We start from the raw sequence: 60,948 nt of genomic DNA on the forward strand, positions 1-60,948 counted from the left end.
TTTGAGCAGCAACTGTGTATCTGACCTCTACACCATCCAGGGGTAGAGATAGGAGGAGAAGAGCCAGTCTTAACTCTTGGTGGAGACACAGTTCACAGGACTGAGAAGTCCTTAGGGATGTCCAGATGGGGTGACAAAGACCCAGAGAGGAGCAAGGGCTTCCCAAATCCATTGTAGAGCCAGATATGGACCCTGGCCCTTTTCTGTCCCTCTTCCACACCTGTCCCATGACTTCATACACCCTCCTCTTAGCAATCTAAGACAGAGTGGAATCGCACTCAGTTGGCTAATCTGATGGTATCTATCATTTATTGAGCTCCTTCTATGTGTCAACTTCCTTATGTATGCTAGTCCTGCTTCTCACAATAACTTGCCAAAAGGTAGAAGTATCAGTAGCATTTGCACAGATGAGAAAACTGAGACCCACAAGGTTAAGTGACTTGTCCAGAGTCATGCGGCCATTTAGAGGTAGAGCTGGGGTTCAAACAGGTCAGTTTGACTCCAAAGCTAGATGTCTTGTCACCCAACTTTACCACCTCTTCCAAGGGCCGCTGGAGTCAGGAAAGAGTTTACAGCAGGGTTACTGTCAGGTCTGGGTCCTCAGAGCCCCAGATGGAGCCCCAAACTGTCCTGCAGTGTCATCTTTGTAAGAACCAGTCCAGCTATCCCAAAGCCAAGACAGCTAGAGTAGATTTGCACTTTCCCCGTTCCTTCCAAGGAACAAAAAGTGATGCAAAATTTTTTTTAAATCATAAAACGGTGTGAATAATGTTTTAATTAGTTGGCAAATTATATGGCCGGGGGCCTTACTCTGTTCTCTGAAGTAGATATGAACTTTATTAACGTTTTTTTTCCTTTTGCAGATTAAGTTGGCTCTTTGTGAAGGTTGGGTGTATGGGGGTGTGGAAAGTTCTCATTACATTTGGCAGGAATCTTGGCTGGGTTATACAAGGAAAGTTACTTTGAGATTTTACTTCGGACGGTGAACTTGGCCTCCATCACTCCCTCCTGAAACCCAACTCTTTGTAAGCGGAAACAGGGGATAAAAAAAGATAAGGAAAGAAATAAATTAGAGTGGGAAACAACTGAAGGATAAATAATCCTCTTAAAACAGTCACTGGGAGAGGCAATGGAGAGAGTCCTGGATGGGGTGTGGCGTGAATTCTGGTTGGGTTCACTTACTTGGTGGCCTTCTGACCTTGGGCAGACGGCCACCCTCTCCAGGTCTCTGTCTGCCCATCTGTGACATAGGGGGATAATCCCTGCTCTGAGGCTCCACCTCAGGTCTGTTGAGAGGATGCAGTGGGATATTATCTGATAAAGTGATTGAACTTTTACAAAGCACTGTCCACATAGAAAGCTACGGAATATCCCTGACACCTGGACCAAAGTCCTTGGGTGTCACCAGAGCCAAACCCGATGCCAGCAAGGGTGCCTTCAGGGTGACGTGTGAGAAAAGGATGTCCCTTAGATGAGCTCCTGAAAGGGACCCTAGAGGGGAGCTACAGTGTGGGAATGTGGGTGGGAATGAGTGTGCTGGGTGTGTCTAACGCAGGTCAGCACACGCTCAGGCCCCTGAGTGTGTACATGTGATTGCTTGTACGTGTGGGTGTGGTATGTGTGAATCCCTGCATCAATATGGGGGTTGGGGGGTAGGTTCATGATTTCATTCACTCCACAAGCAGGTTCTGAGGATTTACTGCATACTCTGCACTAAGTGCTGGGGGTTCAGTGATGAACAAGACAGACTAGTCCCGCGTGTGTGTGAGTGTGCAAAGGTGAGCTTATAAGGAAGGATTTTCGTGTGTGTGTGAGGATATGTGTGTGAAAACACACATCTGTGTACATGAGGGAGTATGTGCTTTTGTGAGTTGGCATGTGAGTCTTTGGAAATCTGTGTGTTTATGCAAAAGAGAGAAAAAGAGAGAAAGAATTCCTGGCCAACCTAGAGGGCTACAAATGCTGTTATAATGCCTTGAGACTTGAAAAGCCGAGATGTCATCTTGCCCAGTCCTGATGTCCAGGAGAGAGACAGAGGCCCAGAGAGGGGAAGCTGCGTGTAGAAGGTCAGCCGGCAGCCAAGCGGAAGGTGCAGAATTCACGCCTGCTGATTCTGAGCCCAAGGGGCTTTTCTTACTGAAGATGCGTGAAAATGCAAATTAATTGTGGGCCCGTAGGGAAGCCTCTGGGGATAGAGTGAAAGGGTAGGCCAGGCCCCAGTGTGCAAGGTCTTGAATTCCATGCCAAGGAGGCGAGACTCAGTCTGAGGGGCCACAGGAGGATTTGGGCAGGAGAGTAGAGTGCAGAAAACCAATGGGGGCCAGAGGCACGGGGGAGCGGAGACCCGGAACGAGGCAGGTGGAACGTCCAGGTGAGCGGGGCTGCGCCTGAAACAGGGAGGGTTAGGAGAGAAGGGAAGGACTGAAGAAGGCTTCTAACCTAGAATCAGAGGCCTTTGCATCCATTAGAATGTGGAGGGTGAGCTCCCATTTTTCTAACTGTTTACATGATGAGGCGGTTTCCCCCAAACCTGGGAACTAGAAGGAGCCTGGGAGTTTACACATGCATCTCATTAAAGCCACAGGACGGGGAATCCCCTGGCGGTCCAGCGGTTAGGACTCCACGCTGTCACTGCCGAGGGCCCGGGTTCAATCCCTGATCAGGGAACTAAGATCCCACACGCCGTGCGGTGCAGCAAAACAAACAAACAAACACAACCACCAACACGACAGCCCTGTGAGGTGGGCATTCCTTCTCCATGTTACTGATGAGACTACTGTGGCTCTGAGTGCAGAGGTAACCACCCAAAGACACCCAGGCCACTCATCAGGCACCTCCTTTGTGCCAGGACCTGGGGTTGGCACGTAATGCACGTCGCTTCGTTTCAGCCCTCCAGGGACCATTTCTCCACCTTTCAGACGAGGAAAGTTAGGTTTGGAGGCGGAAGGCGAATGGCCAGAGTACAGCGCTTCTTCAGCCTCCGCACCTAAACACAAGCCGTCTGATGCCAGCGCCCAGGGTCTTTCAACAATCCCACATTCCCTTTGAAAATCAGGACAGATGTGTTTGCAACACAGCTTAGGATGAAGTGAGTTTAAGAACTCTCATCCCTAGAGAGTGTACGAGCTCAGAATCCAGGCTGGTTCAAAAGAGTTTTGTCAGATGCCTGGGTGACAGGCTCATACGGGGGATGAAAGGGCCCCACCCCTAATCATCAGGGGCTGCGTGAAGGAAGCCAGATGGGGCCTCCAGAGCCCCGTTCCCTCCCTCCTCTGGAGACAGAGCAACTGTGATCTCCACTGAGTTCCCAAGGACAGCCACGTGGGGCTGGGGCTGGCAATCAGGACACATGGGACACGTGGCCCCAGTAACCTCATTGTGACGCTCAGGTGAGACCTTGTCTGTACGGGTCCTTCCAGCCATTGGGGAGTCTACGCATCAGAGATGCAGCATGCTTTTCCTTCGGTGACAGAGACGCTGGGCCTTTGCATCAGTGCCAGTCTGACTTCCCTTGCCCTGAACTAGCACAGGCACCGAGGGCCTCCACGCTGTACACTCAGACCTGCCCCGTCACTAAGCCCATCCTGTCCAGTGCAGAGAGGACGGTGACCCCTCCCACCAGAGGCTGAAATCTAGAATTTGTCTTGTTTTCCTAAACCTGCTTTCAGGTTTATCTGCCCCGAGACTCTCTTTCCTGCCCTCGCCTCCATTCCTATTTCCTCAAATTGCTGACTGAATTCCTACTATAACCACGGCAGAACATCCAGGATCTGACTTTCAGGACAACCAAATACTTCCTGGAGATTCCCACTGCTGGCCCTAGTCAGAGGCCCTAGAGGAGGCATCAGTACGCATGGGGCCTGGACACCCCACCCCCTCCTGAACTTTGAACTCCAAGACCGGACACTCTGATGACCTGAGACTATGCCAGCTCCAACATTTTCTTTGCCTTATCTGCCAAGACCTCAACATGCCTTTGGTCAAGCTTACCCGATTTACCACACTTGAGCTGATTTCTTCTGACTTTTTGGCCCCAGAGGCTCTAACCTCATTCCACCCTAATCCCTGAAACCAATTCCTGGCCCCACTTGAAAGCCTTTCAGACTGAGTGAAAGTTATCTTCTGCCCCAAGTGTGTTGTCATCAAGACACCATGGGTACTTCCTTCCTGACCAGAAATGCCATCAGAGAGTCCAGTAAGTGCCTGGCTCACTGCCCTCAGCAAGGTCTCCTCAACATCCGCTCCCAAAACCATAGTTGTCAGAAAACACACCCACGAAAATTGTCAGGAAGCCACCAGTTCTCTGAATTATTTACTGTCCCCTGGAACACAGCCAGCTAGATACTGGCCATGCAGACGCTAGGAAAATATTTATGTGGGTCCTGATGGATGCTTGGTGAGGAAAGACTGCCTGCTGTCAGCTTTTCTTCCTGCTGATAAGGCAAAGCTACACATGTCAGACAGCTCTTAGAAGGACCCGGCAGCTGGGACCTGGCATCTGATCAGAATGAGGTTAATGGCTGCAGCCCTCTGTTCCAGTCCTGTCTCTGCCACCAACTAGCTCTACTCTTCCCAGAGCCAGAGCTCTTCCATCTGTAACATCATGGAGTACACGGGATGACCCCCATGTCTCTGATCCTATGAGACAGTGACTCAGACAGAATCTGATCTCATTTCCAGATCTACCATTATGATGCCATCGGCTCATAACGGAACTATTTTTCTTGGCATCCTGGAGACGTTCTTGAAATTCCAACATCCTAGAATTTCTCTTTCCACTGATCCAGTTTCTGTAACCAGATGGGAGAACTCCATCTGGAGGAGGAAGATCTGAGCCTAAAATAAGAGAGTGAAGTGGAAGAGGGGAAATTGAGTTCAAGCAGTGTTTGTCATGCACCCATGTGGGCCAGGCTCAATGCTGAGCCCACTGGGACAGCAAAGGCTCCCCAGCAAAAGGCGTCCTGTCCTTTAAGCCACACTGAGCTCCAGTTCTTTCCTTCAAGAGCTCACAACAGAGCAGTGTGGAGCGGGCCCACAAGGCTCATCTTATTCCCAAATTGACCCTCGTGTGTCTTTCTTGCCATAAACCCGGGCCATCCACCCGCTGCCCTCCACGGCTCTGCAGCTCCGTCCTTGCCCGAGATCATCCTGGGCTCCTTGCTGTGAGGAGCTTCAGCTCCTGTCCCCTGTGGATGACCTACCCCACAGGTCCTTCCCCATTTCATAGTTTATAGCTGCTCCCTCTGAAGACTCACTCCAAGTAACAAAGTCACAGATACAGACACAGGACAGATGTTTAGGAGCCCCCAGAGTTCCTTCGTTGTCTCTACTCAGGGTCTCCTGACATCTTCCCTGAGCTGCTCCACGCCATCTCAGGACCCCAGTTTCCCTGAGTGGGAGCTCCCTCAGCCTTCCTCTCTGCTCAGACCCACTCTTCTCTAGGAAGTTTCCATGTGCCAGTCTGAAGGTACGATCTAGTGGCTGTGCTGGCCACAGAGAAATTGGAACGTGGGAGACTTCCAGGCTGCATGAGTGTGTTCAGTGGCTATTTCCCTGCGAGCGTACTCAGGGCAGGCAGCAGTGGTCGGGCTGGCATCACTTCCATTTACCTGATCTGAAGAAGCACTCCTCTGGACCCTCCTTTTCTCCATTCAACAGATTCATTTAATACCTATTCTGTGCTGGACACTGTGCAAGGCGTGAGTAAGGGGAGGTGCACAGGCAGACACAGCCCTGCTTCCTTCACCTGCCCCAGGCGCCAGGGACCCTAGAACATGACTGGACCGGCCTCTCAGCCTCTACCACCTCATGCCCTCATCACAACTCCTCCCCCTTCACCTGCCTCACTCCTGGAATCACGGCATCTTAGGAGGTCAGAGCAAGAAGGGCCCTTTGAGACCAATCTAGGAAACCTTAGACAATCTAAGAAATGCATAAGAATGGAGCTGTGTGGATAAAGATACGGATAAAGGATGCAGATAAAGAATGGCCTCCACGCAGTGGTTAAGAATCTGCCTGCCGGGTTTCCCGGGTGGCGCAGTGGTTGAGAGTCCGCCTGCCGATGCAGGGGACACGGGTTCGTGTCCCGGTCCGGGAAGATCCCACATGCCGTGGAGCGGCTGGGCCCGTGAGCCATAGCCGCTGAGCCTGCTCATCTGGAGGCTATGCTCCACAACGGGAGAGGCCACAACAGTGAGAGGCCCACGTACCACAAAAAAAAAAAAAAAAAAAAAAAAAAAAATCCGCCTGCCAATGCAGGGGACAAGAGTTCAAGCCCTGGTCCGGGAAGATCCCACATGCCGCGGAGGAACTAAGCCCATGCGCCACAACTACTGAAGCCTGTGCACCTAGAGCTCATGCTCCACAACAAGAGAAGCCACCACAATGAGAAGCTCACGCAACACAACGAGGAGCAGCCCCTGCTCGCTGCAACTAGAGAAAGCCCATGCGCAGCAACGAAGACCCAACGCAGCCAAAAATCAATCAATCAATCGATAAAAAAAGAATGGCCGCCACCTGGAAGGCCATGCCCTGTATGGTGCAGCCATACGACCAAGTCTAAAAAACTCTGATAGTAGAATCACCTTATATTACAGATGAGGAAACGGAGAGGCAGAGAGAGGCAGGACTGTGACGCAGGTAGTAAGACTGCTAGTTCTGAGCCTCAGGGCAGGAAGGGCTACACTTCAGTGTAGACACCTCTTACAATCCTCACAAGAAGCCTGAGAGGTAGGCCTCGTTAACATCCCCATTGTTCAAACAAGGAAACAGACTGAGAAAGTCAAAATAACAGGCAAGTTTACGTATTTGAAGTGGCTGAGTATAGATTCATACCCACGTCTGTTTGATTCTAGAGCCATTTTGTCCAGAACCCAGGCACGCAGCTGTTAAAAAAAATCACACTGAGGAACCAATGACCAGGCTGTCATTGCTATAACTAGCCATAATAAGAGAGCTGCTCCTCCCAGGGAAGATGTATTTTAATATGCCTCATTCATTCAAGAAGAAAAACAGCTAAAACCCAAACAATTCTAATACTATAGTATGGCAGTGAGAGCTACAACATGCTACAGAGACCCAGGGGAAGCAAAAACTAAGTTCACCAGAGGTTTGTAATAGGGAATCAGGAAGGCTTCTCGGGAAAGGGGACGGCTAAACAGGGCCTTGAAAGATGGGTGGAAATTCACCAAGAGAAAAGGGGTGAGGAGCTCGGATGTGCCAAGCTTAGTGGGTATCAAAGGTTAGTGTTCTGCGTTTGGGTGAAAGTTGATAGGTGGGGAGAAGTAGGAGGTGCAGCTGAGAAGGAAGCTCGCGGCTACAGGCTGAAGAGCCTTGGACACTAGGCAAGAGGGTCCTGATTTTATATTCAAGGCGCCGGGGATATAAACGTTTTCAAACAGAGAAGCAACCCCTTGTCAGTTGAAGAAGGCTCTAGGGATAAAGAATTAACACATCCCAGGGACAGGGGCTCATAACGTTAACAGTGATAATGACAGCTCAAAGGTGAGTATCACGCATAAATCTCAAAATAAAACTTTCACACAAACTCATTTATCCCTAACATTGGTCCTGTGAGGTAGGTATCCTTCTCCCATGTTTACAGAAGGGGAAAACAAGGCCCAAAGTCACGCAGATCCGTCCCCTCAGTCCAGGCTGTTCATCAAGGAGCTCCTCTCTGCATAGTCCGGGCGAATGTACAGACTGAGCCCAGATTTCTGCCCGTGGACTAGCTGTTCTCTGCATCGCATCTAACTTTGCGGTTGTAAAAATCTGAGACACGGTGGCAGGCTGGCTGCCTCGTGGGGCTGCTGGTCTGAGCCGTGGGTGGTCAGGAATGTTTCAGGACTTCCTGGGCCCCGTGTTCCAGGCCGGAGTGCCTGGATTAATGATCCATCTACAGGCAGAGCGAGCAGAGGCCCTGACGTCCGGCGCAGGGCATCGATTAGACTTCACACTCTGAGCTTGCTTTCATCTGAGGCTCTCCGGCGGGCCGGGGCCTAATAATTAACATTCTCTGAGCCGCACAACATGAGTGAGCTGGAGGAGGAGAGAGTCTTTTAGCAGCCCCCATCAGCGGTGGGAGAGGACCCCACCACCGCCCAAGAAAACCCGGGCATGGCTGCTTGGCGGACGACCACGTCTTCCCAGCTGACACCTCAGTCCCGCTTGCAGTTGCACGGTAAGTGGTTTTGGTCTCATCTTTGAGATTCACAACATTTTTATGGGGAAGTAACACTAGGATTATTATCCTCACTGTGCACGTGGGGAAACTAAAGGCCAGAGAAGGGCAAGGAATGGCCCAAGGGCAGAGGGACCAGGATGAGAGCTCGGGTCTCCTGCTTCCTTGCCTGGCAGCCTTCCAATGCAAGAGGCTGTCTGCTGCAGGGATGTTTGGACCCTCACGGCACCTCGAGGTAAGGGAAGATAGGAGTGTGCTTTGATTTTCTATTTTACAAGAGAAATCATTACAGAGGTGTCATGTTACTCATGCATGCGTTGGTTCAGCAAATACCTACTGGATACCTAGTAGGTTCCAACCTCTGTGCCCAGTGCTAAGGATAGCAGAAAATAGCCGTTGCCACTGAGGAGCTTACAGCTGGAGAAAAGGGGCAAGTGGGGTGTGTGGCAGCGGAGAGGCAGGTATGCAAATACTACGTTCATGAGGAGCCACGGTGCTTTACTAGTAAATCTAGTTAATATTACAGAGCACTTTGGGCCTGAGGTCACAGGGAGGGCATAAGTCGTCCACCCAGAGGAGTGAACGCTGGTAGTAATGGGGGACGGCATCAGAAAAGGCTTCTTTCTGATCACGAAGAAGATAACCCCAAATGGGAAGATAACCCAAAAATGGAACCTTAAAGGAGGGCTAGGTGTTCATCAGGCAAATGGGAGGTAGAGGGAGGGAGTACAAGTAGGGTCATTCCCAGGAGGAGGGACAAGTTGATCCAGGCCATGAGAGAGGCAGGAAGATGCTCAGTTCACTGAGAGCAATGGAGTTGGTTGAAGAGTAGGGTCTGAGTAAGATGTTGGGAGATGAACAAATAAGCAAGGGTCAGGTCGGAAAGCCCTGCCAAGCCAAAGTGAGGGGACTGAACTTTATCCTGAAGGATTCAAGCAAGGGGGCAATGTGGTCAGAACTGCATTTTAGGAGGATCACTGCTGTAGTGTTGAAGATGTACTGAAGGGTCGAGAGACTGAAGTAGACACATCTGGAAGGCGAAAGTGATGGTTCGTGGCCACAAAGGACACCAAAAACCCTTGTCTGGTCTGGAAAAGCCTCTGTCCTGAGAATTTTCTTACATAAAAAAGTGTTCCCCATGCTTGTCGACTTATGCCAAAGCCCATGGATCTGGCCCCATTCCACGCTCCTCTGGTCTGAGAAGAAACCACAGCATCCTTTTCTCTCTTCCTATAGGACTCCACGTACCACTTCCCCCTTCTGCGAGTACACATTTTCCCACAGGGGGCTCCCCACTGCCCATCACTGCCACCAACACATGGCAGCAAAGCACCACACCACAACACTCCGCTTCAAACCGTAGGTGACTCATTATCTGCTCGTCCCCATTCATTCCACATCAGGTATGGATTAACTGAGCATCTACAATGTGCCAGGCACTGCTAGGCTCTGTGGGCGTGGCCTCTGCTCTCCCCTCCATGGGCCCCTATGGTTAAAATCCAAACTCCTTAGCCCAGCATTTCAGGACCTTCTCAGACTGACCCCAGCCCACCTCCTTGGCCTCATGTTCTCCCTCTCTCCCTCCAGCACTCTGCACTTGTCACATTGAGCCACTTGATGTTCCTTAAATACCCTCTAGCATTTTTTTCCAAATAGAAATACCTTTTTTTATTAAGATGCTAATACATAGACACTCTAATTCAAATAATACCAATGGTGGAATGTAGAAAGTAAAATTTTGTTCTCTAACCTCTCCTACCCACTACCCTCCAGATTCCATTCTCCAGAGATAAACACTGTTAACATTTGGGTAAATATCCTTCCAAATTCTTTTAAAAACTTTTATGCCCTAGCATACCACCTTTTGCAAACTCTTTCCTGTCCTCAGGACTCATTGCAATGCTTTATTCCCTCCTCTGAGAAGTTCTCTACGGCCCCAAGGGCAGAATTAGGCACCCAGTGCTCACAATAAACATAGATTTACCACCCTATATTGAAACCATCTGTTCACATAGTGTGTCTCCAACAGGCTAAGTGTTGTCTGAGATGACAACCTCTACAAGGACAGGGCTGTGACGGCCTTCATCTCCACCATATTCACAGTGCCTGCCCGTAGTAGGTACTCAATGAGTATCTATAGAGTACATGGTGGACAGATGATTGGATGGATGGATAGACGGATGGATGGCAGGTGGGAACTCCTATGGCATGCTCCACAGGATACACATAAGGGGATAGGACTGGCATTGAGTAGTGGAAAGGAACCCAGCTGGAGTTTAAGGACCTGGATTCCTGTTCTGGCCCTGCCTTCCACCTGCTATATAGCTTTATATAAGTTTCCTCACTCTCTCTAAGCTTCAATTTTCCTACCTGAAACTGAATAGCGGGGCTGGCTATTTCCCCAGAAGCCTCCCAATGGATGCTCCAGAATGCTTAGCTGGCCCTGGCCCAGCACCCCTATTTCACACCTCTGTAATTACCCACCTGCATGCCTTTTATTACAGCGACTGAGGTGGGGCGGGGGCTCATTAAATAAGGGGAAAAAGGAAATTGCTGGCTTTGCTGAAATGACATTGTTGGCATTAACTAGATTAACTTCTGAAATGAAAAGCCCACAAAAGCAAAAGCAAAACCAAAACAGAGAAGGAGCCATGGCTTCCGCTGGGGGCTTCGTGGTTCCCTGCTTCGGCCTGCCTGACCCCCAACCCAGGCCTCCCAATCCATCCTCCCTTGGGAGGTGGCAGGAGCCACTTTCCGGCTTGCCTTCACACAGGACTTCACCTCAGTGATCTCAAGAAAATGGCACTGGGCACTGAGCCCCAGGCCAGGACTCGGGAACTACTCAAGGAGGCTCCAGTCTGTAGAAGAGACAGGCAGACACATCGATGCCATGCAGAGTGGTGAGAGCTGGACCGAGGAAGCCAAGGACTGGAGGGCCCAGAGTCCAGGGATCAGAGAAGCAACACTCCAGCTGAATGACAAGCAGGTCTCCAGACAGAGCTTCTGGGAAAGGCGTTCCAGGGAGGAGCAAAGGGGAAGGCACGGAGACATGAGAAGGAAGTCATCTTTAGGCAGCCGAGGGCAGTCCTGCAGGGGCTGGAGCATAGAGGGAAAGGATAACATTGTTGCAATTAGTGGTGCTGTCAGGTCACGCTTCTCACGATGACTCCAGGAACAAGCGTACCGCAGCCTGGGCAGGGGACTGAAATACCAAATCTCTGAACCAAGCCGGGGATGCCGGATGCTGGCGTGCAAGAGCACCCGTTAGGTAGCAGTGGGAGGGAGCTGCTGCCGAACTCAAAGCTGGTGCCAGCTGGTGCTAAGAAACAAAACCGAGGCAAGAAGCGGTGACGGACTCAGACGGAGACACTTTCTCAGCTCGCCACACTTACAACCATCAGAAGAGGCAGGAGGAAACTGAGGGAAGTGGGCCCAGCTCTGCTCACTGGTTCCGGTACCTACAGAGGCAGGAAAGGATGGAGTCTTGATGTCAAGCCAACTGTCTGGTCTCACAGGGAGAGAACCAGTCCTTGTAAGCATCCCAGAGCACATGAGGAAAACCCTCCTCCATGGATAAACCTGGTTTCATTCTCCCACTGCAGGGGCTCGGCCAAGGTGAACCAGAGAAGGGAGAAAACGGGAGAAGAAACACCGTGTAGTCCGTGCTTCTTCTAGATAAGATACTTTACGTGGACTTTCTCTTTCATCCTGTAAAGAGTCTAGATAGAAGTATTCTTTCTCCACTTGGTAGACCATGAAACTGAGGCTGAGAGAGGCTTACCCACTTCTCACAGTGAATGCCAATCAGAGCTAGACTCAGCACTGAGGTATTTGCAGCTCCAGATCTTGGAATTCTCTCCCCACACAACTCTGCTCTCCAGACCCTGCCCTTGCCCATGCAAAGCTTCCAGTCTGCTTGTGCTGTGGAGCCGGTGATGTCACACTAGCCTGTTAACCTTTGACTAAAAAGCGTGAATTGTGTAGTTCCTCTAAGCCGCTGGACACCAGAAATGTCAAATCAACAGTCCAATGAGGACTTTAAACACAACTTCTATTCCTAGCTCCCCTAACCAGGGGCATTTGTGATGTCCTCCTTCCGAGCAGTGCCATCTAATGATAGAAGTCCTGGCACAGGACAGAAGAGATCCTTTTAGGTAGAAGGCCAGTGCAGCACCCCTCAACCTTGCCCAGCTGCACACAAGCCCACACGTGGGCCTGCAGACCACCAACACTCTCTTGGGTCAGTCTTGGTCAGGATCTCCAGATGCCAGACTAGGTCACTGGGTATTAATCATTGCCAAGGGGGAAGTTAAACTGAAAGCCAGTTCATTAAAGATTAAGCTTCTTCTCCGTAGCCCTCAGGGAAGGGGAGCTCTGGGTGGAGAGCAAGGTCCTGTTTCGGGAGGTCTCCTGTGAAAGTCTTCCCGGAGAGCCTGTGGTGAGCAGCAGGGAGCCTGGGTTCGAGCCCTGGCTCTGCTCTCCACCTGCTGGGGGACCTTGGGCAGGACATTTCTCCATTCTGAGCTCCCAAGTCCTCCTCTGACACATGGAGAAAATTCCACTGGGTTCCTTGTGACATGTTAGCATCTGTTGCTCTAAGATTAGTCCATACGTGTTTGCTCTTCTCTGTAGAATAGCTCTGTACCCCCAGGGTGCCCAGTGCAAGTTCACTTACCGTTCACGATCTTCGTGGCCGTGGAAAGTTGGCAGTAGATCACAACTCCACCATGAGACCTGGGGTGCGGGGACTCACGTATCTCCTCCTTGCTCCCCACACCAGCCAGATGGATCTCTGACCCCAGAACATGCTCTCTTTGCTCTCCAGGCACTGGCCCAAGTTGTATCTGGTGGGAGTTCTTCTGGCCCCTCTGATCCCACAAGAACAAAAATTTCCCATTTGGCCAATTCCTGGTGCTTCCTCTTGGATCATCCCATCCCAATGGGATCTGCTAAACCAAAGCTTTGCCCGGGATCTTCACAAATTTTGATCCAATACCAAAGCAGTGACACAGTATATAATGACCAATCGATGATCAGATACCTAAACTCTTTGTACGCTATACAAGGCACCGATGGTGCCAGGGCTCCGGTGGTGGTCCCAAATGGAAGTGGCACCGTATGTATCTTGGTTTGCAACCAGAAATTTCCATTAAGGTGAGACATCTGAAGACAATAGTGGTGAACAATGACAGATTTTAAAACATTAGGGTAGTGAGATGAGAGAGGCACTTGGGATTGGTGACTGATTCTTTCCTCTTTTTCTGTCGCTCTTAACCGGGCTCTTCGTGAAGTGAATCTATCATTTTTCTGTCTGTAGATGGCAGCACGGGTTCCTTTCACTCCCCAAGGGGGACCAGGATTTTCACTTGAGAACAAGTGCTCCAAAGAACAGGGTAAAGCAAGCATAAAATAGGAGGAAGTAGCTTCAGAACAGATATCCTCACGCGCTGAGATGTGAGCACATCTGGCAGAGCCACGAAACTCCCAAAGCCTCACTCCACTTATGAAATAGCCCCTTCAGGATTCTAGCGAGATACCACAGGTCACCAATAACTTTCTAAAGAACCACTGCAAAGGGTCCATGAAACTCAAGGCAATTCCCCAGAAGTGCATCCGGCTCCACAGAACCCAGGTGGAACACCTTTGAGTGGAGAACGGCGGACAGACAGCACGTTGCCCCTCAGTCTGTTCCGAGCCAGCCTGGAGTGTCCCACCCCAGGGGCCGCTTTCCTCAGGCATTGCCCCAAACTCCTATTTGCTGAGTGCCCTCTATGTGTCTGGCAGGTTGCTGGGCATGTTATATGTACTGGGCCATATCCCCCTCGCGACGGGCGCTCCTGCCACCCACTTTACAAAGAGGAAACAGTGGATCCAAGAGGTTAACCATCACTTGCACAAATGGAGAAACCAAGTGAGTGGAAGACTCCTGTTCAATGTCATGTGGTAGGTCACCGATGGAGCTGGACAGGACCCTGTGTACAGCCTGGAGTGAAGAACTTACCAAAGCAGCATGACGATACAGGACCAGAGCCATTGAAATAGGGGGAGAAGGACAGAAATGGGGCTCTGGGCTCAGGACATATCCCACACCTCCTCTGAAGAGTGTCCCCTCTGTTAAGAACGTCCTGGGGAGGCAGTTAGATCCAGTGGCACTCAGATCCAGCGCCAGCTCTGCCCCGAATGATCTGCGTGGCCTCAGGCAGGTCCCTTCACCTTTCTGAGCATCCACACCCTCCCCCAAGCAGGTGGTGAGTATCTAATGAGACAGTGGCAAGAAAAAAAGCTTTCAAAAGTATAAAAGCTCTCCTGGAGGTATTATTATTAATTATTATTATTATTACTCTCATCATCTTTCTCAGTTATTAATGACCTGTTACCTGCTAGGGATCTGTCATCCAGGAATTTCTTTAAGCCCTTCTTGAACCTGTTTATATTTCTAGTCAGCAGCACCTCTCTTGCTTTTGATCTTCAGCCCCCAACCGAGGGAGCCACAGACAAAGTCCTCTGCCTAGGGGCCCGGGTTGGAAGTCTCTTTGGTGGGTTCCATGATCACCAACTGAATTCAGGGCAATACAGCCTCACTTCCTCCCCCCAGATCCCGTTAGGGGTCTGTGTTAGGGATCTCAGGAAGAAAGAGACGAAGATATAGGCCCTGCCCCCTCAAATCATACCCTGTATGCCCAGAAGTCCCCGGTAGGGTAGGAATATGGGACCCCCTCTCAAGTGCCTGTATTTGAGCTGAGAACAAAGTCCAGACCCCACAGCCCCAGAGACCATCCAAGGACCAGGGCCCCACCCTCTCTCAAAGCCCATTTTCCTCTTCGAAACCAGAGGGAAAAAAAGTATTGGGAATCCTTTCTCAAAGACACTGCAGAAGCCAGAAACATAAACCAAGCTCAGCCAACTTCGATACCAACCCTGGGATGAGTTACACAGATTTCAAGCAAATCAGACATGGTGTGGTTAGCCTCAAGAAGTTCACAGCCTGATAGGTGAGACCAAGGTGCAGACAATGACCTCTTGCAAGGCAAGGTTAATTGAAGATTTGACTAGAGGATTCAAGAAAAGCAGTTTAGGGGAGGGCCTACCTAGCTCTGCCTGGGACAATCAGGAAAGGTTTAATAAAAAGGGACACAAATTCGGTGCTAAAGAATGAACAGGTGTTTGCCAGGTAGAGAAGGTGGTGAGCAGAAGGGAAGAATGTCTGGAGCAGGGAAAGCATGGGCACAGTGTTCAAGGAATAGAGATGGGCAGTCAGAGGACAGAGGGGTCCACCTGGGTGAGAGGGCTGGCTGTATAGTGCTGCCTGTCACCGAGACTGACGAATGCCCTCATCTCCCAATCTTCAGAAAAGAGCCCTATTGGCAGTTAAAGTTCTGGCCCCGTAAGAGCGCTCCCTGACTTGCCCTAGGCAAGGCCTTTGTGTTTCTTGGGTTGTGGAGGCTGCGGAAGCTTGGCATCAATGTACTCTCCACCTCAGGCCAGTACTGCATCTTTACCGATACGGTGGGTCTCAGAACGTCTCTGGTGAGAAGAGCTTCTCAGGCGTATCCCTGAGCTACCCCTTTCCCCTTCTACCCCTTCATTGCAGGTGAGGAAACCGGAGAAAGAAACCCCTTCCTCACAAGTCAGGGACAGGGGTGGGAGTGGAACCCAGACCTCCTGCCCCTCCACTCCCCTCTGCTCGAATGATGGGGTAAAGCTCACCCAATCCAGCTGGAGGGAAGCCCCAGACAAATTCCAGTTGATTGTAACAGTAGCATTTGTAGGCAAATTATATTCTGTGAGCTAATTAGGAAGGGATCGGAGCCCTCAGCCTTAATTAATATCTAGTCCCTAACAACTTAGTCCTGGGTGAGATCTTAGCAGGGATCTCCTCTGAATGCCGAGATTCTTTCCTCCAACAAATCACCTATATAAATACATATATTTTAATAGCAGCAATTATAAAGTTCTCTGCCAACTTATGGGGCTGTTTAACATTCCTGGACTGAGGCCACAGTTTTTTCCCTTTCTCCTCCCTTCCCACAACCAAAGCCTAATGAATAGTAACTCTTTTGTGGCCCTGCGTTCCATTTAACCAATATCTCCTATCCAACGGGTCTTCGCAGGGAGTTAATAAGCAGTCTGGGAGGACTGCCTGAGGAGGTCCACGAACCTGATCGTTAACTGCAAGGCCTAATCAGCATCTGCTTCCCATCCAGAGTCCCCCACAGCTACACAGCCCTGGTCCCCCAGTAATGGGTGGAAAATCGGTGATTTCCTGACAGCAACCAATTTTCCACCAATTAGAAGAGAGATGGTGGTCTCTGGAGGAAGCTGGATGGGTCCATCGCTTGTAGCTGGGACTGGAAGACAGGTGATCCTGGAGGCATTCAGGGAACCAAAGCCTGCAGCAGGGAGATCCCTTCCTCTCCCTCCCTTTCTGGGTCAGCCTTGGCTTGTATCGGTGGAAGGTGACTTCGAGGACAGAGGCTGCCAGGATACTTCCCTCAGAGTTCGTCTCACTCAGCGACCCTGTTACACTATAAACTACCCTCCCTCTCTCCTCCAGGGCCAGCTGACATGGGCTTCTGCTGGGTCCCTCTCCTCGATGCTCAGGACAATTGAGAAATTCCTCCAAGGCAGTTGGTGTGGAGGCTGAAGAAAGCATTAGCTCTGGAGTTAAACAGCTGTGCCTTGAAATCCTGAATTTGTTTCTTTTCAGTTGTGTGTGCCCTTGGGCCAGATATCAAAATTCTCTGGGCCTCAATTTCCTCATTTGTAAAATGGGGTTAGTCATAGCACCAACCTGATGGGATAGTTATGAGGATTAAAGGAAACGATGTGGGCAAATCCCTTTACATCATGCATCATAATGTTCAATAAATAGGTGTTATTATTCTTCTTCCTATGATTATGTTGATAATGAATGGTACTATTACTAATCAATATTACCAACAAGTGTGTGTCAGGCATCGTGTTGAACACTACCCTAGACATCCTTAGACATGTCTCCAGTTCACTGGCCCTGCCCTCATCATCTCCTATGTGGTCTCGCACCCCTCCAGTTCATCCCCCACAAAAGGGCCAGTGATCTTGCCAAAATACAGGTTTGACTGTGCCCACGTCTCTAGCCAGATTAACACCACACAGACTCCTTTGCTGGGGCTCATAAACCCTGAGCCCCCTCTTCTCTGCTAACTCCTCGGTTTCAGCTCTCCCCACTCCCGGCCCTGTTTCTTATCATCCTAAAACAGAGATACTCTTATGGCCACAGTCCTGGAGCATCAGACCCACCTTTCCAATGAACGTGAGGATGCACTGACACCCCAAAGAAAGAGCACGCAGGGTAGGTGCACAGGAAGTGTGGCTCTCCCCTGCTCCCAGGCCACAGCATGGTGCCCAAAGGAGGTTGTGATAACGTTGCTGACGGGCTTTTGAGCTGTGAGAGAGAGACAAGGTCACCCTCAGCATCACTTTGGTGTTTATTGGACTTGACTATGCTCTAAATTCTCAGATAATTGGCCATTCTCATTTGGTAATTGTAACTGAATCAGACAGAGTCTCTCCCTCAAAGAGCTCAGTCTGTGGGGAACAAAATAAGAAAAGTGAATTTAATGAGTACTTACTCTATGCCAGGCACTCTGCTCAGAAACTGTACACGGATTATCTCAGGGGATTATCTAATTTGATCTTCATAAGATCTTCAGGAGTAGGGCGAACGTATAATTTATCATACAAAGAGACACTTCTGGGAGTGAGGGGGCGCTATTAATTACACAGGACAATAGGCATAAACCGGGGCCATCCCAGGCATGTCAGGACAGATGGACGCCCTGTCTCAAAGGCATAGATCCTTTTTTTAAAAAAAAAATTTATTTTGGCCGTGCCACAGGATCTCAGTTTCCCAAGCAGGGACTTAACCCAGGGATCTCAGGGACCTAGCCCAGGCCACGGTACTGAAAGCCCGGAATCCTAACCACTAGGCAACCAGGGAACTCCCAATATATCCTTACTTTAGAAAATAGGAAATGGAGGCATTGGGAGGATACGAACTATGCCCACATTTACATCCCTCTTCAGAGCGGGGGTTTAAACCGGGCCCTCGGACTCCAATCTCCCAGGCACAAAAAAGATTCAAGGTGAAACAGAAAGTTTCCTGAGAGAAGAAGGGAGAGACATGGCTCCGGGCTTGAAGGTGAAGCAGGAAGGGAGGGCAGCAAAGGGAAAGGGCTGCTGGGCAGGGGAAGCCCTCGAGCTGAGGGCCGGTGGGCATTCCGAAGGCAGACGGGAAAGTTGCTCAGGAGGGAACAGGGGCGAGCAACCAGGTGCAGGCAGGGAAGGAGGGAGGCGAGAAGGGCAGGGAGCCGGAGTCTAAGTTAGAGATGTGGCCACAGACACAAAATGAGGGCTGATCAAGGAGTTCTGGACGCGGGGCTGCAGGAAATAAGGAAGAAAGAGCAGCTGGGTAGCCTCCGCCCTGCCTCCTTCACATGCTCAGTGACCGCTCCTCATTCTTGGGACACAGGCACCCCACAGCCCTCAGCGAGCTTCAGCTTCTCTCCTTTTCCAAACACACCTTCGCTCCCCTGCCTCTTCCAAAGCAGCTAGAAAGCCCTGGGCCTCAGGTCCCCATCAGAGGAGTGAAGGGCTGCAGAGCTCCCGGCCCCTTCCTGGGACCCGTGCTATATGAGTTCTCCAGATTTGGGCAGGGAGGTGTGGCGTCCTGGCTAACGTCACTTCGCAGAGCTGGGGCTCAAACAGCATCCTCTTCTCTCAGGCTTTGCTCGTTTCTCAGACCCCAGCTGCCCATCCCTGCTTGCCAGCACTGTCAGGCTTGCCCCTCTGAGCCCGTTCTAGGTGCTCCCATCGTCTCCAGCTCCTTGTCCACGGAACCCAGTACGATGACACTGCTTTCCCAGAGGGAGTTCCTGAGGGTCCAGAGATGCTGTGGCTTGGCAACTTAGGCAGTCACTGGATTCCAAGCTCTGGAACTGGGAGGGAGGTTGTCTCATGTCTATCCTGGGAGAGACCCCAGATGCTGCTTCTGACCTGCAGGCTCAGGTTGGGCAGGCAATGCTCCTGCAGTGAAGAATGAGCCCCACACCCACGAGGGCCAGTCTTGAGGAGCGCCCAGAAGTGCCTCCGCCTGCTGCCCCTCCTCCAGCTGCACAGGCAGCTCAGCCGTGCGCCTAGCTCTACCTTCCTTCCCCCTCAGAAGTAAGCGCCTGCGCCGGCTCTGCCCGGCCCCACGCACCCAGCTTCCAGCTCAAAGACAGAGCGGTGACAACACGTGGCTGATGGCGACCCTGCTGCAACCTCACCCCTCTGGGCCACCTCCGCACCTTTGCCAGAAGGATCGTTCTAACAAATCGAATCACCCAATCGCTCCCCATCATCGACAAGAGTAACATTGGAGCATCTTCACGCATAGCTGCGGGAGCCCTCCAGATTCAGGCTCTGCCCGTCTCCCAGCTTTATCCAGTCTCCTCACTGTCACCCATACAGCTTCATTTAATCACTTATTCATTCATCCAATATGTATTGAAGGACTTCTTCATGCTAAGCCCTACGCTGGGTGCTAAGAGTCACTCCTAAAATGATTCTAACACCCATTTCCAACATGGTGGGGGGCGGCGGGTGGCTTTCCAGAGCACCAAGCAATTCTCCAACACCAGCTGGGTGTTCTACAATCAAACTCAGCTCTGCCGATACCTGCCTGGAGGTAGTGGCAGATTCCACAGGGTAAGGGCTCAGTCCCACAAGACTGCCCTCCACTTCAGAGGCTAATCGCAAGCCCAGGTTGTCACCTGCGCTTCCAACCACCCGGCTATAAACCAGAGGTTCCCACACTTCCTTCCTCAAGTTCAATTAATTTACTAGAACAGCTCACAGACCTCAGGAAACCTGTTTACTCCCTAGATTACCAGTTTATTACGAAGGATATTAAAGGATATGAATCAACAGCCAGAAGAAGAGATATGTAAGGCAAGGTCTGGAACAAAGGAGCTTCTCTGCCTCCGTGGAGTTTGGCACCAGACACAGTGACACATGGAAGTGCTCTGGTTCACCAGCACAGGAGCTCTAAGAACCCAGTCTTTTTGGGTATTTATGGAAGCTTCATTAGGCAGGATTGATTAAATCATTGGCCACTGGAGATAGATTCAAACTCCAGCCCCCTTCCCTCCCCAGGAATCAGGGGGTGGGACTGAAAGTTCCAGCCCTATAATCACACAGTTGGTTCCCTTGGCAATCAGCCCCCACCCTGAGGTGCTTTCCAACAGCCACCTTTTAACATAAACCCAGTTATCGTGAAACAAGGCATCTTGAATAACAAGACACCCATTTCACCTTGATGGCTCGGAAACATTTGGAACTGAGGACAAGAAACCATATATTATGACAAAAGATATTCCCATTGCTCTTATCCTCCAGGAAATCCCAAGGGTTTTCGGAGCTATGAACCAAGAACAGTGGATGAAGACCAAAATTATACAAGGAATATACTTTGGTCATCTGAATGACCAAATATCTATTTCTTATAAATCACAGTATCATGTTCCCCATTCTCCAACATCTCCATGCTGCCTAGGCTTCCCCTCCCAGCCTCTCCTACCTGTGTGCCCCTGTTTAACCTCCAGGACTCAGAGCAGGGTCCTCCTTCAGACTCATCCCCACCCTCCTCCAGACTCTCACGGCCTCTCATCATGGTCTGTTTGGACGTTTCCTGATTAGACTGAAGCTCAACAAGGAAAGGAGTTGAGTTTGAATCAGCCCTGTGCCTCTCACGGCAAAACAAATTTGTTACCCTTCTCAGTCCCTTTATCCCTGGGCCTACAATCTTCACTATTTCGTCACCCTCTCCACCACCCTTTTGCTTGCTGCTAGACCTTAGGACACCTGTGTGTGTGTTAGAAAAAGATGCCCCTTCCTCCGGTTGGACGCAGCCCCTTGCCAAGGTGTGTATCTTGTGAGCAGACTGGACCTAGGCCCCAGTTGCTCCTTGTTCAGACACATTGGTGCAGGACACACCAGACAGTCATATGTATCATTCCCAACCCCTACCAAGATACCCTGCTGTTATATTTGGGGAAATACCCTCAACTCGAGGTCACACTAACAACGGGGGCTAATAGGCCTTCCACTGGCAGACTGCTTCTTCTAAAAGGAAGTGGGTATGGGGAAATGATGAAACAATCATGGGAACTGTGGATGTTCTGCACAACAGCTGCAAGGTGTGTAAGACAGGGGCTTGTCCATCCTGCAGCACGTGCCACGACTTGAGTGGGTGCTGCTCCTGGTGAGGGCTGGGCCAGTGTCCCCAAGGAAGGACTTTCAATCATCTCACTTCCTTTCTTTTCCCTCTTTAGTCTTCGTGTTCTCAGCATCTGAGATCCGGCCTCAAGGCTCCCTTCCCAACTTCTATACGCTTGCACCCACAAAGGCACATACATGCACACGCCCACATACACACATGCTCACCCCTGAAATTATTCACTGGAATGGGCCCTAAGAGTTGAGCTCCAGAGAAGCTCACTTGCCAGAAAGACCATGATCCTGGACCAAGTCAAAAGATGATAGAGGGTCATTTAAAAATGTACAGAAAGGGCTTCCCTGGTGGCGCAGTGGTTGAGAGTCCGCCTGCCGATGCAGGGGACACGGGTTCGTGCCCCGGTCCGGGAGGATCCCACATGCCGCGGAGCGGCTGGGCCCGTGAGCCATGGCCGCTGGGCCTGTGCGTCTGGAGCCTGTGCTCTGCAACGGGAGAGGCCACAACAGTGAGAGGCCCACGTACCGCAAAAAAAAAAAAAAAAAAAAAAAAAAAAAATGTACAGAAATATCAAATCACTATGTTTTGTACCAGAAGCTAACATAGTGTTGTAGGTGGATTATACCTCAAAAACAAACAGACTCATAAAAAAAAGAGATCCAATTTGTGGCTACCAAAAGTAGGGGTTGGGGGAAGGGGGAATTAGATGAAGACAGTCAAAAGGTACAAACTTCCAGTTATAAGATAAATAAGTGCTAGGGATGTGATGTACAACATGATAAAGATAATGAACACGGTTATACGTTATACATGAAAGTTAAGAAAGTAAATCTAAGAGTTCTCATCACAAGGGAAAAACGTTTTTTATCTATTTCTTTAGTGTTGTGTCTATACGAGATGATGGATGTTCAGTAAATGTACTGTGATAATCATTTCATGATGTATATAAGTCAAATCATTATGTTGTACACCTGCCTCTCATACAGTGCTGTATGTCAATTATACCTCATGAGTACAATCTATAAAAATATTGAATCACTCTGTGGTACACCTGAAACTAATATGATGTTGTAAATCAACTATACTTCCATTTTCTTAAAAGGGACATAAAAAAAATAGAATGATATTAGTAGATTTTTAAAATAGTTTGGAAGTGTGTACCATTAATAAACTTTACACACACACACAATAATAAGTTGTCTTAATGGATGGATAGAGGGGGAGGGATGGATGGACAGATGCCTGATAGAGCAAATCTAGCAAAATATTAACTTTTGTGCATCTAGTCGGTGATGTAAAAGTGTTCACTGTATAATTCTTTTGATTTTTAAGTTTGAAATTTTTCTTAATGTCAGGGGAAATTTATGAATATATATTACCTGAAAATAATATTAAATATTTAAAACCTGGAAAAATTATATCTCAATAAAACTGGAAGAAAAAAATATATACAGAAAAAGATAATGGAGTGTGACAGATGTCCCTCTGAGCCCTGCCATGGTCAAGTTCACATGGTATTCACTGTGGGACCTTAGGTGGCAGGGCTCGGTCAGACCAAGGCAGCCTATCAGTGACACAATGGAGAGCCTTGTTCTAAGAGAAAGCAGCTAGGAGAAGAGCAGGCATTGGGTAAACCTGATGTCTCCATCTCTCCCAGTCTCTCAGGGCTTTCCTGGGAGGAGGAAGCAGATGCACTGTGGTGGCTCAGAGAGAACTAGGACCAAGTGCGGCTGCCAAAGGAAAGAGATCTGTATTCAGTACTAACTTCCCGGGAGGCAAATTTTGAAGGTAGTAAACTCATGGTCATGGGGACGTGGGAGCAGACACTGAATCGTCAGTGTCAGGCTTATCTTGAAGACCGTAGGATGTGAATAGCATTTTGTTTCATAGTCCAGGATTCTGTAAATCGAAGACTCCACATTGCTAACTATTATTTGATTCCATGACTACAGAATCTTAGAAGTTTTTAAACTCATTGGCTCAAAAATGTCAAGATTTTATTATTCCCTGACTCCAGCACCTGAGAAACTTAGAATTATAAAACTACCTATGAGACACAGTGATGTGTGTGGACTTCTTTGAAAAATGTGTGGAGCACATGCTTTGCACTAGGTACTCTTTTGGGCACTTTACACATATTATCTTATTTAATCCTCGCAATGTACCTGTAAGTTATGTACATTTATGATTCCTATTTTTCAGATGAGGAAACTGAGGTACAGAGAGGTTAAGTGCCTTACCCAGGACCACACAAGTAGTATACAGTGGTTCTGTAATCAAAACCTAGAGTCCATATTCCTGACCACTGCTCTAGGCTGCCTCCCTGTGTTATAAAAGGGATACACCCAGGAGGATGGAGGGGCCATGGCCCAGCCCAGGGCTGAGTTATGAGTCTCCAGAGATCCCTGCTCAGCCAGACTCCACCGGCCCCTATGAGTCCCAGTCCTTGGGCTCCGGGAGCTGTGGCCTTCCCTTCCCCTTCCCACCTTTCCAGGGAGTGTTCCCTCCACGATCTCAGGTCCTGAATTCCCCAGGCAAAGCCAGCCACATTCTTCGGGCTGGGGTCCAAGTTTACTTAAGAAGAGGAAAATGTTATTATGGAAATTACAACAGCTTTACGAAACAGAGCGTCGCTGTATCAATCCAGGACCACAAGAATGCCCATCAACTTAATAGCTTCCTGTTGGGAGCCTTTCAAGCTATGCCTGAAGCTGGCAAGGCATCAGGGCACAGGAGTGAGGCCAAGCAACTGGGTGACACTGCACCCACCCCTGCCCTCGGGATGAGTGGCGGAGCCCATGCAGGGGGGCCCGCAGGGGACCCCTCCCTGCTTCCTCATGCCTGCAACCCTGAAGAAGACTGCATCTCGAGTTTCCCTTTCTCAAAGGTGGAGGGAGACGCAAGAGGGAAGAGATATGGGAACATATGTATATGTATAACTGATTCACTTTGTTATAAAGCAGAAACTAACACACCATTGTAAAGCAATTATACTCCAATAAAGACGTAAAAAAAATATTTAAGTGAATGAAAAAAAAAAGGTGAAGCCATGGCGTGTGTGTGTGTGTGTGTGTGTGTGTGTGTGTGTGTGTGTGTGTGTCTCCAGGAGGCAAGCAGGGAGGAGAAGGCTGGGGCTCCTCCTTCTGCCCACCCCCTCCCACACCCACAGCCTAACTCAAGTACAAACACAGTTGCGATCCTCAGACCTTCTCCCCAGACCCAATGCGGAGGGTCTGGATCTAGGTCCCTGATAAAGACAGGGCTTTAAGAAAGGGACTGCTTTCTTTAACTCCTAAGCCTAAGGAGAAAGAAAGCCAGGCCTTAACTCTTTTTATCTTTTTTTTTTTTTAAGAAAGAAGAAAAGAAAACCATTAAAGTGACGTTCCTGGGGCTGAGAGCAGCCAGGAGTCTGGCACGTGTCTCCTCCTGGGTAATTATGTGGCATTTAGCACCTCTCTTCCCAGCACTTGTAATTAGCAGGGAAATTAAGATGCTGTCATCCTACCTCCCAGTTTCTCTCTGCTACGCCCAGAGGCCCAGGGAGAGGCCCAGAAGCGGGAGGGGATCAGTGCAGTGAGAACTGAGACTAGACCTCGGGGAGAGCTGAGAAAGGACATTTGACAGGAGAGCAGTGGTGGGTCCTCTGAGGAGCACCTCCTGCCACCTCCAGGCACAGCCATCTCTCCTGTCTCTGAATTCCTGGAGCATGTGCAAGCTGGACTCTGCCCCCTCCCATGGGTTGCTGTCCTGGCTCTGATGAAATGGCTGGGTTCCAGTGGGGTCTTATTGCATTCACCAAAATCTTCACAGAGGCTCTTTGGTGCCCACCTCTGTGCTGGACCCTGAGGACAGGGATGAGTCAGACCCACCAGGAACTGTAGATGCTCCTCAGGGAGGAGGGTACAAGCATAATACAAGGTTGAAAGTGCCAAGAGCTGAGGGAGGCAGGACCAGCTCTTTAAGTTGGAGGGGCCTAGTGAAAATGCGAATCGTTGAAATTCTGAATAATTTCAGACAGCAACAGCAGAAGATTAAACCAAGCATGCGGCTCTTCTAAGTGTGGGCTCTTCTGAGGGACTCCACAAGCTGCACACTCATGAGGCCAGCCCTGGGCGGAGGGCAGTGTGGGTGTTGCCAATTAAAGAAGAATCCTTAGAGGGTGCAGTATTTGAATTGGTCTGGATCAAGAAGTAAGCTTTGTTTAACAGGAAAATGTCCTTTGTCTCTCTGGTCAGATTTCTCATCCTCCAAGACCACAGTCAATGACCCCTCCTCCAGGAAGCCTTCCCTACTAACTCCAGGCTGGGTTAGGACTCTCTAGGGTCTCACAACTCCACTCCTCCACCCCTTCCAACCCTGTGCTTCCCTAGACACCTCACCTATTTCACTCCATTACAGATCGCCTGTTTATGCATCTGCCTCTCCCACTAGCCCACATGCTCCCTAAGGACATGTGGTCTATGCCTTATTCCTGTCTGCATTCTTAGTGCCCGTGCAAGTCCTGGATAAGGTAGGTGTTCAACAGTGATTGATGAACGAATGAATGAATGGACACCCCCAGAGGGAGCAACTTGGGAGAAGACCTTCTTTGATTACGCCTAGGGAACACGAGGGTGAATCTTTACCATAAGGCCAAAAAGTTAAATTGGGATTGGATCAGAAAGGCCCTAATTGGCGAGCCTAGGGAAGGGTTCGAGCTTTACCAGATGGATCTGGCTGCTCTAGAGGAGATGGCTGGGAGTGGAAGAATGGGGTGGGGGGGAAGGAGCAGTAAACCAGGCAGGGAGAGTAGTCGGAAAGCTGTAACTGTGATCCACGCCAAAGGTCAGGGTGGCCTGGACCAGATAACAGCCATGGGAATGGAGAGAGGGGAAGAGCTGGATGTGAGCTTTGAAGCCCCAATCACCCTGGTGGCAGCAACACTGGGTCACCAGCCAGCTATTCCAATTATTCATAGAAATCAATCTCGTTCCATGGAGACTCAGATAAAACTCGTGCACAGTAATGGATGGGGAGCTTAGAGTGCGGAGATAAGAGGAGGCCCAGGGTGTGGGGTGATCAGGTGGGGCTTAGCAAGAGGGGAGGAATGGTAAGAGGTTATCAAAACAGCCCTCAAATAGCAAAGGCTCAGAGCCGGTCTGCCCAGCTGTGACTGCGAAGGGACACAGGCTCACCCCCAGTCCTGAGAGACCCAGACCTAGTGTTCCTTGGGCATTAGTTCCAGCAGCAGGGGACACTGGATCAGGCTTGCTACCCTGAGATTATATTGGAGGTCTGGTGCCTTCTATTAGGAGATCGGGGGCAAGGGGCAGGGATGTGGAACAGGTGGGCTACCCCTTCTGGCCCCTTTCAGTCCCGGCTTTCTGGGATCCTGAGTCCATGAATCACTACAGTGGCATTTTGTCTGTAGGGTCAGGAGAAGGATGGTCTGTTCTCCAGCACTAGGCAGGCACTGTAGGAGATGGAGTGATGTAGGCTACGCACTCCAAGCTGGGCCACAAAGCCTGTGTCCCCATCAGCCTCAGTCCTTCCACACATGCTGGAAAGGGATTGCCAGCCTCCCTCCCCCTGAAGGGGGAGAGAGAGTGTGGGTGTGAGAGAGGTTTGCCCAGGGGGAGAAAAGGAGAGTGAGAGACATTGGCGCTTTCCAGAGCAGGGAGGGCCCAGGAGGACCAGCGATCAGAGGGTGAAGTAGAGAGGAACACCAAAAATAAATAACTGATACTTACATATCACCTGCCACTGGGCCAGGCACGGTCCTGGGTGCTTCGTCTGAGTTAACCAGTGTCATACTCACAACTCTCATTTTCTGGAAGAGGAAACCAAGCCACTGAGTTGAAGAAAACTTTCCCAGAGTTCCCAAATTTCACACAGCTGGAGAGGGCAGCGCTGGGCATTCGGACCAGGCTGTGCGGCTCACTTTTTGTCTCTGCTTTGTAGTAACTGTCTGTTTGCGAAGAGAGCGCTGTTTCAGGCATCAGTTTCACTTGGCCCCTGGGAGGGGTTCTCATCCCCATTTTACAGATGAAGAAGCTGTGGCACAAAGAAGCAGTCTGCTCACAACCCCATTTCAGGGAAGTGGCCGAGCTGGGATGTGACCCCACAGCTCCCTTGGGTCTTGCTCACTCACTCTAGGCTCTCCAGGACAGGGGCTGTGCTGAATGGACCCTAAGAAAGCAAGCGATGGGGCATCTCCAGGGGAGAGCAGAACCTGAAGGGCCCCCCACCATCTTCAGACAGCTTTTCCTCACAGCTGTGGGTGGAAGCAGCCGGAGGTTGGCCCGAGAGGCCCCATCTGCCGACACTCAGGCCCGGGAGGAGATAGCACTTGTTATCTCTGTGGAGAGTTCAAGAGTTTATTCCCACCCAGGGCAGTGGGGAGCCTGGTGCCCATTCTTGGAGGGTGTGCAGTGACAGGACAGATGGGGGACACTTCCTCCCCATGCCCTCCAACACTCACTCCCTTCCACACCCCACCGTCCCCGGAGGTCAGCCGGAAACATCTCGGACAGAGCCTTGGACACAGGCACTGGCACTGGTAGAAGTCATGGTCGGATCCCAGGGCTGGTACCGAGCAGTCAGGGGTGGCCGGGGGGTGGGGGTAGGGCAGAGCTCTGGGGTCAGGCGCTCAGGGACAGTGGCTCCACCACCTTCGCACTGTGTGACCTCACACAGAGTGCTTCCGCTCTGAGCCTCAGTTTCCTCCCGTGAAAGCTAAATTAGCATTTCTGTCTTAGAGAGTTCTCATCAGGGTTAAAACAGGGAAGATCCCGTATTTCGGGCACCTGGCTCCCAGCCTGGCCGATAGCTGGGGCTCTAAAATGACCCTTCCTTTCCCGTTTGCACAACACGATCTTGACTCCAGTCACTGAAGCAAAGTCAGCTCTAGACAGAGCGGATGAGCTCACCCCGCTCCTCTGGGCTCCCCTGGGCCTGCAGAAGGTGGAGCACAGCTGAGCCCAGCACTCAGGGCCTCCAGGGGCCGGGTGGCTACCTGTCTCCAGACCTCATTTCCTGCCTTCAGCCCCCCAGGTGACTCATTCTCCCAGAACAAAGCAGGCCCTATCTTCATACCCCAGGGCAGCCTTCAAGGCCCAGATCATCTGCCACCTCCTCTCTGAAGCTGCCCCCAGATCCCTGAGGGAGAATGAATTGCTCACTCCACTTGGCCCCCACAGCTCTGAACTTATTCTGCTTCGTGCTATGGGTACAGCTCCGGGTATCTTCCTCCCCAGCACACCGTGAGCTCCTGCAGGAGAGCACCGGGGATCCCCATCTCCTTCTAAAATGCCTGCCATCACATTTGTGCTCAGGAAAATCTTATTTAATTGATTAGTTAACTAATTAAAGAGATTATCCTAGAATAGGAGCATCTCAGAGCTGGCAGAGCTTTTAGTCCCAGTGCCTCATTTTCTAGTTGAAGAGGCCTGGGCGTGGGGCAGGTTGGGGTACGGGCAGGGAAGGATAGGCCCAGGCTCCACAGTGAGGTAGATAAGAGCAGAGGAGGCACTAGAAGGCCTCCCTCTTCAGCAGAATCACATGCAAGGTGGTTAGTTCCATTTCACAGTTGGATAGACAAAGACCTATAAGTGGCTCTCCACTGCCCCCTGGGAAAAGTTCAAGTTTGTCATTGTGACCCTCTAAGTCCCTTTGTGATGTCGTTCCAGTCAGCCTCTCAGCCCTCACTTCTGCTTGAGGGCCTGACTTGCTGTTCTCTCTGCCTGGAGCACCTGCCCCTCTGCTTAGCCAAATCCTATAATCCTTCAGGTATCCACTGAGATGTCACTTCCTCGGAAAAGGCTCCCTTGTCCCCCATGTCCTCTCTTCTTTGGCCCCCTGTGATCCCATCTGTCATACGAGGCTGTGACTGTTTACATGCTTCTCACCTAGTCAGAGACTCTTAATCTTGTACCCCTAGTGCCCGGCCCAAAAGGAATACATGTGAATAAATGAATGAATGAATGAAGCATAAGGACTGGAACTCTGGACCACATGCAGCCATACTACTGATCCCAAGTTAACTCCAGAGCCTGTGCAGGGAGAAAGGCACTGAGTTGGGAGGGGGCGGAGGGCAGGGTGTGTTGTAGGACACCCCAGCAGGGGCAGAGCTGAGAGTGTTGGCAGTGAAGGGAGTTATGGTCCCCAGAACCCAGGAGACAATATCCAGGATTGACTTGAGCCCTCCCTTCAGTTTTGGTGGGTTTTTTGGTTCAGTGACCTTCGTTATTTCAGGCAAAACTTTCAATCACTGGGGAAGCATTTGGGAGGAAGAAAACCCTTGGAAAAAATCAGCCAGCCCCACAGCCTGAGTGAACCTTCACTGCCCCCGGCAGCCGGTCCTCTGGCTGGCCGAGTGGAGCCTGCTCTGGAAGGCTGGCGGGAAGAGCATCTAGACGTTGTCGGATAGAGGAGGGGAGGCCAGCCCAAGCAAGGAACTGCGTATGCAAAGGCTTGGAGGCCGGGGGAGCATGACTGTTCAGGTAACAGTGAAGACTTTGGGGAGAGGAAGAGCTGAGCCCAGGGGGTGAGCAGGGAGTTTATGGTAAAAGACCTGGAAGGAGCGCCAGGCTGAGAACCTCGGGCTTCCCATGAATCCAGCACCTTTGCCACAGGTTCACTGTGCTCCTCCCACCCAGCCCCCACCTCAGAGACCTTACAGTCTGGTGGGGGAGAGGAGAAAGCAGGAGACACTCAGGATCCAGTGTGGGAAGGGATGTGACAGCAGGGAACCCAGAGGGGCCTCTAACCCAACCTCCTGGGAAAGTGGTAACTTAGCTGAAAATTGCACAACAAATAAGACCTCTTTTTATTCCCTTCTCTTTCTTTCCCTCCCTCCCTCCCTCCCTCCCTTCCTTCCTTCCTCTGTCTCTCTCTCTCTTCCTTCCTTCTTTCCTCCCTCTCTCTCTCTTTCATCCTTTTTTTCCTTCTCCCTTTCTTTCTTTTTCCCCTTTGTCTGCTCATTCTTTGTTTCATTCAGTTGTTAGATAAATCATCACGAAAGAACTGCTATGGAGTGCCCACTCCACTAGGGCTAGGCCGGGCTACAGGAGGTGAAGTTATCAGATGTGGCCCTGCCTACATGCGGAGACAGACATAATAGAAGTGGTCACACCATGTATACATGCACACACAAAAAAACCCACAAACCATTAAGGGCTATTAAACAAAGAAGTACTTAGTGCCATGAGAAAACGTAACAGGCCTGAGATTCGCAGGAAGCACAGGAGTCGGCCAGGCAGAGAGTGTGAAGCAGAGCGTTATACACACAAAGGAAGAAGAGAGCACACATAAAGGCTCAGAGTGGGAGGCGCGTCACATGTTCAAGAAAACAAAACACAAATTGAAGGCCAGGCAGGCTGGCCGCAGTGAGCATGAGGGGGCGTTGCCCAGGATGATCCTGGAGAGGCAGGGCATTGGTCACGGCACGGTCCAGTCCCAGAAACAGAACTGGTAGGAGTAAGAACAAGGGATTCATTACAGGGAGCTGACCTTCTGTAGCTGTAACAGGTGGCGTAACTGTCTATCTGAGCCTGTTGTCTTTGTGTCTGATGCTGGGGCCTGAAGTCACCAGGGCAGAGAGTCGAAGAGGAAAGAAGTGAAGATGGAATCCTGAAGGTCTCAGGGCCTCCAAAGCTCCTCCTTGGGTTATGCCGGCGGCCTGCAGGAGAAGCGGGGCCCTTCATCGTGGAGCTGAGCACCCCCCTGGGCCCGAGAAGAAGAAGCCAAAGGACGGTGTGGCAGGAGACGGAGGAACTGCAGGCTAGCCCTGCCCCGTGCCGTATTAGCGGCTGCACCAGTCACTGCCCGGAATCCTGCACTTCGAGCGTAAAAGAATATGACTGCTGTTCAGCTTCCTCCTTCCAAATCTCCCACAAACCCTCTCTGTGCCCCCTTGCACACCTGGGATATGCAGTGAAGGGGATTCTGGGAAATGTAGTTCCAGCATAGCTAACTTGACTTGCTACAAATCCAACACAGGTAGGCAGGGGCCAGATTATGCTGTGCCCTGTCATCTTGGGATGGTATTTTAAGAGAAGTGGGAAGTGCTACTTGATTTTAAGCAGAGCGGTGGTGGAGGATGACATATTCCATTTTATGTTTTAAAAGGTCCCTTTGGCTGCTGTATGAAGAATGGCTTAGAGAGAAGCAAGACAGAAACAGGGATTCCAGATAGAAGGTTCCTGAAGGGATCCCAGCAAGAGAACACAGGGGTCTAGATTCGGGGGCCGGGGGCCTCGGCAGCAGAGTTGGAACGAAACAGGTAAATTGAAGGTAAGAGAAAGGGAAGATGGTGACCAGGGATGATTCCCACATGGCTGGTGGAAGCATTTACAGCGCTGGGAAGCATTAGAAGAGGCGGGGATTGGTAGATGGGAGGCTGATGTCATGTAGGATTTGGAGTCTGAAGATCAGGATAGCATTCTGACCATGAGATGTATTTGAGAATAAATAGCATATAGGTGGTATTCTTGGAGGTGGATGAGGCCCACTGAGGGAGAGGGTGCTGAGAGGGGAGAGAGGAACTCTGGCACTCCCACAGGATTTGAAGGCAAGATCCGACTTTCATTTTAGAAAGATCTTTCTGACTGTAATGTGGACAGCTATGTGCAGGGTGATGCCAGAGACGAGAGAGACCAGATCTTGGCGACCAGCTGCAACTCAGGTAACTAAAACATCAGGTTTCTCTGCTTTAGGCTATGATTACATTGACTAAGTGAGATGAAGTTATTCAGTTCCTGATGATCCAGAGTTCTGATTTCCTATTATGTCATGGTGGGTGGTGAGTAGATAAGACCCATTTCCAAAGCTGCACAAATAAAGCCCATACAATTCCATATTAGTTCCTTTATTATTACTGTGTTAGTGGATGTGATACTTGGATTGCTTAAAGGATACAGTGGATTTGGAAAACGAAATGATTCAGAATTCATGGGAGTTCATGGGAACCAAGGTTCTGTTGATTCCACCTCTTCAGTCTCACAAATTATCTCCAGTCCTATTTCTATTACTGCAGCCCATCCATCATCATCCCACATCTGGTTCACAGAACCAGTCTCCCAACTCATCTCCAGGTTCTTCTCCCTCCTGTCCATCTTCCACACAGCGTCACTGACACCTTCTCTAATTACGTAGGCAACCACGTCACTCCAGCTAAAAGGCCTCCCTGGCTCCCACAGCCTCCAGGATAATATTCAGCCTCCTCCACTTTCATGGCTCTGACCCTGCCTGATCCTGGCCCTCTCTTGCCAGCCTCAGTTCCTTCGCATGCCCTGTACTCCCCTTCCCAACTCCTACTCCTTGCCCTTCACCAGTCATTCACATGTAAGAAATAGCCACGGCAAGGCCCAGAATGAAACTTGCTCTCTCCCTATGATAGGCTTTTGCAGGCATTGCTCCTTCTCCCTGGAAGAGGCCAGTTTCCTCCTTACATTCCCTTAGTCTAGCAAATTCCTGCTTAGACTTCAGAATTTTTGTCTGGACCTACCACATCTTGGTACCAGCCCCCTCAGTCCCACCATGATCCCATAGCCCTTTGTGAGCTCCCGTCAGAGAACGGACTGCCTCATATCATAACCCTTGTCTCTTTCCCTTCCTTCCTTCCTTCCTTTTCTCTTTCTTCCTTCCCTCCATTTCTCTTCCTTTCTTTCCTTCTATCAATCTTTCTTTCCTTTTCCCCAGTTTCCAAAGTCTTTCCTGGCAAGTATTTTAGGAAGGAAAGATTAATCCTACTGTTTCCAAGTCCACGGAATGCAGAGCCGTGCCCAGGGACACATCAGTCGGTGCTGAAGGAGACTGCTGCGTCGCTCCCCTTCACAGATCGAGCCAATAGCACAAGACTTGTAGTCACCAGTTCTTCGGGCTTAAAACCGCAGGTTGATTTCTTTTTCGGCACTTTTTTACTGAATCACTGCTATCCATGATGTTCCTTCCAACTTGAACGCAGCAGTCCCTTCATACTGTGCTTGACTTAGATTCCGCTGGATCGGTCTCCCCAAGCATCACTCGCCCTATCTTTACCACATTCGGCCCCTCCAGACCATGGCCACAACCGGCCCTGAGTTCATGCATTTCTCCAGCTCCGGGAAGAGAGGGTGGTCTTTCAGGTCAATGTTGCGCTGCTTTAGATGTTCTTCGGAGGCCTGAAGGAACTTCTGGCCACAAGGCAGAATCCCTTCTGCTTGAAGCACTTGATGATCTCGCCTCACCTGACCAAGCTGCCTGCGCTCTGGCTTGATGGGAAATTGGCTGGGGTCCCAGACGCTGGCAGAGGCGGGTGGTGGGTGCACTATGGGGCCGGAGCCGAAGGCCATTTCTTTCTTATTTGCTGCTATACCTCAGTGCCCAGAACAGAACCTGGCATGTGGGAGTTGATTTTCTTTCAAATGTTACTAATAATTAAGAAGGTCTTTGAGAACTTAGATAGGAAAAGTTTTGGAATATTTGGACCAATCTCAATGAGAGCCAGAAAGAACCATGCTTTCCCACATCCTCCCATGGAGCCTGCATTGCAAGAGGAAGACAGACAGGAGTGGCCTCCATGAGCCCCATGCCAAGAGCAGAGCTGACCCCAGCAGCACAGAGATGCTCCCCATCCCCCTTCCCGGGGCAGAGGCCACCGTGCTGTCTCTGCACAGGCTGAGGAGGCCAGAAGCCTGGCTGGGCCCACTGCATGCAGAACACCAAGGCCCAGCTTCACTTTCTCCACAGACCAGAGGAGGGTCTAAGGCGCCCCTTCCTCCTCTGTGGCAGCCAGACAGAGCCCCAGCTGGGCCCAGAGCCAGAGCGATAAGAAGATGCAGTCACTCTCAATTTCCCACAAACTTGACACTCGTTCCTGTTGCAGAAAAAACTCATCACCTTCTATTCTTGAGATACCAGGAAATCACAGTGTCTCAGAGCTGCAGGGCCCCAGGGAAGCACCCAGTCCCCATTAGAGAATTTGCATCGTGCAAATGGGGAAACTGAGGCCCACTGATGGAGGGAGATTTGAGCAGGCCCACACTGAGAGTCAGTAAAAGAGCTGGGGCCATAAACCTGGGTCACCTTCTTCCCAGCTTCATATCCTTACCTATGATGAATGTAATAAAAGCTGGAGCAGTGCCGATGCTTATTAGTGCTAGAGGTGCCCCTCCGATTAGATGAATCAACAAGTGTCCTGCTGTAATATCCAACCCCCAAGTTGAATAAATACCTGAGGATTTACATCTGCACCCCAGGGGAGCTTCTGCAGCTGCACTGTGCTGGTTCACCTCCCATGGCAGGGAGCTCGGCAGTCTAGATAGCTCTCAGCCCCTTTAGAAGGGGCTTCTCTGCCCTGAGTCCAAACCTGCCTCATGGTCCTCTGGGGACTCACAGGGCCTGGGAGATTCATGTGGAAGGAAAAAAAAGAGAGAATATTGTATTCTTTGGAATTTCTGGCACTGGGGAAAGGAGACTGGCAGCCCTCCTACCTGCAGGAAAAGCTGTGGGTTGGGGGAGGAAGGGGATGGAGACACCCCCTGAACTACATTTCTCTGAAGGCTGGGGAGGGAGCCAAGGTCAGGGAGTTCAATGGGGCAACTTGTAAAAGTTGGCAAAACCAGTGGTCCCTCCTCTGTGACACCCTCATCAGTAAAGTGATGGCACAATTCCCAGGGCGATTACATTTTTGTAGAAAAAGGGGAAGTGCAAAACAGTGTGTGAGTCTAGTGGTTTGACACGACATGGAAGAGGTTGCCATCTCATGAGCAGGGACAGAGAAGCGCGACAAACAACCGTGGAACAGCTGAGCAGTCTGAGGTTCAGAGCAAGTTTTCACCACATCTCCCAGGAGCGTGGAAGCACCCCGTGGCTTTGGGTAACATACAAAGATTGTGCCGGTCGTTCTTTATTCCTGCGTTTGACAGGGATTTACTGACTGCTGCTTATGTACGTTAGGCACTGGGGATGCTACTATTAACAGACCAGACGTGGTATCTTGGATGCTCTGCCCTGTGTTTTTAGCTAATAGCTCTTACATGGGTGTCCCACCTCCCCAAAGAGTTTGCAAGTCTCTCAGGGGCTGGAGCTCCTACAGGCCTCCTCCCCATCACACAGCCTTCGCGAGTCTCTAGCCATCAGCTTAGGAATTCACTGGAAGGTACAATTTCATGAGCCATGTTCACTGATCAGTCATTTAATCAGTTAAACAAACACAACAATGGCCCAGTTCTCATGTGCCCCTGGAACTGAATCAAGCAGACCCAGAGGGGCTCAACTCTCAAGGTCATCAAGTCTATTCTCCTGCCTCCAAACCAAGCTGAAACCGATGCTAGTACAGAGTAGGAACAAAAGTCAGGGAGGCGGAGAAGTGGGTGCGAGCTGGATTCTGCCACTGGCCCACTGTGTGCTTAGCAATAATGGGAATGTCCATTGGTAGCAATTTGGAAACCCTCTCTCTCATCTGATCCTCTCAACAACCTGTGAGTTAGGCAAGGCAGGTTCTACTATCCCTATTTTACGGAGGAGGACCCTGAGGCTTGGAGAAGTCAAGTGGCTTCCCGAGGTCACAGAGCTGGTAAGTGGTGGCATCAGGGTTTGAGGCCAGGTCCGTCTGGTCTCAGAGGCCTCCTTCTGCCCTGCGTATACTGGGCCCCTGGGGCACATACTCCAGATGCCGCTGTTTTGTCTCCCACTGACAGGAGCACCAGAGCTGAGCTGATTCATGAACTGATGGCTCCAGCCTCCCTGCATCCCCTGCTTGATGGACCTGCTGGCTCTGCCACCCCCAGCACCACTGGCCAGTGACCAAGGAGAGCACAAGAAGGCGGGATGGGAGTTGGGGGGTGGGCAAGGGAGACAGAGCAGAAGCAGACGGCAGAGACTCAGAGCATCCATCAGCAGGGCCAGCTCCCCCTGGGATCTCAGCTGCTGTCTGATTGCCCGAGTTCCCATCCAAAAGTCGGGCGCCTGACAACCTGTCAGTCACTCCCCCGGGTGAGCTCCTTCCCAGGCTCCCATGGCCTCGGGCTCTGCTGGGATCCAAGCAAATGGGCTGAGCATAGCTGGGCTCTGATGGAGAAGAGAAGCAGCCACTCGGACGGACGCCAACAACAGAGGGACCCAGGTCTGCGGAGTTGGCCGGATCTCCTTCCTGCTTTGGGGGCTGATTCTCGGAGCCCTTTGTCCTACCCTCAACTCCTGAAGCTCCTTAGCAAGGCCCTGCTGAGGCTTACTGGCTTGATGAGGTGTGACTTCTTATCAGGCGTGTCTCCACCCCTGGCCTTCACCCTCACCTTGGTGTGAGTCAGGAACTCTCGTCCTTGCCTCCTGGGTCGGCCTGCTTGTCTGGACATGTATGGCCACCACACATCCTATCCTGTTGCATCCTGCCAGCCCCAGAGCACCTGGGACCAGGAAGAAGGGAGGGGGGAAGGGACCCGGGCCAACGGTGTGAGGTCATGCTGCCAGGGTGGAATCCAGAGTGGAGAGTGACCGTTCCAATCATGGACGCTGTCCGATGGAAGTGGGGAGACAGTCGTGATGTGCTTCTGACCTGGTTCCATCTCAACCAATGTGCATTGATGTCTGCTCTGTGCCAGCTGGACGCTGGGCCCCTTGTCACAGACGGGATCAGATATGGTCCAGCTCCTGAAGGGTTTCTAGACGGTGGGGACAACAGCTCAGTCAACAAATCATTAAAAGCCAGTGATAACTCCTCTGAGAGGCCCTGACGGAGCCCAGGGTAGAAGGAAGCCCTGAGGAAGAGGCAAGTTAGCTTTGTGGAAAGAGCTTGGACCCTGGACTCAGGGCTGAATTCAGATGACATCTTGCCACTGTACCTGACTTCTCTAAGTCCCAGCGATTTATCTGTAAACTGAGGCAATAATATTACCCATCTCACGGCATTGTTCCAAGCATTGGACGGTCAAGTATTTAGTACAACACCTTGTGGGAGGCCAGGTGAAAACCTGGATGGCTTCATGGAGGAGGCAGTGCTTAAAGGATGAAGGGCAGCAGGAAGGCATCTGACCACTCAGGAAAGTCTGAGACTTTAGGATCAGCCCAGCAGGACCTCTTCTGAGAAGGCGGTCTGTTCCTACTTGCTGTGTGGCATTGCCCTTGTCTGTTTGCCTCTGCCTCAAGGCTGTATGTTGTTCAAGAGCTAAGGCCTGCCTCACTCACCATGGCATCTACAGTGCCTGCTACCAATGGTATTCAGTGAATGCATATCAGAATAATAATGAATGACTCTGCACAGTGAGAAAACAGGAGAAAAGGGATAGAGAAGAAACGGAAGGGAACTAACATTTTTAGCCCCCCACTATGTGTCAGACATTAGGCTGGTTACTCATGTGTGTGATCAGGCTTAGTTCTCCCAAGAGACTGCTGTGTGTTTTATTCTCTCCGTTTTACAGATAAGGAAATGAAGTCTCATAGAGGCCCCAGGACCCGATAGAGATCAAGCAGCTGGAGCAGCCCAGGACTCCGAGCCCCATCCACGGGTCTGCAGGCCCCTTTTCATCCTTCTGGGCTACTTCCAAGTGGCCTAAGGGTATTTGGCCAGGGCCTCAGGACCCAGAGGGCAGCCGTTTAACCCCATCCCAGCTGTGCAAACAGACTCCAGCTGGAAGGTTCCAAGGAGGGCTGGGGAGAGGGTCTGGCAGGTCTGACAGGTCATGGTGAGCTGGGCTTTCCTGAGAAAGCCAAGGTGGGCTAGAATGCATCCTTCTGCAGGCTCGGGGGAGGGCTGACTCCGGGTCCTGTGATCGCAGCCTGCAGGCAGACTCAAAAAAATAACTCCACCCACCTCCCTGCTCCAAGTGCCGTGAGGACCCTCCCTGGTCAGCTCTTCACAGACTGGACTCCAGGCAAATCCCCAGGTCTTGCAACGAGCCCCAGGTGTACGTGACATCAGAGGTCACACGCCTCCCACTGCGCCGTAGCCACGAGACAGACAGAAGCTGGGAACCCTGCGGGCTTGCTCCCCGGCCCACTGCACCTTTCTCTCTAGCCTCTCTCTGCCCCACAGTCTTACCTTTCGCCTTAGCTTCATCTCCCACTTTCCTCCCTCCAGGGCCCGTGCAAGAGCAGGTGTTGTCGTCCTCAGGGCCCTGTCACCAGTTCCGTAGCGATCCTAGGCAGGCAGCGAGATCTCCCTGCAAAGAGCACAGGCAGGACACCCACCGTCTGACACCCATAGTCAGAACTTCCAGCCTGACATTGCTGAGCTCTCATTTCCTTAATTGAGTGATTCTGTTTCCGAAGGACCAGATAATCCACTTCTTGAAGGCAACGGGCACGAAGATTGATTGTCTCACACTAAGACAAACACGTACACCCAGCAGTGGGAGGCACACGTGCTCCCCATCCACCCTTGGCTCTCAGACAAGCCTACGCAGTCTTGCACATACCACCCAGAGAGTGGGGATCCACCCTGCCCAAGGGCTGACACAGCAGAAAGGGAAGCATAACCTCGCCAGGGGATCCCCGCCACCTCTCCCCTGAGGCTGCCCACACATGCTCCCCTTTGAGACCAGGCCCGTGAGTCAGGGAAGCAGTGTCTGTGGGTGGGACTTCTCACCTCAAGAAAAGACACCCCATGCCTTCTATGGGTGGAGTACAAGGAAGCAGCTGGTCCAAGACAGGCCCTGGAATTCACAAAAATTTCGTCAACCACTTCTGAGACATTGAATGCTCACCTACCACGTGCTGGACCCTTGGGATGGAGGATGGAGTGGTAAAGGAACCAGAGTTTGGAGTCAGAAAACACTGGCCTTGTCACTTCATTACTAACGTCAGACTACAATTCAACAAATGTTTCTTGCATACCAATTGTGTGTGGGGTGGGGGGGGGGCTATGTTCACATGAGTTATCTCATTTAGCTCAGTTCTCTGTGCTCTAAGTGTAAAATCTGGGACCTGGAGAATGGGTCAGTTGCTCAAGGTGCACAAGCACTGCCTCTACTTGCTCATATGTAAAATGGGTTCATAGCTGTATCCACCTCACAGGAGCACTGTGAGGATAAATGAGTTAATTTATGTAATTTTCTTAGAACTGTTCCTGGCACAAAGTCAGTAGTTAATACACGTTACTAATAGCTGAAGTCCTTGCCATGAATTCTGTTCAAAGGAGCAGCAGAAACTGAATTCAAGTAACTCAAACCTTCTTTTCCCCCTATCATACCAAGCTTCTTTGGCATTGTGTTGGTTTGTAAAGGTCTCCAACCAACAGCTACTGGACATCAACTCTACATAGGGACAGCTCCAGGTCTGGGGTTCAAAGCCCCCTGGAAAGGGGCCTGCTCTCCCTCCCTCACCCATCTCCCTCTTCTGCCTTGAGCAAAGGCTCTCCTCAGTCACACTGAACAGTAACCACTTCTCCATCAAGCTGACCCTGTTCTCCTGCTTCCAGGACTTTGTGCAGAACTAAGACTTTCGATCTTGTTTCTGTAGGCTCTGGAGTTGGAGGAGTCGTACCATGGGTCCTTCTGCTGCGGGAAAACTGAAGATCCAGTGATATGAGAAAGGTTAGCTGGCATTCAAGTCAGAGCCATGGTACCACATCCCAGCTCTGCCACTTTGGTTGTGCGGCCGTGAATGAGTTACTTAACCTCCCTGAACCCACACGTTCTTATCTGAAAAGTGTGTGTGTGATAACCTTCTGGATTGTGTTAAATAAAAGACTGTAGAGAGAATAGTCCTCCCATCAAGTTGTCAATTCACACACAACCTGCGTGAAGAGATACAGCTTTCTCAATTTTTAATTTTTTTCCATAAGCTTTTCATGAAGTTTTATGGCCACCATGTCTTAACCATACTGAAATCCACTTTAAGAAGGCATAAACTTCAACCAAGATATTTGCTCATTTTGAATTTCATCTCAAAGTGGTTCATGACATCTCAGATCCCAGGGGAGTGACCCGGAACTTCACTGAGAATTCTGCCCCATCTTGTCTTCAGCATGTAACCACAACCCCCCTCCATTTTTCAAGGCCCGTCTCCAAGTTGAATTACAACTGTGGTGTCATCGTCTGTGTATTGTGAGCTCCTTGGGGACAGAGGCTGGGTCTGATTCGTCACGTGGAGTCTAAGGAAGCATTCAATAGATCTTTGAATGGACCACCATCCATTTCAGCCAGCCATCCTCCAGCCATCCAATCATCCACTCTTCAAATGTGAGGTTAAGGACTCTGTCTAACGCAGGGAATTCTACCTTCAAATTGGAGGCTTTCATCCTCCGATTTCTTTGTCCTCTAGCATTCTTTCCTCTCCTGGGATCCTTCCAGCCAGGTCCGTCACTCTCACTGGGCTCCTCTGCCTTCCTAGTGCAGCCTCTACCATTCCTAGCCAAGCAGGTCCTCACACCTCAATGCAGGTGCAAGTTAGGGTTGGCACCTCAGAAGAACAATGTCCCATGGTCCACAGCTGGAGGTCTTTAAGGACATCTGGGTGTACCATCAGTTGCTCTGTCAGCCTTTCAAGCCCCAGGGTGCCAAATCTGAGCCCAGGCAGATAAGAAAGCTAGATTTTCATGTGCACATTTGGTGTGGGGTTGGGGGGAGGGGAGGCTAGGGGAGGGCCGGATCTCACTTAGCCCAGAAAGCCCTCCTTATCTACAAGTCCTTTGAAGTGGGGGAGCTCTCAGACACTGACAGCCAGAGGGGAGCCTTTGCTCCACACCCAAGTCCCCAACCATCCCTCAGCTGGAGAGACTGGGCCCAGTCCTGGTGTAATTCTGGGATCTCGGCACTCACAAATCATTCGTTCACTCAGCAAGCGCGTCTGACCCTAGCAAGCGCCAGGCTCCATGCTGAAGGCTAAGGAGGCTGAGATGAATCTGACCCACATGCTTATCTGCAACCACAAATGCTCTCAAACTGTGCCCGGCCCAAGAAAGGATGCAGACATGGAACTCCAGTGCGCTGGACTGCTTACAATCCTAGGTCCTGGTCTGGAATGTGGTGCCTATATCTGATGCTTAAACACCCTCTACAACATCGGAGCAAGTGACAAGGTCTCAAGCCCTTGCTCATATACCTCCCAAGGTGGGAGATTTCCCTCTCCTTCCCCTTCCCCTCCCTGCCGCCAGAGCCCTCCCTTAGAACACAAGAGTCTCTGGCTAACAGACCATGCTGCCTCCCTCGGAGCTGAATCTGCCCTTGTGCTTCTCTCACTGGTCCTGACTCTGACCTCTGGGGCTACTGGAACCTGTCTGGCTGCACTTGTCCCAGGACAGCCCTGGAGAGAATTAGAGGCAGCATCGGGTTCCCACAAAGCTCAGTTCCTAAAGATTGTTTTGCTGCAGGGAGGCCACTGGAGCAGCAAAGAGCAGGAAGCACGCGACAACTGTGGGCTGGAGCCCAGGAGCCCAGGAACACGCCAGGTGAGAGATGATTCACCTCAGGCAGGCTAGAGCCAGGCTGGGACAAACCAGAGGGCCGCTGGAAGGGAGACTCCAGGGCAGTCGTGCTGGGCTTTGGGAGAGGAGAGGCTGCCTTAGCGGACTGACCAGAGGGAACGCCCCAGCTAATGAGGGAGCCTTCATCCATCCCTCCCTCGGACTGACAGGGGAGAAGAGACCAGTGAAAAGGAGCAGCTTTCCAGCTCCCAGCCCCTTCCTCCTTCCAGCCAGATGTGCTGCCCTCGCTCAGCTCCTCCCTCCTAAAGCATCTATTCTCAGGCTGCTAAAGTCTCTGCTTTAGCAGCTGGAGGACAAGGGTGGAGCCTGGCTCATCTCTGTCCCACCCCAGCCCCACCCGTCCCTGTGCCTTGCCCAGGACCTGCATGTGGCAAAGTCTTGGTAAACATGCACTGAATAAAACATTGCACTGATTTGTGCTGGTTGTAGCTGGTGCAGAAGCTGTATACCTAAGGAGTAGGAGTCAGCCAACTTTAGGGTCCGGAGACCCGGGTCTGACCCTTGGCTCTGCCATGCGCTCTTTTGCTCAAGGGGCACCTTGAGCAGATCTTTTTTTTTTCATGGGACTCAGTGTCTCCATCTAGGAGGACCGCATAAGACAGCTCCGAGGCCCACTAAACCTAAAATGCCCCATGGTAGTTCAGGACGCCCCCTCCACATTGATTTGACGCAGCCTATGTCCTCTCTCAGGGACACCTGAGAAGCCCACATCTCCTTTCTCCCAGGGCACTTCCGTGTCCCCACCCGACTATTTCTGAACCCTGGGAACCAGAGGAGGAATGTGTCCAACTGTGAGCTTGGCCACATCAAGTCAAGTCACCTTTGCTATTTAAAACCTCTCCCTGCGCAGAAGCAGTCTGTCGGGGCTGGGAGAAGAAGCAAATCCCTGCTCATTTAGGAGTCCACTTTGCGGTGACTCTAAATCCCCCAGGATTAAGAGCTCTCCAACCCCAGCTTCCCGCTGTCCTTTTCTCTAATGCTCCCCTGAGGCCACTTGGCTGTTCGGAATATTCAGCTCACCCCCTCCGTGGCCAGGCAGGATAAGCGCCCTCACTGGGGACACTCTGCTGGCTGTAGTGTTTCCCAGAACTAATCCATGCTGACAACCCCTGGACCTGGCATTTCCAAGGGGTCGAGTTTGGCAGTTCAGAAAGCCTGGATCCACCAGGGACCGGAGGATAAGGTAAGCCAAGACTAGAGCCAGTTGAGGATGGATGGTGGGCTCCCATGTCCCAAGCTTTTGGGTCCTAGCATGTTCAAGCCCAAAGAGACCGTCAGGATAATGTGTCATGCGCCCCCATTGTACAAACAGAAAAGTGAGGCTCAGAGAGGGCAGAGCACTTCCCAAAGTCACACCATATGTTTGTGGTGAGCTGAGGACTCGGATCCACGGTTCAGGTGTTCATTTACCCCACAAGCTTTTTGTTTTTAAAACCATCTTCCAAGTTCCAAGACTGGATGTGGCCTTTTAAAATGTGGCATACTGAGATAAATTCGTATTCATTTAACAAACACTTACATAAAATGAACCACGTGCCAGCCACTGTTCTAAGCACTTTATAAATATGATCTCATTTAATCCTCCTAAGAAGCCTGAAGGTAGGTTTTACTATCCCCAACTTACAAATGAGAAGGCTAAGATGCCAGTAGATGAAATAACTTTTCCAGGGCCTCAAAGCTACTAAAATGTGACTACTTTCAGTTTGAACCCAGGTCTGTCCTGTACTCCTTACTCTACTCCGTGTTGCTCGGCGAGAGAAGTTAAGTCCAAGTAATTTGCAGTGCTGGCAGCAGGGGATCGGGCCCCAGGGCAGAGGGGTCGGGGCAGGCAAGCTCTGAGGGCAGCAGGTTCACACGCTGGGGACCGTGCTGTGCCTCTCCAGGAAGCCCATTCGCTTTGCCTTCGTTGTGAAGTGTGCCCCCAATGTTGTGCGATGCAGCAGCAGCCCGGCCCTCACCTGCACTGGCGACTGTCAGCCAGGTGTGGGCCTCCGCAGTTCAGGCAGCGCTGCTGTCCTCAGGGTAAGGACTCCCGGGCCCAGGATGGAGGCCTTGCCAGCCCCAGAGGTAATGTGTGCCAGCTGCCACCGCAGCCCCCGCCAGCTCTGCGAGATCACGGTGGGGGCAGCCTCAGGGTCATATGTCTAGACAGTCAGACTGAGAACGGGGCTCGGCATCTTGGAAGAAGTTTCCTGAATTCCTTCCACCTTCGGGAATGGAAACTGAGCTAACAGGGAATTTGTTCTAATTACAGGGAAATAAGGAGAATTGAACAAGGTTCAAGGTTGAAGTCTTCTGTCGGGTTTCTCCTCTTGTTCTTCTCTCCAGTGAGAAACCCCAGATCACCGGCTCCAGGCCAGCTCCTGGCCGGACACTGGGCACAGACAGGGTTAGATGGGGCCCCACCCACCGGGAGAGCCCATCTGGTCCAGCAGTAAACAGTGGACTATCACAGGAAGCTCGAGGGTGGGGGGGTGGAGGAGGGCAGGGGAGCACAGGCTCCCAGAAGCCCAGCCCCGAGGTCAGCGGAGGCTCCCAGACACAGTGGACGCTGAGGTCCTCCTCCCTCCCTTCTGCCCACACGGCAGGGCCCACTCGAGATGCCACTTCCTTCGGGATTTTCTCAGGACACACTGATGGGCACTCATTCAACAGGTGCTGATTGAGGGTAGAAGGGTGAGACCAGCTGCCACTCATGGAGTTCAAGGCTGCTCCCTTCCAAGAGGGGTCTTTGCACACCTTTCACCCAGCAGACCATCTCAGAGGGTGTGTGTGTGTGTGTGTGTGTGTGTGTGTGTGTGTGTGTGTGTGTGTGTGTGTGTGTGTATCTTCTCGCTCTTAAGCATTTCCCAAGTCTCTTTCAAGAAGTAGCATGACTAAGAACGTAGCCTCTGGAATCAGACATTCACACTGGAATCCTGAGTCCGTCCCTGTGCAACCCTGAGCAAACTACTCAGCCTCTCTGAGTCTCAGTTCTATTCGTCAAATTTGTCCAATAGTTACCTGAGAAGGCGATGTGTATTAAATAAAGTAATTCATGGTACCTGCTTAAGCTAGCGCTTGGCTGTTAGTGTCGTCATGAACAAGGATGGTCTCTACTGCCAATGGCCCACAGCGCGTCAGAGAGTCCCTGCACTTAGTAGGTACTTTGCAAATGCCTGGTGCTTGACTGCTCTTTGGCAGAGAATGGAGGGTAGATATATGTGGCCTTTTAAAATGTGGTAAAGTATACATAACATGAAATTTGCCATATTAACTATTTTTAAGCGTACAATTCAACGGCATTAGGTGCCTTCACAGTGTCGTGCAACCATCACAAATAACCATCTTTAGAACTTTTTCATCATCCCAAACAGAAATTTTGTAACCATTACATGCCTGTACCCATGACTCTCCCTTTCTTCCCTCCCCCAGCTCCTAGTAGACTCTCTTCTACTTTCTGTCTCTATGAATTTGCCTAGTCTAGGTACCTCATATAAGTGGAATCACACAGTATTTGTCTTTTTGCATCTGCTTACTTCACTTAGCATTCTGTTTTCAAGGTTCATTATGTTGTAGCATGTGTCAGGATTTTGTTCCTTTCTGAGGCTGAGTAATACGTACGGATGGATCACATTTTCTTTATCCATTCATCTGCTGATGGACATTTGGGTTGCTTCTACCTTTTGGCTATTGTGAAGAGTGCTGCAATGAGCATTGGTATACAAGTGTTCAAGTCCCTGCTTTCAATTCTCTGGGTCTATTCTGACAAGTGGAATTGCTGGATCCTACAGTTAATTGTACATTTAATTTTTTGAGGAACCACCATACTGTTTTCCACAGCAGCTGCACCATTTTACATTCCCACCAGCAATGCCATACGGTCTTGAAGGAGGAGTTCAAAGGGTGTGAGATGGACACCCAGGGCACCCTCCTGTGGAGACTTTCCTCAAAGCATTGGAAGCAGAGTGGTGACAAACCGGGGCAAGCCCAGAGGAGGTGCTTTAATTGTGGAGGGAACTGGAACTACACGGAGAAGGGGTAGAAGGGCCCAGAGTATGAGGTCTGGTGAGAAGGCCCTGGAGGTGTGATGGCTGCCGTTGTGTGTCCACTGTACCGTCCGGGGGGCAGACTGAAGTCCAGTCAAGGTGTTCCAGGGAGACTACAGCCACCTCAATATGAGGAAAGCTTTCCGAGAGTCAGAGCCTTTCCAGCATGTGAGTGGGGAGCTCTCCATCCCTGGAGGCATTCAAGGAGTCACTGAGGTCCTTTGGAACGTGAGGCTGAAGGACGTTGCAGGGGAGGCTGAGAGCCTCTGTGAGCCTATAGGGCAGTGTGTTCTGAACATCTGTGGTTTTAAAACTCTGTGGCTGGATCCCATTTGAGCCCATTTGCCGGCGAAGTCTCTATAATTTGCTATTCCCGCCCATCCAGATAGTTCTGCCCCAGCCTCTCCGAGGCCCTGTATTGGCATAGACATTGCTCAGTCCCAGCAGGGGTGAGTTTCATTTCCATTCACTGATGAGGATATTATGTGACGCCCTAAGTTCCTAAGTTCCTGTGGCTTCTGTCTACCTTTTCAATTACAAATAATACCGTGTGCGTGCAAAGCAAGGCTGCAGGGAAACAGTGCAAAGGTGAGCAAGGGAAAAGGCTCTCCTGTCTGGCCTTCAAGAGCTCCAGAGTCTGCCCCACTCCCCCGCCCCAAGCCTCTTGCCTGGGCACAGAGCTGATCTTACCTCCTCTGCTCAGCACTCAGCCTCCCTGCCCCAGCCGTGCTCTCCCCTGCCCTCTTCGCTCCTTCAGACCGTTCAGCTTATGCTCCTGGCGGGACCCACTTCCTGGGACACCATCTCTGAATCTCTCTGCCTACATAAATCCTGCCGTCTTTTTATGGTTCATCCAGGTTTCCCTTCCTATAGAAAGCCCACAAACGTCTCCTTCTTCCGTAAGGCTCTGTCTGCCAGGGCTCTGCTTAAGGCAGTCCTTCACAGATGTTTATTATTAATCACCCACTCAGCACCTGGACTGTTTTATATGCTGCGGATACATCACTAAAGACAAGAACAGCTCTGGTATCATTGAGCCTCTACTGCAGCAGGAGACACAGAAAACAAACACAGAAATACATAAAGTCACTTAATATAGGGATGATTGCTGCAAAGACAATAAACGGGAGATATAAGGGAGGCTACTTTGGATAGAATGGTCAGGGAAGACCCCTCTCAGAAGTGATATTTGAGCTAAGACCCAAATTATGAAAAGAGCTCACCGTGAGAGAGGAGCTGGGGTGGGGGAGCCTTCCAGGGACATAGGAAGGCAAAGGTTCCTGAATAACCTTGGCTGTTCAAGGAACAAGAAGGTGGTCACTGTGGCTGGAACACGTGGCTGGAACACTGTGGCTGGGAAAGGTGGAGAATGGATGACATGGCAGTGGAGAGACAGGCAAGGGAGATGATGTCAACCATGGTACGGATTGCAACGGGCAGCCATTGAGGGTCTTAAGCACAGAAGTGATTTGATCTATGATGTATGAAAGATCACCCTGGATGCTGCAGAGAGAAGAGCCTGTGGTGGGAAAAGATTGGAAGCAGGGAGACCAGTTAGGAGCCTACCGGAGTAGACCAGGCAGGGGCTGCTGGCAGCTTGGAGCTGGGAGTTGGCAGTGCAGATAGTGAAAAGAGTCAGGTTTGAGATATATTTTGAAGGTACAACTGCCTGGGGATTGGGAAAGGGAAGGCCTGATGGAGAAGTGTCACTTTCTTTGTCGGGTTGTTGGATTAGAGAGAAGGATAAGGAGTCCTCCAGATAAAGAAAGAGAAAAGAGCACCCCAGGCAGTATTTTAAAAAGATTCAGAGGGAAAAAAGGGGATGGTGCTTTCCGAATGATGGCTGTGAATCGTATGTGCTGAATTTTCAAAGATGGCACGTGACGAAAAGGACAGATAAGTCCATAAGGGTCTTGAGCATTGTGGGAAGGGATTAGGCTCCACTTCTTGTAGGCAATAGGGAGCTACTGAAGGTGCTAGCACATAAGAGTTGCTCAATATATGTTTACATAAGGACCACCCGTAGGCGCTCCAGTACTGATGTGTGGAAGTTGCTTTCACAGGTATTTCTTGGGACCCTATAGAAACAGTGTGGTGTTTGGCAACTTTAGACTCTCGTCTCCCCAGGCCAAAGGCAACTTTGCCCAAGTTGAGCTCTGTTGCAGGACGTAGTCTGCCTGTGAGTTCTATGGGCATCCAGATTCCTGGAGGACAGAACCAGGTGGCCAGAGGCTGGAAGACAAGCGTCTGGCTATACATCCCGACCAGCCTTCACTGTCCTTATACACCTCAGCAGCCCGTGCCCAGCATTATCCACAGATGGGACAAGCACGACCCATGTGCCTGTGACATTTATACCAGCCAGTGCAGAGAGAAGATTCTGGACACAATGCCTCCCAGACGTTCATTTATCACTCTAGCTTTCCCAAGATTTTAGAGAGACATCGATGTGTTCCCTGCAGCCACGGCTCAGTCTCCAAGAAGCTGTTGGACACTAGGCCAACACCTTGCTCTGGGTCTCAGTTTCCCTGTCCTGAAAGTGAAAAGATTGCACTTAGTGACCCAAGGTGTTCTCCAGCTCTGGCACCCTCTGTTTACTTTGCTCCCTTCCTCCTCACAACCCATTTGCATGTCTGCTCTTCATGCGGGGGAACAAAGCCACAGTGTTTGGATGGAGCCTGGTTCATGGTTGGTCTCAGTCCCAGGGGCCGAGAGGCCCAGTTGGATTCCACTGAAGGGAAAGCAGAATCCTGCAAGGTTTGCCTTGCCCAAGCCTTCTGGAAAGCGCTTGCAAAGCCTGAATTCCCAGCCCACATGCTGGAGCAAACCGTCCTCCCTTTGAAACCTAAGAAAGTTGCAGGAACAGCCATTTACCTGTCACATGGTTTTCGTAATTTCCCTGGCACCTCCGCTAATCATTGAAGCGGGTGTTGGCGGGTGGAGGGTGAGCTCCGGGTCAGACGCAGACGTGCTGGACCACGGCTGGTTTGGAGGAAGAGAACTGGAGCCGAGATCTTACAGAGCCCTCCTGAGGGTGTCCAGCCACAGGAGTCTGCTCATGAATACCTGGGGGTCCTGCTGAAGTCCAGGAAGCCGGCTGAGTCACGGGAGGTGAAGCAGACGATGCCTTGGAAAGCCGAGTCAGGGGGTATCTGTGAGGCCAGCCTGTCGGGTGTAAGGAAGGGTGGAGGATTGTGGCGGGGTTCAAAGACGCTGAGCACCTCAGAACTGGACGGGGATGCAAAGCACCTGATAGGTCTGCATACGCTTGAAAATGATACTTCTTCACCCCTTCTCTCAGCAGAGATTATGATGTGGGCCGTGCCAGGCTCCAGGGGTACAGTATAGGACACCCACCCCTTCCCTGCCCGGAAAGATGGACTGACAGGAGATGTGCCTTGTGGTTCCAACTGTAGACACTCAGAAGGGAACATAAGCATGGCCTCGGGTGACGACCAAGAAGGCTTTCTGGAGGTGGTGACATGCCAGACAAACTAGGAAAGGCACAAAGGGAAATAATGGCTCCATAGGACTAGTAGAAAAGGCTTGGACTTTGAACCAAATGGACCTAGTTTCAAGCTGACTCTGCGTCTTTGTTTTCTCATCAGTAAAATGGAAACTGTAATGATACTTTAGGAGGATTAAATGACTTCAGGAGGAAATATGCCTGGTTCAAAGTGGCGTCTCCTGAAATGGTTGGTTGGTGGAGGTCAGGCCTCAGGGGGCGATACAGAGTCTGGGGGAGAAAATCTCCAGTACTGCTTCCTCCTCAGCTTTGAGCGAACCCCTCCCACCTACCCCTGTGGCCAAGGTCAGCGTAGGTAGGCTCCGGGCCAGCACCCCGGGTCCTGGTGGCCTGCTTGCCCTGAGCTTCCTGACGGCATCAGTATAACAGGCTTCAGCGGGCCCAGTGAATTTCCACAAGCCAGGAGGGCCCCACTCCGAGGCTCACACCTCTGGAACTTGAGATGCTGGCCAAGTTCAGGCTGTGGGAGGAGAAGGCAAGTGCTGTGTCGGCTGGATTTGGTGGGGAAACGGGCCTCCAGGGTGGAAAAGAAAAATAAAGAAAAGGATTCCCACTGGAGCTTGCTTGCCGAGAGATGCAGTTCTAAAGGTTCCCCCTCCTGCCTCCCCTGTCCCAGGCCTTTGCTGGAGAACTAGCTTAAGAGTCTGGCCCAGCAAAGACAGCTTCCTCCAGGAAGCTTGCTTGGATGGCCCGGTCCCTTCTGAGCTCTCACTCCTCCGACCCTGTGAATTCGAGTGCGGTTTCACCCTCACAGGCCGAGTACTTGCCACACAACCTATTTGGTACAGCTCATATTTGACTCAAATGGTAAGTTTCTGCCAGAAAAGCAAAAAGGAGAGGAGAAAATTCACATTTATTGAGCCCCTACTGTATACCTTACCCTGGGCTGTGCATCTTTCCTATGTCACCTCACTTAAACATTCCAACAGCCCTCCAAGCTAAGGACAACTCTCCATTTTACAGATAAAGAGGTGTGAGTCCCAGGATGGGGAAACCAAGTCCACTGGACTCTGAAGCTCAGTTAACTCTTCTGTGGGAAAAGTATACACTGTGTGGTGAAAGGAGTTTGCAAATGTTGCTTGTTAAGCATCCCTCTTGAGTCTTCCAACCCACCTCCACTAGTATAGTCAAGGCTCTGAGAGGTCCTACAGAGAAGATACCTGACTTACTTCACCCGGTCCAGCACTCCCCAAGGGACACCTCAGTCACATTATAGCTGCTAACATCCCCTGAGGCCCGTGGGCACACACTTTGGGACGTGCTGTCTACAAAGCAAATACCACCAAAGCAGGCGTGCTCAGGGGCGAGCTCTCTGAAGAACTCAAGGTGGGCGGCGAAGGCTGAATTAGACCTGGGGGTGGGGTGGGGGATGAAGAACGGCATAGCTGGTGGGAGTGAGCATCACGAGGGTCTGGACACGGAGGCCACAGCCCCGGCTAAAACCCAGCACCCTAAGTACCTGAACTGGTAACATCTTTGACAATGAAAGTTTGTCTTTAAAGCCGGAAGCACAGGGTGACACTAGTCACACTCTCGGCCACTGCAAGCAGAAGGCAGCAGTTGAAATGAGTACGAGGCTGTCTCTGTTGCCTAAGGAAACAGGCAAAATGCAGCCTGAGGGACTTCAGTTAGACTTCAGTCAGGCCATCAGTAGAAGATCTAACTAGTCCCCTAAAATCACATGCGTGATCCTGCCACACCACTTTGCTTGTGTTTCCCATGCTGAGCTGCCCTCCTTCCTGTTCCTTTCCACCTTGCCGGTGTCCACCGGGCAGTGCATCTGTCAAGAAGACTCCATGCTCTCTGCCTTCTCTGGAATCAGGAAGTCCCGACGCATTTCCCCTCCCGAAGGAGATGCTGGAGACTTCAGTGCTTCTGATCAACATCGGGACCTGGAATCTTAGTGCCGAGATTAGGCAAAGAAGTGGTCCTGCCAAATTCTGCCTAGGACTGATAGCACCTGGAGTACTCTCTGGCTGGCCACCTCACCGCCATAAACACTGGTGTGTCCACGTGTTGATAGCCAAGTGGGAGGCCCCTGGAAACTGTCAGGTGAGGCACAGGTGAAGGAAAGAGGTCGGGGGACATTTATAGATGGGAGTGCAATCAAAATCTTCACGTAATACCTCACACTTGTCTAGAGCAGCACTTCTCCAAATGTGTCCCTGAACCAGCAGTATCAGTATCACTTGGGAATAAGTCAGAAATGCAAATTCTTGCATGCCACCCCTTCCAGACCAGCTGAGTCAGGAGCCCAGAATGGAGCCCAGTCAAGAGGTTTAATAAGGCCTCCTGGTGATGCTGGAGCATGCTAAAATTTGAGAATCACTGACCTGTACTTATTCCTGTTATAAGAATTGCTCCTTGGAAGAAATAGTGTTATTCTCCCCTGTTGTGGAAAGTGACTCATAGAGGACATTTGTTCCGTCCGAGGACCCACAGCGGATACGCTACAGAGCCAGAGCTCCCAGTCCCAGGCATTTTCACGCTTCCTGGCAGCAGGGCAGAGCTGTGTGCCCAAGGTGCTAAGCGAGCTGCTTGCCTTGGCCCCAGAGAAAGCCTTAATTGGCTCATTAATAGCTGTGATTAGAGAGAATGGAGAAGCCTTTATCTTTGAAGTCCTCCGGCTGTGATAGAAGCTCATGCAGGGAGCTTGCTGTGGCTAATTAAAGCTGAGCTATGTTTCCTGTCAAGAGCCCAGAGTGTTAATGGCTTCAAGAGAGAAAAATTAAGCTTCCATTTCCATTCAGGGGTAATGGATAGAACCAGCAGAATGCAGAGGAGAATAAAGGGCCTCGTAAAGGCACAGAGCCCCGGGCTCTTCTGAAGTTTGTATCCAAAGAGAAACTGCTGGCTTTGGGGGCCTGGGGGGTCCCCGATTCCCACAGTGACAACCTTAGGTCTGTCATCATCTTCATTCTTTTGTTTTATGATTTTTGAGCATTTCCACCTCTGGCCTCTGGTGGTACCTGCTCAGATGTGTGTGAATTAGAAGTGGTGAGGGAGGGCTGGGTAACAGTCCTGGTGGTAACAGGATCTCAAGGACTGTGAAGGTTCTGGTCCCAAAAGTCATATCCATTGCAGACTCCCAGTGCTATCGCTACGACTACTAAATCAGCCACCTTACTAAGCGCCAGATACAAGTTGATAGCGCTTTACATGATCCCATACGATGCCCTCAGTAAGCCCGCAGAAGGCACCAGGCACAGGTACATTAGGTAATTGACTAGCCCAGAGACAGAGCTGATTCAAAATCCCTTGTGCTTAACCAGTAAGAGAACCACACCTTCTCTATCCTTGAACTTCCTTTCTTGGGGCTCAGGGTCATTTCAAGCTGGGAGTGCTAATGCTCCCCCACCTTGCCCCTGATGAGAGGACCTGGGAGCCCTCATCCCTTCATCCCCTTCTCCCTACTACCCCTTCCACTTCAGGGGAGCTGACTGAGGGCAGAACCTTTCCTGAGGACACCTTGTGGTTGGGTTAAGAGGTCAAACTAAACCCCAGCTGGTGGATATAAGCACAGAGTTGATATTTCTGGACCAGAAATCAAGACACGTGATATAGAGAATGGCCTATTCTTATTTGATTAATTTATTCCTCTGAAAAGTTTGATCAAAGCAATTACATCATAAAGGGTCTGTGAGCACATATAGCCTTTAATAAAACTACTACTACATAAATATGTGGATAAAGACCAGCCCCAGGCTTCCCTGGTGGCGCAATGGTTGTCCATGCAGGGGACACGGGTTCGTGCCCCGGTCCGGAAAGATCCCACATGCCGCGGAGCAGCTGGGTCCGTGAGCCATGGCCGCTGAGCCTGCGCGTCTGGACCCTGTGCTCCGCAATGGACGAGGCCACAACAGTGAGAGGCCCGCATACCGCAAAAACAAAAAAACAGCCCCAAATTGATATTTCAAATAGGATCCAGGTAGTTTAAATAAGAACTATCCCAGGACACCCAGCAGGTGGTAAATGTGGGTCTCCAGGAGCCCATCTTTGTATCTCCAAGAAGCCAAAGGCTTTCCCTTCTGCAAAGCCGAAGTCAATTCCCCCTCGTCCGGGGACCTGCCCCCTGCCCCCCACTCTAACCCTCCCCTCCTGGAGAGGTTGCTCCCACCCCCCTCACTTCCCTGACACTGTCTCTTTAATGGCCTGTTTCAAAGTTAAATTTGGGCCTGCCCATCCCCAGCCCCACACCAGTTCTGAGGACCCCACCAGGGCCCAGCCTCAGTGAATGAATGAATGAGTGAATGACCATCGGACGGAGACAGGCTAGAATCAACCTCTTGCTCCCTGGATCCCCCAAGTATCTTTCTCACGTCCTTCAGCGTACCCAGTGATTACAGGTCTCCCTTTCTGCCTCCCGAGAAGTGGTAAGCATACCCAGGGCAGGGACTCGGTCTGCCTTGCCTCTTTATCCTCAGTACTGAGGATACAGCATCGGGGAACGGTGCCGAGAGACGCTTATTGAAAGAATGAATAATCAAGAGAACAAAGAACTTGCATCTAAACAAATCGCCTCAGGAATGTTCCTTTCTTGGCAGAGAGAGGGTTAACCTGTAGGTGTGAGCCTACCCCTCCCCAGTCCAGCCCCTCTCCCCAGAAACCTAAATCAGATTAGAAGGGGGCCTAGGCCAGAGGGTAGAGCTGAGGCAGGGCCAAGCTGGGAGTCCTGGCAGGGCAGCGGGGACGGGACCAAATGACCAATGTGACTTAGGATGGATGCTGTGGGGGGGGGGTCCCCAGCTCCGCCACCTGCTCCACAGCTCACAGCTCACCTTGGTGTGCTAGGTTCCTCTGAGGTCCGTATGGCCTGGCTGTGAAGGTCAGTATGGTAGGGAGGAAAACACACACAGAGAAGCCCTGGTTCCTTCCCTGATGTTGCTGTCCCCTCCCCATGCCCCCACCCCATGAAATAAGCAATAATAATAAGGATGGCAGCTCTGGGGTGGTTGACATACGGAGCACAATGGTCAATGGGATGGGCAATGGGAATCGCCATGGGTACTGCCGGGTGGCGCCTTGCTCATAATGGCTTCCATAAAGCCAGAAAGAGGTGTTGGATGTGGAGAGGAAAACAACCAAACTGTGCTCTCCTGCCCTCACCACCTGGCTTTCTTCCCCCCCCTGCAGTTGATGGAAGCAGCCCAGTGCAGCCAAAGAGAAGAGGCTCTCACCATTAACAGGGACCACGTGATACTTCCCGAGACTCGCTCCCCACCAGGCCCTGAGCTGGTAGACACGTGCACACGCATTACTTCACCGATTTTCACAGCCAATCTTCAGAGACGGGATTAACTCCATGGAAAAGATGGGAAAATTGAGACCAGGGAGACACAAAGACGTAAAGCCATGTGCAACCTGTTGGTCTCAAATTTCAAGGCTGAGCAGACTTGAAACCTGGGACTTACTGACTCCACGCTCTCAAGCTGCCTCCCCCAAAACACGGACATCCATTCCGGCTCCACCTCGGCCATGCACTTGTCCTGTTTCGTCAGGCAAGAGCTTCCTGCTGTGCCTGCTGCAGCACTACCCACCCTTCACGTGCCCCCTCTCTCTAAGACCACCTTGAACTGTGACGATATTTCTGCTACTGTTGAAATCAGGATAGCAGCATGGATTGAAATCTGCCTTCTGCTGGAAAGGGTTGCACGGGCCTGGGCCTCTCCTCCTGGACTGGGATCTTTGGGGAAACAGAGCCTGTATTCTACTCAGCAATATGCTCCTCTACACCACCCAGACACACAGCCTAGTTCAGAGTCTTGTGTGAAAGAGGGATGCAGAAAAGACGTATCTAGTAAAGTGTCACTTCTCCACACCAGTTTCCTCACCAGATGATGGATAAGATGGACAAAATCAATAGTTCAAAAAGGCCAGGGTATACGCCCAACACAACCCACCTGCCCCCATCATCTCTCTGACCTCATCTACATTCCAGCAACACTGACTTCGTTGTTCTTCCTTTAAGACAAGTCAGCCCTGCCTCACGGCCTTTGCACCTGCTGTTTGCTCCACCCGGAGGGGTCTTTCTCCAGATTTTCCCACGGCTTCCTCCTTCAGGTCTTCTCTTTAAAACACTATTTAAGGTTGTGCCACCTTCCTCCCTCAGCATTCTCTGACCCCCTTTTCTGCTTTCTTTTCCTCCATTGCGCTTAGCAGCATCTTACACTTTTAAGAAACGCTAGGCGGCTCAGCTAGCTACCTTAGAATTAGCAGGCCAGCTAAGTCTGGATCTCAAGTGTGTGGACCATTTGTATTGTATAAAATCTCTCTAGGTGTTTCTGATGCACAGGCAGAGTTAGGAACAGCTGTTTAAAAAAATAAAACACATACTGGAGCAAACTAAGGTCCTCCCCTCCCCAGCTGGGGCATGGTTTGAGTTGACCAAGCCTCAGCCTTAATTCTGGCCTTTATTCCACCCCTACCCTCCATTGAGCATCCATTCTCCCTCAGGCTACACGGAATTCTGCTGGTCTCTGATCACAGCATCCCTTTGGTATTTCTGTTCAGCTTTGCTCATGCTCTCTCCCCTCCTCTAACTCTCCCCTCCAGGGCTTTGAACTTACTCTTCAAGCTGCTGCTGATGCCACCTTCTCTTGGGCAGTCTGTCTGCCCCCTCCACCACCCCCACCCCTGCGAAGTCAGAGTCCCTAACGCCCTCCTCTGCGTTCAGAGGAGTGTGGACATATCTTTGGTAAAGGACTCATCACACTATCTTGTCATCAATTTTTCCAATGCGCGTCCTTCCCTGTAGACTGTGACTTTGAAGAAGGCAGCAGTGGAGCCCGATTCGTCGGCATTCCCAGTGCCCAGCACAGCACCCAGCGCATGGTGGGTGCTTCCTAAACACTGAGCATGTGAGTAGATGCACTAGTGACTGCATGGCTGGTTAAGCGCATGTGTGCTTGGCAAAATCACAGGTTGCAGAGTTGTTATAATTTGTCTTCAAACCTGACCCACCATTTTCCAGCTTCATCTCGGCACAGCTGACCACAGATTGCTTCCAGCTCAAGTCTGCTCTTAAGACAGATCCTGACAGCAACCTCCCACCCTCCTGTCGGTGAGCCACCCAGCTTAGCTGGGAAGCCCTCCCTTCCTAGAGGGCCTTGCTCTGTTTCCAGGTGTATCCAAGCCTTCTGCCACAAAGGTTCCGGACATAGAAAGCCCTTGGGACATCTTGCGTTCATGGGAAGGAATTTCTCTTACCTCCCCCGAGTCAGGTGAAAGCACTCAGCCCTCCGCTCCACAGGATATAATGAGATTTATCCCTGGTGGTGCTCCAAGCAGAAAGGAAGGATGTCACACACACACACACACACACACACACACACACACACACACACACAAGCAACAGGACCGCTCTACACTTCGGCATGAACTATCAGAGATCATTGGGTACAACCTCTTAACTTCAGATGGATGGAGACACCAGAGGGTTCAGGACACTTGCTAAGGTCACTGGGCCCTTGTGGACTCAACCCCTTTTAGTGGGAGGTTCTCATCCTACCAGCCTTCTGACCTCTCACCCCTTGCCTGCCAGGGAACGGCTGGACTTCCTCTCAACGAGAGGCCTGATTTACGTCCGCTGGGTCCAATTAGTGCCAAGCTCTCTCGGGCCGCCAAGTGCCCTGCCGGCCAGCAGCTGAAGCTGTCTGGCAGGACATATTTGGATGATGAAGTCGCGCTGTGTGCTACACTCAGCGCAGGAAAGAGCAGCTCGACTGGGATGACCACAAAAGGCTGCCAGGCTTGGGTCCTGCCCACAAGTTGGGCAACAAGTCTGTCTGGCAGGGGATGAGGGCAGTGCTTCCCAGGCAAGAGGGGCAAAGCTGGCCAAGGAGGGCGCATGCCAGGGCGGGATGCCCTCCCTGGGGCTTGGTGGGACCCAGCAAGTGTGGGTGGTGAGAGACCCTTGAGCTGGGAGCCTGGAGACCTGGACTCAGACTCAGCTCCTCCAGCAACCCCTTACTGGGTGACCCGGGCGCACTGTATCATCCTCTCCGCGCCTCAGCTCCTCCCTTACAGAGTGGGAAGAATTTCTTCACCTGCCTCAGGGAACACGTGAGGAACATAGAAGTTTCCTCATCCATAAAATGGGATAAGCATGGTACCTCCCTCCCAGAGCTGGAGTGAGGACTACTACATAGTGCCTGGCATGGATGTGGGCTAACTCGGCCAGGACCTACCCCCTCATATGATTAGTGTTACACTGGGGCCGCCGTTCCACCTCTCTGATACTTATTTTTCTAATATGCGTTCTTCGCCTGGGTTGGTGCCAAAATCAAATTCAGAAACTGAGGCTCAGAAAATGGCCTGTGTCAGCTGGTACCACTAAGCATTGGTAGATTTGGGTCCTGAATTTCAATCTGTCGGACTGTGAGTCCACATTCCATCTCTAGTACCAATATCCACTCACCGCCCGCTGGCTTTCAGACCCTGTTTTGGTGGTGGGTGTGCAGCTCAGAGTGGGCCCGGAGAGGTGAGACATCCCAACAGACACAGCCCTGGGTGCCTCTGCCCCTGCCACCAGATCAGCCCTGCTGTGTCGAGGGGAGCACATCTGAAAAGCCCAACCTCCTAGGAGAAGAGACTAAGACAGAAAGCAAGGCAGGACCGGCCTGAGCGACCCGTGAGTGACATGCAGGCCCTGGCACAGTGACCGCGGGCTCCGGGCTCTGTCCTGGACCGCCCACACTGGGCCACTCTTGTGACAGCCTCCTTCTTCGGCTGTCCTAAGTCCTCCCTGCAGTACGCAGTGGAAGCTCAGACTGGGGGAAAGACACGTGAATTTTACTCTCAGTTCTGCCAGGGACTTTTATAAGACTTTGGGTAAGCGCTTTTAAATTTGGGGGTCTGAGCACCTTTCTGAAAAATGGCAGTACCAAGCAAACCGATAGGCCTGTGGGTGCCTTTCTCACAATAGGATTTTTTGCTCTTGTAAACTTTTGGGTGGTGGGACGACTGAGTCCTTTGGGCTTTGCACTTCATTCTGTTTCTCCAACATCTCTTCTTTAAAAAAAGCAAACGATCTCCCCTTCATCTATTAATGTCTCTGGGATATTCAGCTGGGGGATAAAGAATGCAAGGAAGATGGCTGTGGAGCCCAGAGAAGTCTGCAGCTCTTCATCTCCACTTGGAGGAGGACAGGCCAAGGCCCTCGCCAAGCCCTGTGAACACGAGAGCCGGAGACTCCCAGAGAAGTAAACACACTTAAGGGCAAGAGGGGAGCCAACGGAAGTCAATAAGCTCAGAGACACTAAAGAGGTTTCTGGATCTCTAGGCAGCGTATTAATTCGTTTGGGGGAAATTATGGGTTGCTAGATCCCAATCTGGTCTAGATAAATTACAAGCTGCCCATGAAATGCCTTCAATTTCTGTCCCAAACCTGTCGCCATCCCCTGCTCTCCTCTTTCCTTCCGAGGAGCTCCAGGTCTCTTGATTTACGCTAATTCCACATCCCCACAGCCCACACCCCAGTACCGAGCATGCAGAAGATACTCAATAGAAGTTCCACCCATGATCCTCAGCGTTTGCTGATCGGGGCTCTAAGAGGACTCGGCTAAGATGTGATGCCCAGGGGTCATTTCTGTTCCGAGTAGGTGGCAGGTGTCCACTTTGGCTAAACTCACGTCCGTTGCAGCCCATGGATTCCAGGAAGGATGGTCAGCTCAGCTGTGATTCATCCCAGCCACAGAGCCTCTGGGTGTGACCTTAGATAAGTGATGGAATGTATGAACGTTTAGAACACGGACTTCAAGACACCCTGATCCAATCAGCTTATAAACGAATACATGTCTGTTTATTAAGCAGCAGATGGTGTCTTTCTGATCTCCCAACTGCTGGGTGTGGGGAGCCCAGAAGAGCTGAGACAGAAGGAAAAGATATGTGAGAATGGAACGAACACTAGTTTACAAAAACGTTAACCACTGGATGGGGAAAAAAAGGTCAAAGACAGAAAGCAAATTTAACTCTTGGTGTTATCACAGAGAATGGTTACACTAATATTTCCTAATTCTATAGACATTTCCTCCTTTCCTAGACTCAAATTTCACATTCACCACAGCCTCATCAAACAGGCCTTGTCATGCCCATTTTTTAGATGAGGAAACTGAGGCAATGAGCAATGAGGTGGCTTGCTCCAACATCTTGTTAACAAAATCATTAGAAGTAAGTGCTATACTTTCGAATCATAGAAGGCCATCAGTTTGACCAGTTTTATTCCAGAGTGAGGATGATGTAAAAAGGATTCTAAAAGATTGATTATGAATGATCAAACTTCCTTCCAAAGTGTCTTCATAGGAGATTAAAAACCTTTGTCTTATAAAAGTAAAGCTATGGCAATTTTCCTCTGAAAGACCTTTCCTCTCTCTAATTTTACTTTCAATGCCTCAGTCCTTGGTTTCTATTCTTAATCCTCCTCTTTTCCTATTTTATACACTCTCTAAGCGGCCTTACTCGCATAACAACTTTCAGTGTATCTCTCAAGTGTCCATCTCTAGCATGGACTCTACTCCTAAGAGCCACGCCTGCATGTTCTACTGTGGGCATTTGGTCTGAGCATTTCAACGGAACTTAAAACTAGACAGTTTTAAGAAAATTAAGCAGCTTCTCTTCCCAAGGTAATACTATTCTTCCCTTCATACTCAATCATGGAAGAAAGAAGGAAAGAAAGAAGGAAAGATGGGGCGTGGGGAGGGAAAAAGAGAAAGAAAGAGAGACAAAGAACAAGAGAGGGAGAGGAGGAAGAAACAAAAGAAGATGTATAGAGCTGGAAGAGTCCTAAAAGGTTGGTTGTGTAGTGCAACTCTTCATTCTAAAGATGAACAAACTGGCTAGATAGAATCAGATCTGGAGGGGGAAATCCTGCTTTCCTGACATCTAGCTGGGATCTTTGTAAGAGCAGTGACACAGAGCACTGAGAAATGACACTGGGAAGGCAGAGGGCCAGGGTGGAAAGCTGGGCCTTTGCTTCAGCTCTTCACAATGTGTGGCCATATATTTGTCTGTTTACACGTGTGATGTCTGTTTTTGTAGTGTCATCTCCATGAGACCAGGGACAAGGTCATGTTCACTACTGTATCCGTAGCATCCAAAACAGGGCCTGCACATAGAAGGCACTCACTAAATATTTGCACCATTCGTTGTAGCAGCAACACAGGAAGTACCCAGGAATTAATTTAACCAAGAATACAATGGACCACTACGTAAAAGAGTATAACACTAACATAGGACATAGAAGATTATCTGCATAAGCAGAGACACATTACTGCTCTTAGACAGGCTGACTTAATATTAAAAACATATCTCTTCTCTGAAATCAATATAAACATTTAATACAAGGCCAATCAAAATTCCAGTTGATTTTTTGAGAACTCAATCTACTTACTCTAAAATGTACATGGAGGAATACAAATACATTTAACCTAGAAGCTTTAAATATTGAAAAAAGAAAAATGAAGAGAGAAGAACTCACCTTTCCAGGTACTGACATGATACAAAATCATGGTATTAATGCTTCACAGTACTGGCATAAGAACAGATGAACAGATACGCCATTGGTATAGAGTAGAGAACTCAGAGGCA

At 50.7% G+C, this 60,948-nt stretch overlaps 1 long non-coding RNA gene across 1 annotated transcript; it reads left to right on the forward strand.

The window, feature by feature from the left end:
- Window positions 1-31,543: 31,543 nt before the first annotated feature.
- Window positions 31,544-36,210, forward strand: LOC125961577 (uncharacterized). The gene is made up of 3 exons (XR_007472444.1): window positions 31,544-31,692; window positions 32,004-32,094; window positions 36,092-36,210. It is a non-coding gene; the product is annotated as an uncharacterized LOC125961577 (long non-coding RNA).
- Window positions 36,211-60,948: the final 24,738 nt, after the last annotated feature.

Source organism: Orcinus orca, chromosome 1 (assembly GCF_937001465.1).
Source record: "Orcinus orca chromosome 1, mOrcOrc1.1, whole genome shotgun sequence".
Classification (NCBI taxonomy): domain Eukaryota; kingdom Metazoa; phylum Chordata; class Mammalia; order Artiodactyla; family Delphinidae; genus Orcinus; species Orcinus orca.